This window comes from Quercus robur, chromosome 2, assembly GCF_932294415.1.
Source record: "Quercus robur chromosome 2, dhQueRobu3.1, whole genome shotgun sequence".
Lineage (NCBI taxonomy): Eukaryota > Viridiplantae > Streptophyta > Magnoliopsida > Fagales > Fagaceae > Quercus > Quercus robur.
The window spans coordinates 4,924,363-4,996,451 of record NC_065535.1 but is presented as its reverse complement, the minus strand read 5'-3'; the positions used below and the strand labels follow the sequence as shown (position 1 = coordinate 4,996,451).

General features: G+C 33.7%; 3 protein-coding genes and 1 pseudogene across 4 annotated transcripts; 1 reads left to right on the top strand and 3 right to left on the bottom strand.

Annotated features, from left to right (window-relative positions):
* Positions 1 to 22,913: 22,913 nt before the first annotated feature.
* LOC126693700 (cold-regulated protein 27) lies at positions 22,914 to 28,285 on the bottom strand. The gene is made up of 7 exons (XM_050389839.1): positions 28,230 to 28,285; positions 25,596 to 25,656; positions 25,406 to 25,480; positions 24,708 to 24,848; positions 24,176 to 24,485; positions 23,615 to 23,730; positions 22,914 to 23,417 (listed from the first exon to the last, which is right to left on the bottom strand). The coding sequence occupies exons 1-7, from the start codon at positions 28,283 to 28,285 to the stop codon at positions 23,349 to 23,351; spliced, it is 828 nt and encodes a 275-aa protein (XP_050245796.1). The 3' UTR covers positions 22,914 to 23,348.
* A 206-nt stretch (positions 28,286 to 28,491) lies between these two features.
* LOC126710622 (uncharacterized) lies at positions 28,492 to 39,390 on the bottom strand. 2 transcript variants are annotated; one of them, XR_007649701.1, is made up of 13 exons: positions 38,629 to 39,390; positions 38,013 to 38,187; positions 37,677 to 37,760; positions 36,897 to 37,138; positions 35,522 to 35,753; positions 35,151 to 35,315; positions 34,936 to 35,067; positions 34,559 to 34,672; positions 33,809 to 33,856; positions 33,016 to 33,094; positions 32,874 to 32,910; positions 31,728 to 31,784; positions 28,492 to 28,987 (listed from the first exon to the last, which is right to left on the bottom strand). XR_007649701.1 is itself a non-coding variant. In XM_050411188.1 (12 exons), the coding sequence occupies exons 1-12, from the start codon at positions 38,814 to 38,816 to the stop codon at positions 28,929 to 28,931; spliced, it is 1,575 nt and encodes a 524-aa protein (XP_050267145.1). In that variant the 5' UTR covers positions 38,817 to 39,389; the 3' UTR covers positions 28,492 to 28,928. The 2 variants fall into 2 exon arrangements, 1 of the variants encoding a protein (XP_050267145.1); XM_050411188.1 differs by lacking the exon at positions 32,874 to 32,910 and having other exon boundaries at positions 38,629 to 39,389.
* Positions 39,391 to 45,167: 5,777 nt separating this feature from the next.
* On the bottom strand, positions 45,168 to 49,535 carry LOC126693696 (glutamate receptor 2.7-like; annotated as a pseudogene).
* A 14,839-nt stretch (positions 49,536 to 64,374) lies between these two features.
* On the top strand, positions 64,375 to 66,678 carry LOC126693687 (protein FAR1-RELATED SEQUENCE 5-like). The gene is made up of 4 exons (XM_050389816.1): positions 64,375 to 66,000; positions 66,232 to 66,300; positions 66,401 to 66,493; positions 66,589 to 66,678. The coding sequence occupies exons 1-4, from the start codon at positions 64,375 to 64,377 to the stop codon at positions 66,676 to 66,678; spliced, it is 1,878 nt and encodes a 625-aa protein (XP_050245773.1).
* The last annotated feature ends 5,411 nt before the right edge of the window (positions 66,679 to 72,089 follow it).

The following is a 72,089-nucleotide window of genomic DNA, read 5'->3' as shown; positions in this document are numbered from 1 at the left end:
ATATATTAAGTTCATAAACCTTATAAAATATATATATATATATATATATAAATATATATATATATATAATAATTCAAAATAACCATACTCCCCATTAAAAATACACAAAATGCCAAATTTCCCAAATAGGCACATCCAAATTCTTACCCAAAAAAAAAAAAAAAAACTTACATAAAATAGTTGTGGAAGAAGTTCTGTTATGTTATTATTTTAATTGAAAATTTTATCAAAGTTTCAAATTCTCTTATCTCTGATACAATTATTGTTTTTTTGTAAATTTGAAGCTTTCATTCATGGCATTAAGATATTCATGGCATGATAGCAATCTTTCCGGTTAGGATATGTATCGCTACATGAAGTTCCAAGTCAAGATTAAGCAGATAGCTTTCATACTCACCAAAGAAAAGGCAGAATAAAAGCATGTGTTAATCATGACATATAATAAATAGACAGTAAATAGAAGTCTGACGATATATCAAGTGCTGGCATCACCAATAGATAAAATGAAAGGAAATTAAAGATCGTTCTACCTTACACTTTTCGTCAAGTTAATAGAAACAAACCCAAACGAAGATTGAAAGATAAAATTAGACAGAAAATAAAAAATGAAAGGAAAGGATCGTTCTACCCTACACTTTTCGTCAATATGATAGAAACAAACCCAAATGAAGATTAAAAGATAAAATTAGAGAGAAAATAAAAAAATGTCGGTTGTGGAATTAATAATCTTTTTCTTCAATTCATTCTCAATAGGAGACGTTAGAAATTGCCACATTATCAAATTTTGTTAAAGTTAGCAGAAATTAATGTAAAGCATAAGTGGTTGAATTTGTCCAAAAAGAAAAATGATATATATATATATATATATATATATTTTAGAGAGTTTCAATCTATGGCGTCCGCTCCTAATGATAACTCTTTATCATCAGACCATGATACCAGTTACCAGTTAAACTAACTAAAACCCACGATATATAGTTATTAATTATTAAGTGTAAGTTGAACTCAATTCATATTGTATAACTATATATTTATATATAATTATATGCTTATTCTATTATTTTTCTTTAATTAGTAATTTAATATTATTTATAAATATATACATACTATATTTAGTGTGAAAATACTATTTCATAAACTATATTATATATAGACAGTAACTAGAAGTTTGGATAGAATCTTGAAGGTGGACCCGCAAGTTACACATTGTAGAGGCAGAAAGATCTTTAATGGAGAGGAAGATAATTTTTGGGATTTCTATTAGTAATGAAGTGAGGCAGAGCTAAGTTGGATTTTTAATTGTGGTGGCAAAGCTCTCGTTAGACTAACAAAATCATATTGTAGGGATCACAATATGATATATGATCCTGAAAAGATGAAATTTGTTTTAGTGGTCATGGATTGGGTTGTCGTCATGTTGAGTCATTGGTAGTTTTTTTAAGATCTGTTGTTTTTGTGTGTTGTTAGTGGTTGTCGGCATAGGCATGGGCTGTTGGGGGTGGATTCGGTTTTGGGTATTACATTTTGGTGGCAAAGGCGGTAGCATATTTGGCCATGAGGTGGTGCTATTTTGGGTTCAGTTGCTGTTGTTGACGTGGGTAGAAAATAAATTATTTTAATATGATGTAATGTAAAATAAAATAACAACAAAGAATGTAGGGTGAATAGTCAAAAGTAGTCAGGTAAAATAAATAAAGTAGTTTTTTTTTTTACATATATACTAATTTTTTTTTACTATATTGTTAGATTAAACGTACTCTTATATAAGCTTTGATAGGTGGCGAATTAATTGTTAAATAAATCAGGTTTGGGTAGAAGAATTACCCGAGAAGGTGTGAGTTTCAACATGTTAGGCGGGAGGGGAATAGATTAGCTCATAGCTTAGCTAAAAAAGCAGTTTTATCTGCAGATTTAGAGGTTTGGGTAGAAGAATTACCCGAGGACGTGGATGGTGTTTTCCAGTCGGATCTTCCTTGAGTTTGGTTTTTGTTTTTTTGCTTTGTAGTTCATTTTTTCTTTAATAATATTTCGCTTACCTTTTTCTCAAAAAAAATAAATCAGGATTGCATGTGATATAATAGAGTTTTTTGAGCATTAAAATGTGTTTATTATGTCACTCCAAATGGGTTATCATGTAAGTATTTTTGTATTAAAAAAAAGAAGAAAAAAAAAAAGAAAAAAGAAAGAGCTTTCGCCTAAGTAAAGGCTTCATCCAAATGGGTCATCTTATAAGTAGTTTTATAGTTCTTGTAATGGTCACCTTGTTCATATAGTGAAGGAGAATTCAAAGATAGGTATCAAAATAGGACTTTTACTCAAGTAAGAGCTTCGGTCCAAAGAAGTCATTTATAAGTTGTTTTTTTAATATGATATTGCCTTATTTAATAGAAGAATTATTCTATTTTAATCTAAACATATATATGTGTGAAGTTTTTTTTTTTTTGAAGACTTAAACATTGATCCTTGTCCCCCCATTTTGCAAAAATTTATACTTGTAAAATGATTATCATGTCAAAGGTGCATAAAGAATTAGAAGAACTATTATTTATGATTAATTCACGAGTATGATACATTTAAATATAAAAATGCACAACTAATAGGGAATGTCAAATTGTCAATTGATATTGCCCGTGAATAACGTAGGTCTGAAAGTTGGCTAAATCACAATGCCTTAGGTATAGGGAAGAATCTTTCTGGAAAAAAATAAGAAGTGTAAGAAGAATTTATATATGATTACCAAAGGACAAGGAGACCATGTTCGTAGCCCACTAGATAGATGTTCGTAACCCACTAGATAGCAATAAAACCTATAGCTATCTCCTCAAACCATGGCAAGCATCAAGGGCGTAGTCGGAAATTTTTGGTTGGAGAGGCCGAGGTAATATTATCATATTGATTTGCAATTCAAGAAAAATACAAAGTAGGACATATATACATATATACATGTCTTTCTGCATTAGTTTTTTTTTTTTTTTTTTTACAAAAACATTAAATTTAACCAAAATTATACTACATTTACAAGAAATAATATTTATAGAAATTAAATATAACAAAGTCACTATAAGCAACTACAAAATAAATAGCAATTAAATTCAACCAAATTAAAATACTATGGTCTAAAATAAATTCAAAATCAATTTCATTCATCTCAACCAAATTCAAAATCAATTTCATTCCTACTAAAAATCTAATACGGTACCCTCACAGCCTCTTTACTCTCTAATGATGATTCCCACACCAGTACAACATAGGTCTTCAAATAGCTATGGGATATGGCGTCACTCAAGAAAAAAAAAAGTGGGATATGTGGCTGACATGTCTTAGAGAACGAAAGGAAAAGTGAAAAAGATGAAAAGTTTAAAAAATGGTGAGGGGGGCGTGCCTCCGCCCCTGGCAAGCGCAGACTGGTTGTCTTCAAAGAAGAATTACAGTAATGACGTATCCGCCGCACCCATTTTCTCTATTTCTCCAGAAGATCGGGTACTACGTTGGAGCAATGGGTTCCAGATTCAGCGTTTGGGCTAAAACTTTGGTAAACCTGGGCGAGAGTACAGTACTTTATTGTTTCTGAAACACTAGGCAGGAATTACGCATACTGCATGTAATGTCTATGAGCAAAAGTTGAGGCTATAGATTTGCTTTACAGAACAGAAGTACCGATCGAAGATGAGGATGTCCATTAATAGTGGACAAGTTGGTCCTGATCTCCTTTCCTGGGCCTGTGAGATATTTACACGTGAAGAGAGCTAGAGAAAAAGAGCTAGCTGGTGGGTAGCATTGCAAGCCCTAGCACCATGCACACAATGTACAATTAAACGAATAGGAGTAGGAATCGTAGTTTTTGATAAAGCTGACCACCCTAGTTAAAGTCGTAGAAGTTTGATATCAGCTCAGAGAGTAGGTAAATCCATCGAGATAAACAACGAGAAACATCTAAGCAATACCTGAAAATGCTGGATATCAGCAGGGGATCGATCGATCTCGATCGTATTATATATCGGTTTTGATTTGGACTATGTATCGTAATATATTGCTTTCTATATCGAATCATTTCGTTGAGGGAGTAAGACTAGCTCTATCATCTTCCTCGTATTCTCTTTTAGGAGATGAACAAGATTCCATGTGGCATGAAAAATCTTTTTTTTTTTTTTTTTTTTTTTTTTTTGGGGGTGTGGGGGGGTGTCTAAACACAAACTTGTCCAAATAACCAAAAAAATCAAAACCCAACTTTATTTCTTACTAAATTTAAAACTACAAAATTTACAAACTGTATTTTAATGTTAAAAAAAATAAGATTAATTAAACATTGCTAACATAATCAAATAAGTAAAACACTAGGGGTATACGTTCAACCCATCAAGGAAATGGACAACCTAACGCACAATCTCAGTTGGTTTTTCATCATAGATTGATAAGTTGGGTTAGGTCCTATTTCATTTTTTCATTTTTTAATGTTTGGGTTGGCTTGGCTTTGGGCCACCAAAACCTTTCAATTTGAGTAACTCGACACATCCCATGTTATTAATAATCTAAAAATAAGTAGATCTTTTTTTAATTTTAAATCAAAATTTTGAAAATTTATTTATTTTGATATTTTAAGACTTAGTTTTGATGAAGTTGCAATTATTTATTGAATACTGAATTTAAATAATTTAATAAGGAACTATTTTTTTTATTAGATCTAACAAAATGGTTCAAGGCAGTATCGTGTTGGTTTTTTAAACTGCTATGGTTTGAAAATTTCTAAATTCAAGAAAATTGGATTGAGTTAAAAAGTGCTCAAAATCGATTCAATACGACCTATGCACACCCAAAATATTTTAGATGTTATATTAAAAATTCATGTCTAAAGGGTAGAGAACAAAATGGTAATTTACCTTATTATAAATTTATACATCTATACTATTGACAAGAATCTATAAAGAACAGGGACATATAATTTTTTAAATTTTACTCGAATTAGTGAAAAAAAAAATATATATATATATATATACATATATATATATATGATAAATAGATTGCATGTATAATTTTCACTAAGCTATCCGGAGTACAAAATTAAGATGCTCAGCCTATTAAATGGTCAATATTATAAAAGAATATTTCATTATTATACACAATGATAGTGTAGCCCCATCTCTCTCTCTCTCTCTCTCTCTCTCTCTCTCTCTCTCTCTCTCTCTCTCTCTCTCTCTCTCTCATAAAAGGCAATAGAATCAGTTGCAAATTACATGACTTTTTTTTTTTTTTTTTTGAGAAAGTCAAATTACATGACTTAGAGATGAGTTAGTGTATGTATAGTCCACTATAAATACCCTTCAATAAATTAATTTTAAGATAGGTTGGGTTCAAATTACACTTGGTGTAACTCTAAATAATGTTACACCACTCAATATCTTTTAATTGGATGCGAATATTAACAAATCCACCGTTAGATTACATTATCTTCATATATTTTTCATGCTTGCAAAATTTCGAGGTGATCAAAGATTAATAGTCATGTCATCAATCAATTGTTATAATTCAAATTTTTGTAATTTAAAATAATGCATAAAAGATGAGTTTATAGATCAAATGGTAAATAGCATTCGATTGATATGAAAATTGACATGCATGTTAAGAACATATAAAACACGTAATTCAACAGTTGGATTTTCAAAATATTAATTCAATAATAAGTTAGTAGATGGTGTAATATTACTTAGAGTTATACTAGGTGTAACTTGAACCCAACCCTTGTAAGATATAGAGTTTAGAGCATTCACATCCCAAAATTCTATCTCATCCTATTTTATCATCTCAAAAAGGTACTTTATCAATTATACCATACTATTTTACAATACTCTCAGCATCTCAACTTTTATTTTACAATACAATACATTAAAATAATATATCCCAAAACCCAAATAAAAACAAAAACTCAAAAGCCAAAAACCCGAAGAGAGAGAGAGGAATTGATAAAGTAAGTGAATAAAATATTAGTATTTTTTTTAGAATTGAGCTATAGTGCAATTCTAAATAAAATTGCACTGTAACACTATTGCAAATTTTTTTGCAATAATTGGTTTTTACAATTCTAGATGTGTGGGGGGGGTTTTGGACTTTTATACTAAATTTTCCCTACATATGACATATGTCATTCTCAATGTGAATGCTCTTAATATAAATATATAACCATCAATAAAGTTTTCCACTATATATATATACATATATATATATATATATATATATATATGGATGTAAGTCTCCAATGCTGAATCATGTCAATTCCCTACATTTTCTTCCTTCTTCTTTCTTTCCCCCTTTTCCTTCTTTATGTTTTTCTTTTTCATATTTTCACAAATATTTTAGTGATCCACTAGGCTATGGGGTGTTATTTACAAAATTTGTTTCAAGTGGACGGTGGTTGCAAGTTTTGATCATTTGGGGTGTAAGGTACAAATACCCCAAAGTTTATTGTGGTTTTCTACGATTAACCATATATTTCATCATAAAATCATAACTATATTCTGCCTTTTCTAATATAGTATGAAAGTTACAACAAGAGGCTTGGTTCATGTATACCGTACCACGGTGAGTTCTAGAATCTAAGGGTCCATTTAGTAATGTTGTTCTAGTAACGTTGTTTGTATTTTTTGAAAATACGTATGGGTGAAAAAGTGTGTGGAAATACGTGTAATGTTGTTTAAAAACTGAAAATTGTTGTTTAAGTGCATGAACCAAACACCTACCAAGTTTTCGAAACAATTGTATATAATATATGAGGTCCAAAGACTACAAACTAGTCAAGAAAAAGAAGACAAGCATAATTAGATATATTCGGAGTTTGCCTTTTGACGTATGCCAATGCATGAATTTTTCCATATTCCAATAATATGCTTATCAGCATCACTCAGTCAACTCAGGTCGGTAGCCATATATCTCCAAATCTATATATATAATAATAGGTGAAGCTGAGAAAAATTAAAATTAGAATTTTAAATTAGAGTTCCAATTTTGCGCCATGTATCCTAAATTATTTATTCTTAAAGAGTTTTATTTTTTAATTTTAGAATCAAATGTGGGACCACATCATAAATATTCATCCAAGTGAGTTATTAAGTACAAAAACCAAAGAGTCTAAAATAAATGAATCATAAAAAAAAAAAAAAAAATGCTTCACAATAATAATAAAAATGACAATTTACATTTTATATCTAATAATATCCTTATAAATTTTTTGAAAGAGTTAACAAAATATAAAAATGACTATCAATAGTATTTAAATTATATATATATATATGAATTATATTATGTATCTTATTGTATATTTTTAAATTTATCTATGTATATGCATGGGGTTACAAGCTAGTTTTCTATAATACATGCAGCATTAAGTGGAAAAGCAACAAGCTTCCACAGCTTCATGTATAGCATTTGCAAAACTTGTTTACTTTCTATCAATAGCATTTTATAAAAGTACACATTGGCGGCTTTTCTTATCATCAATCGTTAGAAAGGTTCACGGCTCTTTATAACGACACAAATAAGTGATCTTGTGACTGCATTTTTTTTTAGTTTTAGGCTATGGCAAAAAATGAAAGCAATGATGTTGCTAGCTAAGCAATTTTGTTTTAACTTTCGGTCTAGCACAAAACACATGTTTGAATGTGATAAAAAAAATAATAATAATAATAAAAAACTATTTGTCCTACGTATATAGTAGAACCTGTATTGATGCAATAATGACAAACTTCCATCCATCTCAAAAGCTTGAAACTACTAATTAAGAAATGATGAGCATTTAGTCATTATTCTAAGAATTAAACAATTTCATCAATCCCATCAAGTTAAAAGTTTTTTCAGCCTTGAATATACCAAAGAATGATGATATATAGACCGTGAAAAGGGATTGAAGATTAAAAAAAACAGGGATAAGAAAGAATGGTGACTAATTGGATACTTTAAATTTTGTCATATACGGCATGATAGACTGATAGTGAGTCCCTCCAAACACATTTTCGATTCCACCAATCGGTGAAAAGATAAAGATATTCTATATAGCTGTTTCACATTAGCAATCACAGCAAAAATTTGTGGTTGTGAGCTTAGAGAAACAAATATCCGTATCATAAATCTTAATCGAAGCCATTCAGCTTCCTATGGTGATTTTCAAAGGGACCCAATGTAAAATTTAATCCTGCGATATCACACAATTTCCAGCTGGAGGATCTCCGAAAGTGTATGCATTATTGGTCATATACTCATATTAAGAATATTAGTGTATAAAAAGACAAAGCCAAGAGTGTGACAGCTCTTATTACTATCATATGGAATCCCTTTATAATATTCTCCGACCAATGGGTGCATAGATTATTTACTAAGGGTCTATTTAGATACTGCTTATTTATTAAAAACTGAAAACTTATTGTTGAAAACACTGTAACAAAATAATTTTTAAATGTGTGAATAGTGCTTTGAGACCCAAAAATGCATGGATATACGCATTTTGCTGAGTTTGGTGGTCTTATGAACAATGCCATGGGACCCCAAAAAAAGCCAAACGTGCTGTAACGCGCATTCAGCGCTATCCAAACTCACACTAAGTGGTCAAAAATCATAATTCTCTTTTCTTCTTTGTTTGGTGTTTTTTCTTCCTCATTCTCTTTCAATTTTTGTATGTTTTCCTACGCGGGACAATGACCCTAATTTGTCGGAGTACCTAGCTATTGAAATTATGGCTTGTAAATATGCGACTCAAAACATTACTTATTTTGATTGTTTATTATGAGTGCTTTTCTCAAGTCCAAAAAAACCCAAAAAATTTTAAGCATATTTTGATGGGCCTCACACTCAAACACAATAATAAGTGTTTTTATTTTTGTCATTGCTTTTGAGATAAATGGTGCATCTATATAAGCTATTGAAAAACGGTGTTTTGAGTTTAAAATTAGTTTTTGTAATTTTCTGAAAAACAGTTACAAAAAGTGTAGTTGCAAAATAAAGTTTTAAATTTTAAAAACGGTCTTTTAAGTTTTCAATACGCCTAACTAAACAAATCCAAAGAATGAACTTGTCATTGCTTTTGTTTTCTTACTCCTTACTCCAATTTAGATTGGTGACTTGCCTAACGAAGTGCTTTTATTTTATGTTAATTACCTTCAGGTCAAATGATATATATATTTTCTATATAGCCCATTTCAAATTTTCCTCTTCTTTTGTTGCCTTATTATTACTAGTCTTTTTCATGCTTTCGGCCTTGAACGCATTATCTCAATTATCTATTCAGCACCTCTGCAATTCCTTGTACACCATTAAAATAAGGTCAACATCAATACCTGGCTGTCAAGTAAAACAGACCCTAAAATATCCTAATGTAATTGATCAAAGTTGTTGGCTAGCGACTCACCACGTTTCAGCAACCCCACCTCCCCAAGGAGGAAAGGAAACTTCTCACACATAGAGCTCATAGACATTGAAGGAAAAGATGACATGTCTAATTCCAATCATTTTATTACTTTTTTTTTCTTTTTGTTTAGGGTTCAAGTCAAAGACCAATGATACAGGATTACAACTTTTGTTCTCAACTTATTAAAGTAATAAACTGTGATTGATTGTGATTGAAGTAACATTATTTTCACAATGACTCACCAATTATAATTGATAAAAAGATATTGAATCAAATAAAACCTATTATAACTTGAGCACAATGGGATTTTAATGCTTTAAGCACTTTTTTTTTTCTTTGAGAAAAATTTAGCACATATTTGAACCACCGACAAAATGAATTCAGAGACCACCTCTATCAAAAAAGAATATATCTTATGAGACAGTCTCATAAAACATTTTTTTCATAATATGTGAGATTCATATATGTAGTGAAACGGATGTCTTTTTTTTTTTTTTAATGAAAAAAAAAAAGAAAAAAAAAAGAAAAAGAAAAAGACAACAGATGTCTTATAAGTTATAAGACCATCTTATAAAATAAATTTCCCTATCGGATGGGCCAAAGAATTAGTATCACAGAAGATATTTGGTATTTTCCTTTTTGAGAAAATAAGGTGACATTGATCCAAAGAAGCAACAAGCTCTCTACACCTAGGAATAAGTTTGGCACATTTAAACAACTTTTGGGCCCATGCATGAAAGCCCGTTTACAACCCAATATGCCTCAAGGACGCAATCTAAAATATAAGGCGCTAGGATACCAGATTAAGGCCCTTTAATTGAATTGCATAGAATGGAAAAGGCGGTGTTATGGGCCTTATGAGTTATGACTCTTTTTTTCTTTTCTTTTTTTGAGTAAAGGGCCTTATGACTTTTAACTCTATTGATCTGCTTCTCAAAATAATAATAATTGATATGAAAAAAAGTGTATGACAAAATGTAGTGGAGCTTCGTACTTTGTTAAAAAAAATGGATTATTAGTGGTGGATAACGTAAAATTTTTATTATCATTTGAAAGTGGCAAATTTAATTGCAACAATAATAAATGCATATACGAAGGATATATGTAGCCTGAGAGAAAACCTGATTGGGTTGCAAAAATCTCCATGCTTTGTTTCACGAGGAAACAGAGAAAAAATACCTGCAATACAAAATCAAATTCTCATCTATGCTCTGTATGTTTCCCTTTTGGCCTAGTTCAATAACAACAAAATAAAATTCTCATTCCTGGGATGTTTCTGCAACAATAAATTGATCTTTCAACTCTAAACCTCGATGAACGATTGTGGTAAGACCGTGACCATTTTATTCATTCGGACAACATTTCTATATGTCTATAGGAGCTAGGAGAGAATAAGAACTAGCTGAAGATGACATATAGATGATCTTTTTATTGTAAAATAGCGGAAGTTCAAATTATCAAGATTGATTGTGAAAATATTTTAGGCTTGTGAAAGATCTTCGAACTAATAATAGGAACGAAGAAAATTAATCCAAAAGAAAATAGACACAAAACACCAAGATTTACGTGGTGAGGTAATATCCTACATCTACGAGCAACCCAAATCTCAAATACACCCAAATAACTCTCTCTCACAAATACAAAACCAAATAACCAAATACGAATCAAAAGTTCACAAATACCAAATACGAATTACGCACAAACCAAAGAGAGAGCCACAAATCAAATCCAAAAGTTACAATGCTCCAAGGGAGAGCAAATTACCAAACCACAAAACCAAGCGGTAACAAACCTCTCTCACTATTCCAAATTGTAATCCATAAATATTAAAGAACCAAATAAAGAGAGAGCCTTTTTCTCACACACACACACACACTCTCTTCTCTCTTTCTCTCTAATTTTTCGTAGCAGCACTATGCTTGGATAAGAGACTTGAGTCAGCTAATATATCCAAAACCAAGAAGGACTAAACTTCTTTTCCACACACAAAAGGATAATCACTTCTATTCCAATTAGAACTCAAAATCAAGTGATAGACAAGACTTCTAATAAAACTTGATAACTTCAAACAACAGTAACCCAAAAGAAATAAAATTTCTTCCTTATCCAAATCCAACAAGGAGTCGAACTCTTAATTTAAGCCACATTCTACACTTTTGTCTTGTCTTTTATTCTTATAGGAGAACATATTTTATCCCAATTACTATTGAGAAAAGAAATGATATCTAATTTGAGATCACAAAAATAAAACTATGAGAAGGGCTTGTTTCAATTTCAAATTCTACCAACTGTACAGTCAAGAATCTCCTTCATTGTATGATTTATTCTTTATATAGATATATAAAAAAGTTCATGAATGATTATTTAGAAGTTCGCCAAGAGTTCAGTAGCATTACTTGTTCTCCTTTATAAGAAAATTTTAGGTTTAAACATCTCGCTCTTATTACTATAATTATCCGATTATATATATTAAAAAAAAATACAATCAATTTTAAGGCTAGAATTGAATTATAAAAAGAGAAAAATAGTGGTGTTTGCCTTTTACTCAGGATTGGTTGACATTGGAAAAAAGCGTATTCTTGAAATGGAGCTTTCAACTTGGTTAAAGAAATTTGGTTTTAGTGAACAATTGAACAATGTATTTCTACAAAATGCAACGTAACAACATGCTCTGCCATTATTAATGGTCAACCTATAAGTCACTTCAAGCCTACAAAGAGGATTACGTGAAGTAATCATTTGTCTCCCTTTTTGTTCAAAATAGATGAGGAGGTCTATCAACCCTGATTGGTGGCTTGGGTTTTGGAAGATCATATTGCATTTATCAAGTTGTGTTTTCTAAACTAGGGTGGGCTATTCAAAGGGGAAGACAAAACTTGGTGCATGTTGTAAAGGCAAACAAATTAGAAAGTGGGATCTATTTTATGGGCCCTTGTATAGTGCATATTGGTTGTGGAGGGCTATCTTAAAGGTTAAGGATGTTTTGTAAGTGGGTTTGTTGACTTGCTGCTATTTGGTGATGGTGATTGGTGATTGGTGATTGGTGATTGGTGAGTGATGGCTGGGCTCTGGAGATTTGGAAAAGATCCACGGCTACCTTATAGAATCCTCACAATGACAGCCACAAAAATATTGTGAACTGGATTATGGGCCTTATAGACAATCAGTGGGTTGAATCGGGGGGTGGGGGTTGGTTTGGTGGGGGGGTGTTTAATCATATATGAGATAACAAAATTATTGAAACATTGAAGCACATTTTCCATGCAGGCAAATAATGAAGCTCTTGTAGTGTATGCTATTTTTTTTTTTTTTTTTTTTGACAAAGTAGTGTATGCTATTTTAAATACCAATAAAATAGCCTAATATTTTATTGGTTACATATTTGTGATAATATCTTAAATATATTCTAACACTATTGTTAAATTCATGTTAGCTCTCGAGATCTCAAGCTTTAAACCATCTCAACATAATGGTGTGAATTAAAATCATCTTCAATTCAGCCCAATTGCTTGGAATTAATGCTCAAGAGGAAGAAATTTTATTTTATTTGCAACAATCATAATGGATTTAATCTGGATGCAAAAATAAAATAAAATGAAAGCAGATCAAGTCCATGTGAATTGTTCATCACTTGGTTGGCCAAGTTAATAAAATACTGAAACCATATATGTAAATGCTTGGATATTTGTTGCTAAGGCACAGATTGGCAAAGCAAGAAGCAACAATAATATCTCCAAGAAGTCCAGTTTTCCAATACACTGCATGTGACAATTGACTGGACACGGTGCAATTGAACACCAAACTTTCACTCTAGCGGCAATAATATCTGTTGTGCCTGCTTTATGGAGTGTAACTCTCACATGCATCAAGAGTTCTCTTTGGTTGGGCAAAGAATGGCATGGAGATGAAATAGTACTAGTGGGCCTTTGAACGTTGCATTTTAAAATAGATAAATAAAATTTTAGAAACTTCGTGGAAACTGATAAAACTACTATCACTTTTATTATATAAAGGAAAAAAAAATTTTCAAACTGGTTTGACAAATGAATGTGATTAATGCCACTTTAACAACATAATAAATAAATATTTAAATTATTTTTTTAATTAATAACACATCAATTTGTAATATTTATGAATTAAAATTTGTGCTAATTATCCGGTGCTTCCTTTCTCTTCTCACATGGCATGGTGGATTTCATTAAGGGCTAGTTTCCTTTCTCCTCCAGTAACAAATATGAGAAAATGGTCTGTTTCAATTCTCTCCTAATTTTAGTCGGATATGCAATATGTGGCATTTATTTGATTTTTAAATGTCACACTACTTTTTTTGAAAGAGTTTCAACATGTGACATTTGCTTTTATGATTTTTGCTCTTTCATCAGACCAAGACATCAATCAGCTTTTAGTGTAGGCGAGAATTGGACTTCCAATCTCTTATTCAACCATCAGAAACTTTACCAGTTAAGCTGACTAAAACCCACAAAATGCCACCCTAGTTGATTACCCACGAAATGCAATGAAAAATTTAACATTTTAATGTGATTTTTTTTCTCATATATATATATATATATATATATATATTTGTTTAAACATGAAATTTGATAATTATTAGCTGTTGCCTACAGTATGGTCATCAGGTCATGGGCTTTATATGCTGGCTGGACCATGAGGAAACGTGTCGCTCAGCCTGAAAGCATACAAATTTCAAATTTTGCTCTTCTATCCGCTTGTACAATCAACTTGATTAAGATTGATGTCTATCCCAGCCTATTAATACTATGTTTTTCATTAGATAAGTTAAGACTTCAACAACAAAAATCTATTACACTTGGAAAATATCCCTCTTGCCTATAATCTGTATGCCTAATAAGTTAATAGAACATTTGGTTGGGTTGAATTCCCGGGCAAAAATAGGCAGGAGGAATTAATGTTTTCAAACGGTTTGGTATAACGAGAAAAAAAAAATGTTTAATGAAAAGCACAGTTATTATGACTTAATTGCGCATCCTTGGCGTAAGACATGATAGTCATTCTACAAGTATAAATACTTGTGGAGTATAGGAGCAATGATCAGAGTTCAAATCTTAAAAGAGTTTCACATACATATACACTTAGATTAGGTTAGAATAGAATTTTTATTTTGTATTAAAAATAAAAAATAAAAAAAATAAAAACAACATTGAATCTTTGAGACCTAAAGAGAGTGATTTGATGGTTCACTTCTCTGTCTAAACTGTTGGGTCAACTATAGGATTAATAAATTATTATTTTTTATAATAATAAATTAAATAATTATTAAAAAAAAAAAAACAAAGATAAACATAAGCTATAAAATATGAGATGATATTCAGTTTAAATGTAAATATTAAAGTATAGCAAATATTGAAATTAATAGAATATTTTTATTCAGGAAATTTATATATTTGAATTATTCTTTTGGTTATTTACTTTAAGTTTTAAAGCAAAAATCTTATAAAGCTCGTAAGAGCATTCCTAGCAAACATCCTAAAAAATTTAGCATTTACCATCTCAAAACACTATTTTTACAATTTTAACACCTCATTTTACAATATACCAAATATCAAACATTCTATTTTTTTTACAACTTCATTTAAATATTCTTTCTTTTAATATTTTTATTCATTTATTATTATTATTATTATTATTATTTCTCACTCTCCCTCTGTCTCTCTCTCCCATTGTATCTCCATCTTTCTCAACCTGGTCTAGAAGCTTCTCCCACCTCCATGGCCTGAGCTTTTCACCTCTAACCACGGCACTCAACAACATAAAAATAAATAAATAAAAAGAAACCACCCACCACACGGCCTCAACCCACGGCACAACCCACAACAAACAACCACCAAATCAATCAACACACACCCATAAGCCAAAGCCACCCCAATCAACTCATACCCACAACTCAAGGCTTGCAGTGGCTTCGGCGAGGCGATCTTGAAGAACCGGTGAGGCAATCTTGCAGGGTGGGCCAAGGCGATCTTGAAGAGTGAGAGGCTTGCAGTGGCTCCAGCGAGGTAGACTGTCACTGTGAGAAAGAGGGAGACGAAGAGCATAGAGAAAGAGGGAGACAGAGAAGATAGAGAGGCAAAGAGAAAAAGAGACCTGGAGAGAGAGAAAGAAAGAGACATGAGAATAAAAAACCTTTTTTTTTTTACAATACAGCTATAGTGAGCTTGTATTGATACAAGTTCACTATAGCAGTATGTCAAAATTTTTGCCATTTGAAATCTTTGATGGAGTGGCTTTTTTGGTGTTTTGATGGTAAAATTTAGCATATACCCCTTTTAGCATCTTTAATGGGAATGCTCTAACTAAGAGTTCACAGTTTTATTAGTTTTTTTTTTTTTTTTTTGCAAAATCGATATTTCTTTCATATTGAACCAAAATTTTGTATAATTCACTTATTTGATCTAACTCTGGTAAGTGATAACTATGATATAAAGGGGGAAAAAAGTAATGTGGGGTGTTTTCCAGCTAGGCAAACATTAGAAGACTGATAGAATAACAAGGAAGTAAGTGTGAATTATGCGTAAGCAAGAGTCACTATTTTGGTGCTCCTATATCCCGTTTCTAATATACCTCATATTTTGTTAAATATGAAATTAGTAAACATTTCTACCCTATTACAATTTGTTTTATGAATATGTCTCTCTTGATATTACTATAGGCAGTAGAACTTCAATTATGAATTTTATAATAAACTGCTTTAATTAGAAGGAATTTTAATGTTTAGAGGGGAACTACAGTTAGTTGTTAGAAATGACCAAACAAAAAAAAAAAAAAGTAGAAAAGAAGAAAGATACCAAATAAAAGTGGTGCAGTGATAAGAAGCTCTTGAGAAGACCCATCACTTCGAACCAAATTACTTGATTTATCAGTTTAATGTTGCTATGGGAAATAAAGCTTTAAATGAAGAGTTTTAGTGGTAGAGCTCTAACTAAAAATCCCTTTTGAGTTTTTGGCAAAACACAAAATGGATTTATAAAGTTCAAACAAGACCATTTCATGAAATCTCAAGATTTAGACATTTGCTTTAGAGCAATTTTCAAGTTTTAAGACTCCCCTTAAAGCTCTTTTAGCAGAAATTGCCAAATATTTGGTAGCTTTTTTGGTAACATTTTGATAGAATTCCAAATTCTTGTAGGGAAAGGTAGTTCTTTCGAGGGAACTAGGCCTCCTTAGAGAATAGGAGAGAGGAAGAGAGAGATAGATTGAATTAAGAAATAGAGTGTATTAGCATTCATCATTTTTCTTATCATCTTACAATAGAGTGCTGCCTTCTTTATAGTGAGTACAAATTCTGTAACAAGTACTAACTAACTACCCTCTCACCCCTTCTGTTACAAGAAACTAACTGCCACAACCAAACTAACTACCACAACTATCACAACTCCTATTAATTCCTCCCCTCTTATAAAACCTTGTCCTCAAGGTTACTATACCCCCCCCCCCCCAACTCTTAAAGCACATTGCCCACAAGGTGAGAGAATTGATACTACAACTTGTAAAGGAACTCCCAGGTGGCATTTTCCACAGATTGGCCTTGCCATTACACTAGTACTTCAGTAATGCACCTCTTTCTAAGCTGCTTGGACCTGTGCTACAGAATTGTAACTAGTTCTAGATGAAGGAGACCAGCAGAATCAACAGGGGGAAGTGTAGGTAAAGGCACAACATTCTCGACTAGCTTCTGCCTCAAAGAAGAAATATGAAACACAGGATGGAGTTGACAATCAGTAGGAAGGTCCAACTTATATGCCACAGTTCCAATTTTTTGTAGAATCTGAAATGGACCATAGAATTGAGGAGAGAGCTTAGTAAAGCCTTTAACTTGTAAAGAGTGCTGCCTATAAGGTTGGAGTTTGAGATAAACCCAATCACCAACTCCAAAAGACTTATCAGATCTATGTTGATCAGCCTGCACTTTCATTCTGGCCTGAGCTAAGACCAAATTTTTCTTCAACAATGTAATGAGATTCTGTCTAGCATGTAATAATTGGTCCACTGCAACCACCTGAGTGGTGCCTGGAATTTAGTCCAAAAGTTTGGGAGGATGATATCCATACAAAGCCACAAAAGGAGTCATCTTAGTTGAGGTATGGTAATTAGTGTTAAACCAAAATTCAGATAAATGCAGCTAAGCAACCCAGGTATGAGGCCTATCATGAACAAAGGCCCTTAAATATTGTTCCAAACTTCAGTTGACCATCTCAATCTGACCATCAGTTTGAGGATGATAGGCTGAGGACATGACCAGGTTAGTACCTTGAAGTTTAAAAAGCTCCTGCCAAAAATTAGCAGTGAATATAGCACCCCTGTCACTAACAATGGATTTAGGCATTCCATGTAGTTTAAACACACCTTGCATGAAGGCAGCAGCCACCTTAGCAACAATAAAAGGATGAGATAAAGGAAAAAAATGAACATATTTGATAAGCCTATCAACAACGACCAAAATGACCTCAAACCCTTGAGACTTAGGCCAACCCATAATAAAATCCATACTAATGTCCAACCAAGGCTTCTCAGGAATATACAAAGCTGCAACAACCCAGCAAGCTTGCTTGTATCCACCTTAATCCTCTGGCAAACTTCATAGAACTTGATATGCTTTTTAACATCAGACTTCATACCCTTCCAAAAGAAATCTTGCTTAACTCGATGGAGAGCCTTCAAATACCCAAAATGACCTCTAATGGGGTTGTCATGAACATATTATAAGACTAATGGCTTCAAAGAAGAAGAAGCACTAAGGGAAATCTTGTCCTTATACAAAAGGATCCCATTCTGCACAAAAAAAACCAATAGGAGATGTACTAGAATTTGCGAATCTAGACAAAAGAGTCTGATACTCACTCCCAGCCTCCTTATAACTATCCTTAAGAATATCTAACCATGAAGGACAAGGAAAAGGGAAGCACCTTGATCAAGGCTGTCTGAACCACAATCCCTTCGAGAAAGAGCATCAGCAGCTTGGTTTTTCTTGCCTTTTTTGTACTCCACAACAAACACATATCCCAACAATTTGGTGAGCCATTTCTGTTGAGCAAGTGTACCCACTCTTTGCTCAAGAAGAAACTTGAGACTTTGCTGATCTATACGAATCAAGAAAGGTCTCCCTACTAAGTATGGCCTCCATGTTTTCACTGCCCTAACCAATGCTAGTAGTTCCTTTTCATAAGTAGACAAGTGTAAACACCTTCCCTTAAGAGCTTCACTATGAAAAGCTAATGGCCTATTCTCTTGCATCATAACAACACCTATGCCAAACCCAAAGGCATCACATTCCACCACAAATGGTTTGGAAAAATCAAGCAAAGCAAGGACTGGAGAACTAGACACAACCTGTTTAAGAGCATGAAAAGCCTCCTTAGCCTGTTGAGACCAGTGAAAGGAATCCTTCTTAAGAAGGGCAATCAATGGAGTTGCAATCAGTCCATAGTCCTTAATAAACTTTCTATAATTAATAGCCAGTTAACCCTAAGAAGCCCTCAAAGCCTTTATTGAAGTAGGAATAGGGCATTGCTGCATTGCTTCAGTTTTCTTAGGATTTGTCCTAACACCCTAGCCAGAAATCAAATGGCCCAAATACTCCACTTCTTGGCACCCAAAAACACACTTGCTTTGCTTAGCAAACAACTTATTCTCAAGCAACATATTCAATACAGTCCTTAGATGAGAAACATGGGCTTCTAAAGTATGACTAAACACCAAAATATCATCAAAGAATACCAAAACAAACTTCCTTAGAAAGGGTTTAAAAATATGGTTTATCAAGGACTGAAATGTGGAAGGAGCATTAGTTAAACCAAATGGCATAATTAAGAACTCATAATGCCCTTCATGAGTCCTAAATGTAGTCTTTGGAATATCAGAATCCTTCATTCTAATCTGATGGTACCCGAATCTAGGTCCAACTTGGAAAAGATGGTGGCACCAGACAACTCATCCAAGAGCTCATCCACCACTGGAATGGGGTATTTGTCCTTAATGGTAGCCTTATTTAAAGACCTATAGTCAATACACATCCTCCAGCTACCATCTACCTTTCTAACTAGCAACACAAGTGAAGAGAAAGAACTTTGACTAGGCCTAATTGATCCAACTTCTAATAATTCATGAACTATCTTTTATATTTCAAATTTTTGGTAGTAAGGATACCTATATGGCCTTTCACAGATTAGAAGAGTGCCCTCCTTCAAAAAAATTTGGTGTTCACGATCTCAGAGAGGGGGTAAACTAGTGGGAACTTCAAAAACCTTGTTGTACTCCAAGAGTAGTTGATCCAAAACAGAATGCTGCTGCACTGGTAGTGGGGTAGAGCTACTACAAGTAATTTGTAATAGCAAGCCTTTATTCACAACAAGCTTAAAGAACTCTGAAGCCTCTTGAAAAATAGTTTGAGAAGGTTGAAGACCTCTTAACAATACAGCTTGTCCTTCAAACCAGAATTGCATAATAAGTAACTTGAAATCCCATTGGATTAACCCTAAAGAGTATAATCATTGGGTTCCCAACACTACAGCACAATCACCAAGTGGTAATACATTCAAGTTTACCTAAAAAAGGTACCCCTGAGTCTTAATGGAAACTCCATAACTGACACCTCTAGTCTTAAGCATTGCTCCATTAGCAACCTTAACTTCAAAGGTATCCCCTGTAGATAAGGGCAGATCCAAAGTTGACCAAGTAGACACATCTAGAAAATTGTGTACTACCACTATTAATCAAGATTACCACCTCCCTGTGTTTAATTCGACCCAATACTCTCATAGTACCAGGGGAGGGGTTGCCTAACAAAGCATAGAGTGTGATTTCAGCAAAATTGTTATTTACAACTGCTATACCTTCCACAGTGTCTGCATGCACCTTCCTTATAGCTGTTGTACCTTCCATATAGTCTGCATACACCTCCAATTGGTCTTCACCCTCTATTGACATCTCAGTCACCTGAAACTCTGGATCATACCTAACTAATCCTTCCATAAGAAAGATCCTTAGGGACTTGCATCGATGCCCAGCATGATACTTTTCTTCACAATGGAAGCAGAGGCCTTTCTTCCTTCTTTCCTCAATCTGAGAAGTAGGAAGCTTTTGGATTGGAAACTTAGTAATCTTTGGATCAATCTTGTCATTCTTGAATGCAGGCAGGGGGCCAACAATAGAGGGTTTTGCAGTATCAATCCATGGTTTAGTAATTTTCTTACTAGTGAAAAGATATTCTTCTTGAATCTTGGCAAGGACAAAGGCAAAACTAAAATTCTGTGGATTAAACATTCTAACAAGTAAACGGATTTCATCCTTCAATTCACTCAGAAAACAACTAAGTTTATGCCTTTCAGATAACTCTTTAATCCTATTTGACAAAACTTCAAATTGAGTTTTATAAGTGGATATAGAACCAACTTGCCTTAATTTTGTCAAAGATTCCATGGGATCATCATATGCCGAAGCTCCAAACCTGATATGCAAAGCTCGTACAAAGGCATCCCAGCTTGTAAATTGACTAGCTTCCTCAGTATCTTGAAACCAAACCAGGGCCTCATCCTCCATGTGATATGAAGCCAAAAGAATTTTTTGACTGGTAGGAGTATTGTACAAGTGGAAAAATTGATTGGCTTTATAGACCCACCCTGAGGGATTGTCACCTCTAAACCTTGGAAATTCTAGCTTTACAGCTTTTGGCATGCATCCGTCAAACCTTGCACTGTCTCTATTAATGTCTGTAGCACCGAAGTCATAGCATCCAACTTTTGGTGGATTTCTCGTATTTCCTGTTCGTGTTGATCAGTTGTTGAAGAAAGAATGTTTATCTTGTCATTGAGAGAAGAAAAAAGGATCAAGTTTTTGTCATGGTGACAGAGTTAGGCTCTAATACCAATTTGATAGAATTCAAAATTCTTGTAAGGAAAGATAATTCTTTCGAGGGAACTAGGCTTGCTTAGAGAAAGGGAGAGAGGGAAAGAGAGAGACAAATAGAGTGAATTAAGAAATAGTGTATCAACATTCATCATTTTTCTTATCATCTTACAATAGAGTACTAGGGCTGTAAACGAGCCGAGCCAAGCTTTATCGAGTAGTACATGTTCAAACTTGGCTTGTCAAGAAAAATAAAAAACTTGAGCTTGTGATAAGCCTAAAAATAGTGTTTGAGCTTGAGCTCGTGGAAAAGCCAAAAAGCTTGAGCTTGTCTTGGCTTGGCTTGATTAATTAGTCAAGCCAAACTCAAGTTTAATATCAAGCTCAAACTCTAAGTTTAATATCAAGCTCAAACTCGAGCTTAAGTCAAGTTTTTGAGCTTGAGATCTAAAAGAATTACATTATTAAATGCTTAAATCTCTAAAATTAAGAAAAAAGAAAAAGAATATAGTATACTTATTTTATCATGCATCTAGTCCTACTTATGATTAGTCATTATTCAAATTAATAATTTACATAATTAAATTCATTCATTCATCATTCCTTGTCTACAATTTCAGCAGTTGTTCAAAATATAATTTTTACACTCACGTTAGATGGTAAAGGACTAGAAAAATACCTATTTGTAACTATTATGAATGAAAAAATACTAACATATTTCATAACTTTACTTCATATGATTAATAGGGAAGGATCATATGTGGCCTACTTAATTATTTATTTATTTTTAAACGTAACTATAGTCTAAAGTAGTTCTCGATCAGTTTAAAGGAAGAAAAAAATTAAGGTAATATAGGTAGTGGTCTCATGTTGGCAATGTCATTATTAAGATATGTGTAATAAGTATATTTAGCTAACACATATAAACTTATAAATGAGTCTATGCTTGAATTGTTGTGTATCAAGCCTAATAGCTCACAAGCTTGTTTGTGAACAATTTTTTTTGCTTGAGATCGGCTTGTTTATTAAACGAGCATAAAACTAAGGCTCAAATTTGACTTATTTATAAACAAACAAACATGAACAAGCTTTTTAACGAGTCAAGCTTGAGTTATTCATGATCAGCTTGGTTCATTTATAGTCCTAAGTACTGCCTTCTTTATAGTTAATACAAATTATGTTACAAGTATTAACTAACTACCCTCTTACCCCTTCTGTTACAAGAAACTAACTGCCACAGCTGTCACAACTCCTATCACATTTGGTAGCTTTTTTGGTAGTATGTGACGCATGCTTAATTTTCTTTAACAAAATTGACAAACATGAGACGACTTTTACTAAAAATGCCTAGGGACCTTAAATTCTTAAGAGCATACAATAAATTAATACAAATTCGAATATCTTTTCTCGTTTTCTTCTTAACAAAATAAAGAATATTTATATTTATATTCACTTTTCTATTACTTCTACCAAACACATAATGGAAAATGGATAGCGTTATCTTCTCCATCCTCCTCCTATCTTTTCATTATTTTTATTTTTCTCATCTTCCCATTTTTTTTATTGTACCGAACTAACCCAAAAAATCATTTACATGGCCAAAGTAGTAGTAAAGAACCAGAACAGCAGTACTAATGATGAGAGGTTAGCATGGAAATATAATTATATACACAAAAATAGTAGGCCACAGTTACAGTGTAACACTAATAACACAGCTTTTCTAGACATAACCAATAGAAAAAATTAATTCCTGAAATCCCCAAAACCTTTCTTTCTTCCTAACTCTCTCACACACATACATAGCATTTGAAACTTTAGTTACAATCAGTCACCATTGTTCACAAGCATAATTTGGTTAACAACCTCCTTGTTAGGAAAAATTATCTTATGCGTCTGTCCTATGGACTGCACCTCTCACAGGCATGTGGGCCCCACGCCCATGGGACCCACCACGCCCATGGGACCCACATGCTTGAGAGAGGTGCGCTCCTAGGACGGGCTCACAAGATACCATCTCCCTGGTTAGGTGCTAATCACTCGAGTCAATAATGTTGTGTCTGCCAGTCACTGGTCAAGTCCATTATCTAGCCCCAGAAATGCAATTCTCAGCAACATCTTCTGTTGCAGGAGACTTATTATGAGGAACAACCTAAAAATGCAAGTCAGAGACGGACAATATTAGAATTCCTTGAGCATAACACAAGAATGGGGTCATCAACTATGAATCATCAGCATAATAATTAGGATTGGCCATAAGTATTCTTTTTTGCAATTTTATACTATCCAAAATCATATTTTCTATTGGCAAGAAAACTATTAATAAAATAAATCAATTAATCACATTACCTGATCATGGCTAGAAGTACTAGCTGTACTAGATTTTATCCTTTTTGCATTGTGCTTAGAGCTTTCCTTTTCTTCTTCAACAACTTCATCATCAACAAAATTCTGATCTGATACCTCTGCAAAAGCCAAAATAGTTTGAATCATTTTGGCACATAATAAGCATGAAACCTTCCTTCCTTTTATCTTTTCCCCCAAATTGTTAGCAGTTCAAGTTGAGGCATTCATTGGATGTGAAAAATGCAGCCATTTGCCACCTTCAATTCAACTTAATTGGCTCTATAAATCTGTTTTTCAACTGGGGTTGGCCACATGTATTGTTTTTCAAAATCCTTTTACTGTCATGCAACATTAAAAAAAACACACACACTCACACACATATAAGAGCTGGAAATTCTATTCATTTGAAAAAACTGCATATGGTAGTACTCATTGTTTAGCCAATGTGATATGGTTAGGCAAGCAACTAGAGCAAGATACAGAATATATATAATCAAAGATGCATGAAACAAAGGGTGTGAATTTAAAAACCATTCATGCCAACCAAAATATAAATGAGAATACCTGTGTTGTCGTCAACCAAATCTTGATGGCACGAATGGAATTGATACGCATGAATCTGGTTTGAATTACAAGTAGCTCTTCCACAGGAGGAGTAGGAGTTATTCCCAGCTAATCCTAAAGCTTGACTAGTGGATGCACCATTTTTTTGGACATCTGCAGATGCTACAACTTGGGTTGCACATGATGATCTAAAATGCTGAATCCAAGGATTTGCCAAAAGACTACGTGACCCATCTGCTGCTTTCTTCAGCTGAAAATCAGCTCTTTTAAAATTAACCTTTTGCCAACACCCACCTCGGAGAACCTTAAACTGTAAAAATAAAAAACATAACACACACTAATTAGTAAATAAACATATACACAAAAGGCCGTACCTAGTTCACAAAACCCACTTTGATACAGTCTTATCGCAAATTCTGGATAGACTAATTTTCACACTCTTGAAACCCCGGGCACATTTGCACTAAGTTTTGATCTTTCACGCACACAATATAGAAGAATTCACATAAAAGAAAAGGAGATAATTTGGAACCTGGCCAGAAGGGTTACGAGTGTTCAAATGCTTTTGCCTATTATCATATAACTCGTTTACAAATGATGCTTCCATAGACTTGAGATACAAACTGTGCTTCTCATCTGTCCAGTCTGAAGACCTGTCCGTCACAAGATTACCCTGACATATAATTGAGTATATAACACTATGATCAGAGACTAATTATAAGTGCTTCTTTCTTTTTAATTCTTTTAATTAAGAAAACATAATAAATAAATAAAACATAGTGCTTTGAAGTTTGAAATAATGACCAGCAAAACAATAAACAAAACCCCAATACAGTATCCCATATCATTTCATATCCACACTTTATTTTACAAATATATTATATTATATTCTCTTGCTAACAACCATTGGCTCTAACATAAAAAGGTTTGTTTCATAAGTAGCAAAGTCATATGCAACTACCTATAGTTACAAAGAAACACATCTATTTCTTTTCATTTTTTAAGATGAAAGTGTAACTACCTTAATCAAACCAATATTAAAAATTTTCCAATCTAACTTAGAAATAAAATATTACCCAACAACCCAATTCATCAAAAAACATATAAACATACATACAAAGCCCTAATCTTTCTACAAAACATGAATCAAAATCAAACCCCAAAAAAAAAAAAAAAAAAAAAAAAAAAAAACACCCAGATAAAGATTATTATATATAAATAGAAAATTACCAAGCTTGATGAAGCCCCGGCTGTTAAAGCATAGGAAGGTGGTGGACTTGACCCAGAAGCTCTTGATTTGAAATCCTTCATAATTACAGTAAAACCTTTGAGATATTTTCAGAGAAAAAAAAAAATTCAAAGAGAGAGAGAGAGAGAGAGAGAGAGAGAGAAAGTGAGAGAGATTTGGAGATATAAGAACCTGAAGGGCGGTGAGTAAGGAGGGGAGGGGGGGACAAAAGAACGTTACAGTTGTCACTTTGCTTTAACTACGTGTCATAGTGGGCCATGAGGTTGCCACGTAACAGCTGATATTAGAAGAAAAGAAAGCAAAGAAAGGCCAAGAAGATATTTTGTTGGATGGAGCATCCAAAATATCTCTTTGTCGTCTTTAAGTGTGTTTGGGACGTTACAAATAGAGAGAGAGAGGGGTTAGTTTTAGTGAGACTTTTTGAGTAACAAGGATTACGTGTCTATTGCCCATTTGCTTTTTTTTTTTTTATTGGAACAGTTTCATTTGCTTTTCAAACTGTCCCCACTTCATTTCAAAATATCCTCTTACATTATTATTTCATATCGGACTCAGCTTCTGTCTAGTGGTCAATGGTCACTCGACGCGTTGGATATGCGACACATATTCAAGACTGGACATGTGTCGCGTATCCAACGTGTCCAATAACACTGGCCACAATAATCATAACTGATATAAGAATATCTGCCAAGGTTAGGTAAAATAGGGTAATTATTGAGTATTTTCGAAATATCATAAATGCGTATTTTTTCTTCTAACATAATTATGTCTCACTAATTAAATTTATAATAGGACTCATAATTCATGTGAGAAGAGAAAATACATATTTATGATACTTTCAGAATATTCAATAATTTTACGTACAAATCAAATTTTTTTTTTTTTTTAGAATCATCGTACAAATGAATGTGAAAGTATAAAAACCCTTTACATTTTAGACTTACAATTTTAATTATGATGATTGGTATAATACTGTTTTTATATGAGTTTATTATTACTATTTATTTTATATATAATATATATTAGTCAAGCATGTTACTTTAATAATAACGTAATAATAAGATATAATTTCTTTTTCTTTCTTTTTTTATTAGATTTATTGTTTATTTTTTTGGACACCCATCACATTAGCTAGATTTTTACAGAATCACAATGCTAATACTATTCTTTTAACCCCAATGCAATTCTCGATGACCTAAGACTTTTTGACACTTTTCTCCCAAATAATGAGATTGTAAGTTCAAACCCCCTTGGATGTGTGTGCAAAATATTAATAAATAAAATATAGTATAAATAAATACTGTTTAACACTATTCAATTTTGTTTCTAATTTAGAATTGAATTGATTTTTGATTATAGGTCATTTATGATTTATTTTCCACCTCAATATAGCATTATCTCCCCCTTACTTAACAGTTTCACATTTATTAGGACCATCCGCTCTACTAGTCAGAAAAATACATTATGTTTTATGGGTCATACTAACGAGTGCCTTAACCCTTAGGGCACTCATTAATAATCCATTTTAGGAAAATTTTGATATCACTTTTATAGGAAATGAAAAAAACTGTCAAAATATTAATTACTTTTTTTTCATTTTCCATAAAAATTTTCTTTAAATGGATTATTAACCAGTGCCCTAAGGGCACTCGTTAGCATTTCCCATGTTTTATATATATGAGTTCTCCCCCTCACCTACGAGTGGACCTCACAAGTATGGAGTTTGCACTCATGTGAGGGGAAGAACTCATGCATCCGAAACATGATATACATCTTCACTTGTGGGGTCTACCTTCATGTGAAGGAGAAGACTCAAGTATCCAAAACATGATATACCTCCTCCTACAAGTTTCCGGAGCATAAGAAGTTTTTATTTTTTTATATTTAATCATTATTCCCAATAAAGGTACTCGTTAGCATTTCCCAAGTTTTATATATATGAGTCCTCTCCCTCACCTACAGGTGGACCTCACAAGTATGGAGTTTACACTCATGTGAGGGGAAGAACTCATGTATCTGAAACATGATATACATCTTCACTTGTGGGGTCTACCTTCATGCGAAGGAGAAGACTCAAGTATCCAAAACATGATATACCTCCTCCTACAAGTTTCCGAAGCATAAGAAGTTTTTATTTTTTTATATTTAATCATTATTCCCAGTAAGCTTGAGGAATGGATTCGTACTAACAAAACTGCCTAGGAATTCTACTTCATGAACCAGAGGTTGTAGTTTGACTCCTTTCTCTACTCAAGAAAAAAGTATATAATACTTTAAGAGTAATATTCTTTTCCATCATATAAATGGAAAAATTCGCCTCAAACTTCACCATAGATTTCATTGTTATATGAGAACATGAAGTATTGTATTATACTTCCAAAGTTCCAGAGTAGTATATATTTATGTGCACCCACGAGAATTTAGTAGTGAAAGAGAAAAAGGGTAAACTAAATACAAATATTCAAGAATGGTTGAGAATTGATTCTTTTCCTTAAGCCAAATTATCATTTTAACCTTTTTAAATGTATGACAATGAAAGAGCATAAGGAAGACTTGGTATATCCGCAGAGTGGGGCTTAAACCATCTTTGACGATAAAGAGTGAACATTGAACATAAATATCTACACAGAATAAAGGTACTTCAATGTTAAGATGGTCACTTATTAATGAGTGAACTGCAACTAGATCATGGAAATTCATAAAGGTATAATTCAGAATTCAAACAACCATAAACCATTGTACCCTGCCGTGATCAGTGAACATCCAGAGGAATATCTATGCAATGTTTCAACTTTCAACTAGCACCTTGTGGAATCACAACTGCACCACTTGACCAACATGCTATCAGTCCCCAGAGCCATATGTTGGGGGAAAACAAATAGCTCAATGCTGTTCTATTAGATTTTACTTTTTAACGAAATCTCAGCAACTGATTAATAGAAACCATCAACCCACAGATGAATTTACTGGGGTCCCTATGACATGAGTCGCTAATGACGATACGATTGTAATTGTGTAAGTTTCAAAATCAACAAATAACAATGCAAGCTCATCATAAGAGAGCTCATAGTACCAATGTCCAAAGCATTTATAGAAAAATGGAAGCTCATAATAAGATTGCTCTTGATACTGATGTCCAAAGCATTCATATGAAAAAATTGAATAAATTACAAAAATATATCCACTTCCAACCGACAAAATTGAATTGAATGAGGTGATACTATGTTAACATCGGATATACAGATAGAATCAAAACTATAATTTAGCCTTTTGCTTCGCAAGCAGGACGTTTTGAACTGAATTATTATTGGCTTTGCTGTGGCACTTATGCGATACAACATACTGAGGGGAGGGGAGAAACAAAGAATTGTGCTTCAAGATCATGACCTTATTCATGTTTTCACAGAGTGAAAATTTCACCAAATCATTCTCTCACTCTTGTGTGTGTTTGAAGAAAATATTAATACCCAATCCAATTGAAGCAGAACAGGAAGATATTTAAACTCAAGTTTCCTGCTTCTGCTCCCCCTCTGGTATCACAGTCTCTTGCAAGTCAATCCGACCTGTGTCAACAGCGGGGAAAGGAAAACAAGAAGTGACAATTATGGCAAATAATTAGCTTTCTGCTAGCTCAGAATCAACAAAACCAGAATAGAAAATTGTTAAGTTAATCACTTATGCAGGGTAAAAGAGACACTTGTAATGCTCCAACACCACCACCCCCACCACCAAACAGAACTGAAAAAGGGGTGATGGAAAGCCAATTAAATCAAGTGACAAAAAAAATTCACAATTATTGAAGTAACATGCTATGATTGGTGTTCATTAAAAGTGCTATCACAGTTTCTTGCAAGTCAATCCAACCCGTGTCAACAGCTAGGAAAGAAAAATAAGAAATGATCATTAAGGCAAATAATCAGCTTTCTGCTAACTCAGAATCAACAAAACCACTATATTGAAGAGTATGCAGAGTAGATGAAACACTTGTAATGCTCCCAAATAGAACAAAAAAGGAGGTGGAGGAATAAGTCTAGTGACACAGAAAACTTTACAATTTTATTTCACAACTATTAAGGCAGTATGTTATGATTGGTGTACATTAAAAGTGGTATCACTAGTGAGCCTAAGTGAAAGTAATGTTGTACCAATCACAACTCATCACCTCAGAAAGTTTTGCCAAAAGTGAAATTTTCTGTCTCTAGAATTGCTCGAGGGAAATACACTATTTGGGCTATTAGTAGTAATCCACAATAAAAATGATATTTTGGGATGTCTTATCTAGGATGTGAGTCATTATTCTGCTTGATCATGAGAAAAAGCGGAAGAGAAGATAAGAATCTGATGCCATGCTGATTGTTTGCAATTACCACTTGTGGGTGAGAAAAAGAGAGTAAAATATACTTTTTGGTCCCTGAAATTTGAGGTAACTCAAAATTTAAAAAGTTCAATTTTGGTCCCTTACATTTATAAAAGACGACAATTTAGTCCCTTAGTCTAACTTTTGTCTATTTTTGGCACGTGGCTAAAGGCCATCTGACATGGCATGGTTTTTAAGCTCACAAGGCATGCATTTTGACACATAAGCAAGCCACATGTACCTCCTTTCTCTCACTTCTCCCTCGCCTTTGGCCAACACCGCAAATCCTAGGGGTTGCTGTCCTCATTGTTAAAGCAAGAATTGCAAGCAAAGTTATCAGCCGGAGTGAAGAAGCTACCAGTTGAAACTACCAAAGGACTCCCATTTTGTCAAATACCACCAAAGCATTTTAACATTTTAAATCTATTGACAAGAAACAGATCCAATATTAACATTTTACATCTCATATTAGCTTCAAAAACTAGTGAAATTAACATGCCACAACATCAGATATTTTTTGTTTCGCAAAAATATAAATTTAGTTTCTAAAATTTGAGTTGGGTTCTATTCTAGTATCCAAAATTTGAAATTTTCCTCTTGGAGTCCTCAAAAAATTGTAAACACACTAAATTAGTCCTTTCGTACCCTTGACATTATAATGGCAAGGTTATGGAGTGACTGATTCAGTACATTACAATGTTTCGATACCACCATAACTTCAGATATGAATTGTGTTTTTTGGCCATAAATGGGTCGCATATGCCACATCTTTAGAGCACCTACATTTCTTTCCATCTGTTATCTTGCACCTACCTGGCTCTGGATCTGTACTGCTCTGACAACCTCTGGTAATTATTTTTTTTCTAGAAAAAACCACTACTACCCACTGCCCAACAAAACATTAAAGCACAAACCAAAGATTGTAACTTTCAAAGAATTGGTAGAGACAAAGTTAAACCCAGCCACATCAACCAGCAGAAAACTAAAAGCAACCAATCATGAAAAGATTGTAGGTATTGAATAACAAAAGGCACAAACTTCAACACACATATACAATCACATTGAGGAAACCCAAGACTAAAATACCAAACTGTCATTGAAATTTTAAAGACAAAAATCAGCATAGCCAAAGTGATTCATCAATACCTCCTACTTAGACCATCATTCAAATCTTCTAATAAGGGGAAAGTAAATGGTTTTCATAGACAAAGAACCATCAATAAACTCATGGTATGGAGCTTTAAAGAAATCCAATTTAATTTAACAAGAAGAAAAAATTCCCAAAAATTATAAAGGGTATGAAACCCTGGGAGTGACTCCTCTAGTTCTATAGGCAAGACCTATCAAACCTCAACCACCAAATCACCATTTCAAGCTTCAAAATAACAGCCATACCCAAGACCCATGATATCCATGCTTTATAATCATATCCACAAACAAGATCCATGATATTTCCTCTATGATCTGAACCAAAAATCCCCAACGTCCAAGATCTCACTAATGCAAAGCCCCTGGTCATACCAGCACCAAATTGTCATCACAAAGTGGCACTGCCCAAAGGGAGGATCAGCAGAGCTCAACCAAGGGAGTAGAGATATGAGAGAGAAAAGGGAACGGGTGAGAGGAAAAGAGAAAGAAGAGAGAAGAAAAGAATTGGTTGCATCAGATTAGACCTTGCCACCTCAAACAGCCATTACCAATGTAAGCTGAAAGTAAACAAAAGTTGGAATGTGGATTAAATATTTACTTTTCAAAAATTTGAGAGACCAAACCAAACTTACTCCAAATTTCAAGGACCAAAAGTATAATTTAGTCCTTTGTTATGGAAAACTACAGGATTTGTTACCGGTAAGGTATCAATATTTTCTTGCCACCTCCACAAACAGAATAGAGCAACTTTATCTTAATACCAAACAGAGCTTATCAAAACTGAAACTTAATCATACCTAACAAGGAAATTAGTGATGGGGCCTTCGAAGATCCATTTGATCTAAAATCTGTATCTGCAAACCATACCCAAGTTAATAAGTCTAGCTCCACTATTTATAAGTATCATGGAACAGTAGAAAAACTTAATGCTTATGCAAATTATCTGGAAGATTACAATAAGATTAACAGGATTTATGGCAAACAAAGACTTAGCTCTATTTCTGAATAAATTGATATAACTTTCAATTTTATGAACAAAAGAAAATGATCCACATCTATAACTTGTTTTATCAATCAAAAGACAGAAGTAGACAAAGAAAACTGGTATACAGCAAAGCCAAAAGGGCTGTTAACAAATATAGTGCATGCCCAATGCCACAAATTAAATATAATATTCACTAAATCTGCACATTGCTCAAGAAGCCATTATGTGATATATGAACACTAAGTCGGTATACTATGATGAAAAATTACCATTAGGAGACAGATATTCCCTAAATCAATTGTTAACAACTAATGTATCATCACATTCATGATGAGATCCTCTGATGCAACAGCATTTCAGATATATATGATGTGAAGGTGTGATTTTACATCATCAGAGTCCACATATGCAAAGGGCTATCACTAGTAATTCAGCATCACCAATTTTGGCTAGAAGATCCTTTTAAAACCCTAGGTTTATAACTAGAGCTGTACTTTTCTCAATATAAAATGAATGGTGCAAAAATAAAAATAAAAAATCACTTACAATACTAAGATGAGTGGTGACCAACAACCAATAGTACTTATCCTGATAGGCTAATATAACATTTCCCATCAAGGTTATAAAATCAACGCACTTAAATAATATTTCCATTGAATAGTCATATATACATATATATATATATATATATATTTCTTATGATTTTCATGCATAATCATAAAGTAGAGCTTTTCTAGAAATTCAGTTAATAACAAAAATTACAAGTGCATTTCTGTAGGTTTTAGGCCTTAAAGGAGGTTGGATTCCCTTAGCGAAAGATAAGATTTTGATGCAAGTTGACATTCCATGTCTTCATATACAAAACTTCTAGGTGTTCCCCACCCATTTCAATGTCCTTGCAAAACCAATTTTAATAGACACTGAAATTCAGTTCCTTTTGAATGAAAAGTCAATATACCTCCTTAAGTATGTTCACATTAAGCTGAATCAGCATCCTTCATTCATGGGGTCAAAAGTTAAGATATACCAAAATGACAAGAAATTTTAAAGGAAAGAAAAAAGAAATACAAAAAGGAGTAGGGTCCTTTATAATAGCACACCTGAACTTTCAAGTGCTTTACGGGCATCTGACTTCTTGAAAGTAAATCCTATGAAATTGTTATCTTTAGATGCCAACATCTGTAACATCAAATGAGAAAACCATGATTTCAAATTATAGTGGTCAAATTTGACATTAAGCAATAGTGCAAAAAGCTGATATTCTGCAAGAGATGTGGTTGATTATTGTACATAATTTAAGGATTAGGAAGAAAAAAGACAAATTTATTGCAACTATAAAGGAAGATAAGGAGTAAATTAATGGGGCCAGATGAAAGTCGAGCATCGCCTATAACATCGTAAAAAAGAATTAGTATCCCATTACAATTTCACAAATACTGTACTTATAATTGTTCAAATATTATGATTAATCCTAAATTTCAGCACAATATCCCCCTATCCACCTCCCAAAGAAAATGAATATAGATCTAAATTATTATTCTTAAATTTCTTTCAAGTTCACCATTTTCTCAAGGCTACCGTATAGACATAAAAACAAAATAAATAGAAAATTTCTGTAGCACTTCAGTTGGTATATGAAAGTAGTTAAAAAGTTCACTGAACTGGAAACTCGGATGACAATTAGCTGTTACATGAGAAAAATCTCAATAATATGCGCATTGCATGACATGTTCAACTTCAGCGTTTAGCAGTTCATCTAGAAACAAACCATTAAATTAATTGAAAGGATAATAGAAAGGGCTAGCAGAGATGGAAATTAATTAGTCTAGTTTTTATAGCAAGTTTTCTTTTAGATACATTTGCAACAAATTGGAGAAAGTATGAAGTCATTACCTTCCGCCAGGGTCCCATAGTTGGTATTGTGGATGGTGGACCTTCTACCTATTAAAAAACAGAAAAAGGAAAGGCTTATGAGAAACCTGTTTTCTTTCTTCTTCTGAGAAAGTGTGAAACCTAAGAGAGATGAAAAGGAAATAATATTTAATTCTCAATTGAACAATTTGAACCCTCTATACTATGGTTTAACATCTTGAATCTCATCTCCCCCCGGGGGGGGGGGGGGGGGGGAAGGGGGGGTGTGGGGGACTGAAAAGTTGAAGTGAGAAAAGAAGGGAACTTCCACCTCTACAGAATTTTAACCATTGGTAGAGAGAATAACTAATTTTCAGAGAATTTCAATATTCAATCATATTTTTTAAGAAACTGAAAATTTGAAAGGCTGTCTCAAGCAGATTTCTTATATGTACAAATAAATGTGTTAGTAATGTTTAGAAAGTTGTAAATGAGATTGGTTTGAGAAGAAGACCTAAAAAGACAACTTCAGCAAAACCAATACCACACCAATCAAAATGGAAAGGCTACAAGAGGAAGACCAAAAAGGACACAGGTTAGGAGTGAAAAATATGGTGGCCAGTTTAACAAAATTTTGGTTTTGAATAGCAATTGCACTTTGTGCAAAGACTCCATGTTCGGGACCCAAAAGTTGGAACTAAGGCTCTTCTTGAGTTTCAGACTAGAAGAATATCATATATTTACAAATATTATTGTAATAAAATACCAGAGCATCTATTCTAGTGTACTCACTTCAGCAAACTTTTCAAAATTCTGAGTGTCTAAGTCTCCATTTACAGTAGGTCTATATGCAGCTTCCATTTCATATAGCATGTCCCACTGAGTGCATCTGAACCATGGATGTGCCTGAGAAGACATTAATTTTTATGAGAACACTAATCCACTTATAAAAGTATAAATATGCTCATAGAAGTTTGGAATAGTCTACTACTATGTGGTGCAAATTATTTTAAGAGGCTATGAATGACAGTATTGTGTGCATATTTGACAACAGGACCATATAAAGAATCAACATTTGCTTTTAAATTTACATACGGTACAAACTATTTTGGAAACTCGACTTGATACTTTTAAGAAAATTAGTTTTTCTGAGATAGGTCATTCATTACCTTTATTTCTTCCACTCCTTGGGTGCCCAACCTTGTTTCAACATCACATAACAAATGACATATCAGATCCCTAGCCTCCTCTGATATTTTTGGTTCCTCAGGGAATTTCAAGCACGTTTTCCAATTGATTATCTGGTAAAAGACAAAATTGTTGCCTATTTGGAAAATACAAAGGATACGTAAGAAAAAGATAAGAACCACAAATTTAAATTTACCTTCCGGCATGTAATCCTTGGATCTTCAGAACAGAAGGGAGGATAGCCAATAAGCATCTCATACATGATTGCCCCCAGTGACCACCAATCGCACTCCATTCCATACCCCTTCTTAAGCAAAACTTCAGGTGCCATATAATCAAGAGTACCAACAGTTGAATAAGCCTGAAGAACATAGTTGTAATTGATAACATGAAACATGTTGAAATATTTCTCAAGAAAGAGGACATACAGAAAATTGGAAACCGCCAACAATCTTTTTTTTAACAGAATGTCACTGCTATGTTTGACATTGCACATGAGATATAAGACTGGAATTCACCATTAAATTACACACACATTCATTTATAAAAGAGAGTTCAGATAAATACCAACGCACGACGATTACGTTTCCATTGTTGTAATTGTTCCTTTGGCATCAACCAAGGGACTCTATCACAGCCAGGATGTCCTTCACTTTCAGATGTGGATTCCTGAGTGAATAAATCCTCATTTTCTAATAATATTGTTGAATATTTATCATCCAGTGGCTTGCACAAGCCAAAATCTGAAAGCTTCAAATGTCCACTTTTATCCAGTATCAGGTTATCTGGTTTTATGTCCCTACAAGCAAGGTACTGCCAAAGTAAGCATAAGCTTCTAGTACTTGAAAATAACTAGATACTGGATAAATGTATGTCTGTCTACAAAAGAATAGCGAAAACTTCATCTTGATCTCTGACTCAAATCCACAAAAGTTCAGTCCAACTCAAGTTTTGGCCTGTTTGGCCATGGGAAAAGCAAGACACCACCTGATGACAGGTATTAAAAAAATATATACAATATAAAAAATAAAAAAAAAGATATTGTTTCTTTTTTTTCTTTTTCTTTTTCTTTTTTTGATACAAGATAGAAATTCTACTCTAACCTAATCTAAGTGTATATGTGTGTGAAACTCCCTCCTGGAGAACCCGGCCCTTGACCCCACACTCCACAATCACTTATACTTGTGGAGTGACCATCGCACCAAGGGTGCACAATGGTAGATGTTGTTTCTTATTGTTGAGTGATTTGACAATGACATAATGGAAAGATCACATTAAATACTGTCCTAATGGGCATTGGAAGTATATTACTTGATGAATTTTATGAATATCTTGACCTGATCTGTCAGTTAAGAATATGGAAAAATCAGGGGTTCCAATTTACGAAGGACAAAAGACAACAGCAAGTATGGCACACTCAAAGGTTAAGTCATAAAGAGGAAGATGTTGGGCAATGTATATGAGATTCTAAATGAACTTGAACCATATTTATAACAATAAATGTCATTAAATATTTCATAACAGTTAAAATATCATCTATAAAATTTTCTGAGTTTTATTTTTTGATAGATAATTAATACAAATTACAATGTCTTATTTTATGCAATTGTCTAGCAAATTGCTCAGCTGGGCTCAAGCCAGAATTAGGCTCAGCCTAGCAATGCTTATGACAAACTTGCAGCCTGCTGAGATTATCCAAGACCAATATTCAGGCTCCGAAGTGAAATAGCCAGGGTCTGTTTAATATGTAATATATCTTGTTTATGCCCTTTACAAGCCAGTAGACTGATACCTATCCAGCTTTTTGAGACTGGACAGGTTAGGAGTGTCAGAGAAGTTGGACCTACAATTTTCACATATCCAATCATATGCACAAATCTAGTAACACTGGTGTATGAGTACTAGCAACTATAGGATGAGCACAAATTGATAAATATCATACCTATGAATATATTTATGCAGATGAATTGAGTGAATAGCTAGAATGCTCTCTGCTATGTAAAATCGTGCAACATCTTCAGAAAGAATATCCTCTCTCATCAGTAATGTCATAATGTCCCCACCCGGTAAATACTCCATGATAAGGTACAAGAAATCAGAATCTTGAAAAGAATAAAAGAGTTTTACAATGCACCGACTATCAACCTCTGCAAGCAAGTTCCTCTCTGATCGAACATGCTCAACCTAAATTGTGGAAAGAAGTAGAACAATTAATGCATAACCTGCTGTGCAAAGAGTACACAACTAATCAATTCTAGACATTTATTGCACTAAAGCATCAGATCGTAAACTTCAATTTTATTTATTTATTTTTTTTCCATGTATATCTGAGGTTTAATATGAATTTAGTTTTTGAAACCTCAGCTAACATTTCATTTTTACTTTCATTCATATTTTCTTTTGAATTTTATTGCAAACAGGGGTACTCAAGGTAACTTCTTACTAATATGCATGCAGAATGTTATATCATTTTGTTATATCAACAAAAAGATATAACATTTAATGTTAAGAACAGAACAAGAAATATTTTTTTAAATGCGGCTCTAAGTACATATCAATCATCAAACTACAAAATACACCAACTGAAACCAATATTGAAGACATCACAGTAGAAACTTTAGTGGGTTAGGAGATAATGAAGGTTGCTGCAATAAAAGGATCAATGTACAATTGTACATTACAATTTAGTTATGCTATTAGCAAAAGATTTGAGACTAGTCACCTGTCCACGGCTAAGCATCTCTGATTTCTTCAATTTCTTCATTGCATAAATCTCTCCCGTACCTTTAGCTCGACAAATTCTAACCTGCATTTTATTGGACACATGATGGATAAGAACAATGCTCCCTGAAAACTACATGCATCTTATTTTCCTATCTATATATTCCAAAGGAACTTACGCAATCAAAAACATGCCAAATAAGGTCAAGAGTCAATTAAAATAATGACCAAAAACTAGGTACATTTTATATAACTCTCAAAAGCATACTACATCTTATTAGAAAAGGAAAATCCGAGAAAATGAATATTGCCATATTATGAAGTTTTCGCTTTCTACCTCGCCAAATGCACCTTTACCAATTACAGTTAATTGCTCAAAGTCATCAATTCCGACTTTACGTCTCTGCAGCCTCATGTATTCTGTTTCTTTCCGCTCCAAATTTCTCAGCATCTCCTCTTGTTCCTCACTTGATACCTGAGCTTCTTCCGCCTTAATTTGAAGCGCCCGCCGCCTGAAACATAGTAATATGAAACTAAATTACTAAATTTATAATAAAATAAAATAAAAAAAGGAACACCCTAATAAGGAAAGTAAAAAAGGTTAAACTGAATAATTCCCAGTTTCTGAAATCCCAAACAAAGCTTTAATAAAAGACTAAACAAAGACAAATACATTACCAATCATGACCCAAATCTTTTTGTACTAAAAGTACAACTTCCAACAACACAAATATGCCAAAGCTAGTCACTCACAAAAAAAAAAAAAAAAGGAAAAGATACTTGTTGTGATGCACATATATAAACAAAAGCAAAGCATATACAAGGTACACCTACAAGGGCCACATTTTCTACTATACACTAAAATCTGTATTTACACTAATCAAATCAATCAAAATTAACAACAACAACAACAACAAAAAATTGATAAAAAATAAAATAAAAATAATCTGGACCTTTCTTTGCGATCCTGAAGTCCTTGGAGATAGTTCTTGTAGTGATTCTCAATGAACTGTTTAGCCGCCGCGGCTTTCTGCCGGGTAACGGGTGACGAAACGGACACATCCGGACCCGAATCCAATCCGACCCGATCCGGCTTCATGTTCAGAGCACCTAACCTCACCGTTCCATCACCACCGTCCATTTTTTGAATCTCGTTTCTGAGCTTCAAGGAGGATCAACTCAGAAATGATGCATTTCAAAGAAAAAAAAGAGAGAGAAAGAGTGTGAGGAAGGTTCTACAAAAAAGTCATAATTATCGAGGAGAGATCTAGGGCGAGTTAAGTGTTTGTGAAAATGACACAAAGAAAGAGAAAGAGATATAGAGGTTTTCGGAGTAGGAGTAGTAGATTGGGAAGACAGCTATGAACTCGCATATATATACGCCTCGCTAGCCTATCTGTTTTTTCCTTTTTTTTCTTTTTTTTTTAGTTTAATATTAAATTCTCTGTTTTACTTACTTGGAATGAACTGGAATCTTGATAGCATTTTGATTGGGTTTTTGAAGCTTTCAAGTTGTGTCGGCGGACATGTGTAAGTTGAAAGAGTAAAAAAAAAAATTGGGGGGGCGTGGAATCTACGCTTCCACGTAACAAGGTTTTGTGAATGGGTGGTGTAAGGTACGCGGTAATTTGGGAGGTGGGGATGAAGTGAAATGAGAGTTGAAAGCATGGAAACCAAAAATGCTTCTGTACAGTTGGATTGGAAATTGGGATAGGAATAGAAAGTGTGAAGTGGCGTTGGGTGGGCTGGGTCTGGGTCTCTGAATTCTATAAAGGGTGCGAAAGCAAACTGGAATTACTGCGTTGGAATTTTCTTTCTTTGTTGGCTTTTGATTACCTGGACCGCTAGACCGTAGACTTGGATCACTTTTTCGTGGTCCTGGGGGTTTAAAGTATTCACGGCCGCGTAGAATATACAAACCAAAAAAATAAAAGTAATTATGAATTTTAATTATATCATCCCAATAAGTGTAATTCTTAAGTACTCTTTGACTACGAATAATAGTATTTTATTTTATCATACTAATAGTGGGGTTTATCTATTAAATTTATAGTAAAAATCGTCATAAATATGAGAGAAAAGAATATCATTTCTTTGTACTTTAAGAGTATCTAAGAATTTTCTCAATAATAATCCTGTCTAATTTTTTGTGTTATTCTACTAAACTAAATACTTTGGAAATCAATCCAGTTGATCTAATGGAAGATGACTTTTAATTTTTAATTTTTATTTACACCTTTTTAAAATTTCACTTTTTTCTCTTTTTCTAAATTTTTCAAATTTTTTCAATGTACAAGAATATTTAGCACACTCTCATCAAAAAATTTTCACCAAAAAACTAGATAAACTATTCTCAAATGGACACACACACACATATATACATATATAAACTAGATTAGAGGAAATTATTGTTTCTAAAAAAAAAAAAAAAAAAAAAAAAAAAGATTAGAGGAAATTCTTACAAACAAGGTAGGTGGCAACACTATAAAGTGACACATGGCTTAGACATGCGAGATGCATATGATCACATTTTTTTTTTCATCTAATAGACATTAACAATGTTATTGACCCCTCCCCAACCACCCCTTTTCTCTTAGTCAACCACCCCCTCTCCCTTTGGTAGCCAAACCCTCTCTCTCTCTCTCTCTCTCTCTCTCTCTCTCCACTAACCACCATATGTCACAAAAATCTTTTTTTCTTTACTCCCCTTCTTCCCCAATTTCAACCCAAAGACCCTAATAAACCCAAAGAACTGTTCTTCACCTAGACCAAATCTAAAAATTATATTCATAAATTCAAAATTTCACAAATAAGAGTTTACAAACCCAAATCAAAGTTGAGACTTAATGGAAATACATTAAGGAGTTTAAATATGGTTAGATTTTTTTTTTTTTTTTTTTACACATTCATACTACGCATTTGGATTATGATTATTAATTATTTAATAATTTCGCCATTATAACTCAACTTTCTAGCCAAATCCTCAATAAAACCATAAAACCTTGAACTCTCATCTTTCTAGTTGTATTAGTCGTTTGGTTTTTAAAACCATGGTAATAATAATAATAATAATAAAATGACAATAACATTGATAATTACTCACACAAAGTTATCTCATATGACATATTTTTGACTATCAATCACTTATTCTCTTTTAGTTGTTTTATTTACAAATAAGGATTTGGAGTACAAAGAAACCTCCATAAAAAATCACAATGTTATCAATTATGGCAATTATTGGTGGATTTTAACTTTTAGTTTTATTTAAGGTAAGTAAGAGGTGTTATAAACACCACACCGGAAAATTATTAGGTACTCCCGGAATACCATAAATGTATATTCCCTCCTCTCACATGAATAGTGGGTCACACCATGAATTTAATTAGTAGGACCCACCATTCATGTGAGATGAGGGAGTACGCATTTATGGTACTCTAGGAGTACACAATAATTTCCCACACCATAAGAGGTGTTATAAACACAATGTATCACTCAAGCCTCCAAATGTTATCTTTTGGTTAGTTTATTTAGCTAGTTCTTTAAATATTTATCCTAATACTAGTTTGGGATGCACGTGCAAGGCATGTGCCGCCGTTTTAGTGAGAAAATTAAAATGTAATTTTTTTTTTAAAGAAGTACGAAGTCATGTACTTAAATTTAGACTAACTATTTAACATATGAATATCTATTTTACTATGACAATTTTTTAGAACTTATTTACTAAATGCAATATCTACTTACTAAAAAATTCTACTAAAAATGATAATGAATGTCATTATCTTCAAACAATAAACAACTAAGATTTGATAAAACATTGTCACAATATATAAAATTTTGCAATGAATGTTAATATATGCTACAATTGAAACTCTTAATCAAATGAAATACCCGCAATCATCTACAATGAAAATTTTGTTATCCATACTTCTTTATTTATTATCTTATTGTATGAACATAACTATGATGTTTAACTTACTTAATTTTTAATATGAAAAAATCCTTTTAAGCAAGAAAATAAATTAAAAAAGAACAAGATAGCAAAAGACATATGCAATCAAAGTTTCCATTAGATAAAATTATAAGTATAGAAGAATTAAACTTAATAAATTAGTGTTTTTTAGGTAACAAATAGAACACCATATATCACCATTTTCACTTTCCAGGCATGACTATCACATAAAATTCAAAGTACATGAAGAAAATTTTTGGTACATTAAAATTTAATGGAGTGTATTTTAGACATTGCACAATAGAATATTCTAGAAATCATAAGATTTCGTTAGGATTTATCTAAGAGTGTAACAGTAGGGGTATATGCTCCTTTACAAGATATAAAGGAGGAAAATTTTCAACTTTAGTTTAGGAAAGGAATGAAACTACCGCAAACATAAAGGTGAGAGTGTTTTTTTGCTTCTCTTTTTTGTGCATGTAAAACTATGTGTGTGTTTTTTTAACATTAAACAATGTGTTAAAGAAAATGCAGCCCAAGAAAATTGTGCATAAAACAATGAATTTTGACTCAACAAATTGACTAATAAAATCCCAAAAAAAAAAAAAAAATAGCAACACAACAAAATTTCACGATATTTTTACAATACTTTTATTTTTAGCTATGGCGAGTCCTAGCCTGATATTTTATTATTTTATTTTAGAGTAATGCTAAGTCTACGACATTTTCACAACAAATCTTAGATAATAAATTGTTATTAGTTTTAAACTATGCATTTAAAAAACAAACAAACAAAAAGCCAATTGAAGAAAATTGTGTCTGAAATTATGAATTTTGGCTCACCAAATTTTACTAAACCAAAAAAGAAGCCTAGAAACACAATAAAATATCACAACATTTTCACAATATCTTTTATTTCTAGCTGTGGTAGGTCTCAATCTGATATTTTATTTTTTACGTTCACAATATTTTCACAACAAATTTTAAGTGGCAAATTGCTACTGGTTTTAAACTAGAACCACCACTTTAAATTGTGTATTAAAAACAAAAAATAAAAAGCTAACATAAGAAAATTGTGCATGAAATAATGAATTTTGACTCACCCAATTGGACTAAAATAAAAATGAATTCTAGGAACACAATAAAATGTTATAATATTTTCACAATACCTTTATTTTCAGCTATGATAGGTCCCGATATTTTATTATTTTTATTTTAGAAAAATATTACCTTCACAAAATTTTCACAACAAATTTTTTATGACAAATTGTTATTGGTTTTAAATTGGGCCCATTATTGATACCATTTTTTTATCCATCAATAATATCTTGCCACTTAGAATTTATTTTGAAAATATTGAGAACTTAATATTTTTCTTTTTATTTTATTTTATTTTATTTTATTTTGATCTATAAGGAACTGAGTTCTCAACAATTGTGACAAATATTGTATAAATATTTTGAGTCAGTATAGCAATATTGTGTTGGCACATATAAATATTTAAAAGAAAAAAAAAAGAGCAAAAACCAAAAAGTGTAGATGGATGGAGCCATTGGCTCTTTTTATATAGATAGTAGGTAAGAAGTGGATGTATCTTTAGCTTTCTAGTTCTATTAAAAGATATATATTATAAATATGTTAATCTTTTCAGCCAAATTAGGAAACAAATTCAAGCAATAATCTTAACTTTTTTTTCTTTTCTTTTCTTTTTTTCTAGTCAAATTGAATGATTTTTTTTTTATTATACAAAATAGAAATTCTACTATAACCTAATATAAGTGTGTATGTGTGCGAAACTCCTTATCCCCCACAAACATTTATACTTGTAGAACCATCGCCGCACACGGTGCGCGGCAGTAATTGAATGATTATTTAAAATCTATTGTTTTCATTACATTACAAAAATAGTTTATAGATAGTAAAATGACTATCTATAAACTCCAGAACAAGGATGCTTCAAAGTGAATTTCGATGATGCGGTGTTCAAAGCCACCAACACGGCAGGAATTGGGATTGTTGTCCGCAACTGGCATGGTGCTGCATGCCTTGGCAGCCTTGTCGATGCCAGCACCGCTATCCATGTCTGTTGCTAACTTGGAAGCTCTAGCTTGTTGTCAAGCCGTAATTTTTGCTGCAGATTTGGGTCTTCACACAATTATCTTCGAAGGGGATGTAGCTTCAGTAATCAACGCCATCTCTAAGGGGAAGGACGTGTTGACATCTTATGGGAATTTAGTGGATGATATTCACTCTCTAGTCTTTGTTTTTCAGTCCGCTCAGTTTGTTTATGTTGTCGCTGATGCTCTAGTTAAGAAGTCAAAAAACTTATTGGGGCTTCAGGTTTGGCTAGACAATATGCCTGAGGATATTTCCCAGTTAATTAGTTTTGATGTTCCTTAATTTTGTTTATCAATAATTCTCAGACCGCAAAAGTCTGGTTTCTCAAAAAAAAAAGAAAAATTTTTGGACGACATTTTACTATAAAGTAAAATATTAAAACATCTTGAAAAATAATGAGATATTGAAGTAAGCTAAAAAACTTTAAAATAGGTATCATTTTTTTTACGAATACAAACATGACCTCTTTTTTCTTTATTGGGTGCCCTAACCGATTTATTTTTTAACCAAAAAATAGATACATCCATCAAGAAATTTGCAAAACTAAAATGAGTAAAAATATCCTTGTGGCCCATCATTTTTCAATAATTATTTGCAATACATAGTACTTCTAAATTCCATAAAAGCATATCACAGAATCCAACATTGTGACATGATGATGTCGTTTTAGTTCATGTCTTCTTTTCACTAGTAAGTAAAAACTCTAGACCTTATTTATTTATCAATAAACCTTTGTAAAGAACTAAATTATAAGATCTTTTGAGTAAAACAAGCTCGTCTGATTGAGTGTAGTGTCCTTTTTATTGGAAATGAGCCCTCTATTTATGATTGAGGCTTGACAATTGTAAATGATTGTCCTCCCCTCATGTTTCGTTTTCTTTGGGCTTGAATAATACTTGTTGAGCACTCACATCAAGTGTGTGAAAAATGCTAAACATTTGGTATTTGGCACATTAAACACATTTGGTATTTGGTACATTAAACACCAAAAAAGATCCCTCATCAGATGTGGAACGGTACTGTTCACAAATGCTAAAAGTTTTATTATTAATTTATTATACTCTCTCCTCTTATGACCTACTATTCACAAATTATACCATTTTTATTGTTTTGTATTGGAATGAGTTTTAAGTAAATATCATTTTAATGTGTTGTATATATTATTTTAATATATAGATTTGAATAATAAAATATGTGATGTAGATGTATAAGCTTTTTGATGCATTAAAATTGCATTCTTTTGCTTATGCTTTGCTTTAAGTTTAACGCCACATGCCTTCACTTAATGCATTAGTAACTGTCACAGCTCACAGGAACTATGGACCCATATTGTTTTGGTACCTTTATAAATGTAATTTTATATTGATACTAACACAAACATCAACAATGTACGAAGTAACTGTATACACAAAATTTGTGAAAACATCATCGCACAGCAACAACAACACAAGTTGGCTTTATCTCATTGAGCTCTTCCACAGGATCTGGGATGATAGAGCTCCTTCTTCTGTTTGTAAATTGAAATTTTAAATGAGTTCGAATAAGAAACATAATTGCCCATATCCAAATTCTACTACCTATAAATGTTGTTGATGTGAGATGCAAGTTCAGCTGACGGTTTCGCACTAGACGCACTGTGATTATTAAGAATGCAAATACAGAAATGCTACCTGAAACAAAAAATAGGCCATAGAAAGGCTCAGGACCTAATTCTGGGTTATTGTTTAAGTCAATCAAAGAGGAGCAATTATCAGAGGAGAGCAAGTTATTCTCTAATTGTTGCAGTTCTCTACTCTGTGTCACTTCAAGAATTGCCTTTGAAATGTCAATAGCTAGAGGCGAATCCTTCAGGAAAACCTGAGACGTAGAACAAAAAATGAGATATAATAATTGGTTGAGTAATTTAAATATGTTCCAGAATATTAAAAAAAATTCACACCACATTCCACGGAACACATTTACCAATATTTATGAAGGATACTATTTAATTTTATAGTTTAGAAAGACATTACAAGTTTACAACTGCACTATAGATAGGGAAAAAAAGAGTGTCATTTGCCCAAAAGAAAAGATAGAGGAGAGGAAATTACAAAGCCAAAACCGCCTAGCTTAAAAGTTGGTCCTGTTGTGGTGTAGCCCTTGCAGAATTTTGCGAGGAAGACTTTGGCATGTGGGACAACAAAGAAAGCAGCTGCAATGTCCCCTCTATTAAATGCTTCTTCATAGCCGACCATGGACTTGACTTTCACAATATTCTCTGGCTTAAAATTTAACATATTGGTTAAATATCTTACAATAAAAGAATTTCCATTGCAGCCAACCTTTGCATTTGTTCTCTGAAGTGTCTCAATGTCCAGCACAGAAGGTTCAAACTGAGACACAGTCATTCTGGAAGTGAGGCTTGCTGTGAAACTGGCTGACACAAGTAGAATCACTAAAAACCAAGGTGCCAACACTAAACGAGACCAATTGCTCTTAATTGGTTCTCCTGTTTAGATACAATGGAGCCAAATTAAAGCTTTGCATGAAAGAATGTGATAGTGAAATTAGTAGAATCAGAATCTCTAGTAACCTTGTATCAAATAAAAATAAACCTTAAGGTCATAGAAGTTTGGCTTATAGGAGCTAGCTTTTGAGTTAGCATTTTAGCTAGAGAGTATTTTTTGTGAAGCTTTGATACAAAATGCTAGATATCACCTTATCCTATTAAGCAAAAAACATTATCTTAACCACTCACTTTTCTAAATATTACTAATAGTAGAAGTTTTCTACTTAATTAGTTACATACATTACTCAAACATGAATACTTAAACATTTTTCAAAGAAAAAATTTTGTATTTGAATTGTAAACACACAAGCCAACGGGGGCTTGGTTGAGTGGGTAAGGTTCGTTCGCTTCGTGCACCACACCTAGGTTCGAATCCCGCTGCCCGCAGGAGTTCGTTGGTGGGCATCCTTAGTGAGGTAACTCCCCACACAGTGGTACAGGCGGGCCCCCGAGATCGGGCTACCCCGTCCGAGGCCATCTAGCGCCCTGCCCGGGAGTGTAATATAGCCCATAAAGGCCCCCATTTTCGATTCTCAAAAAAAAAAAAAAAAAAAAAAGAATTGTAAACACACAAAAAATTTACAATCTTTACCATTTTTTGCAAATATATGCAACATTTGCCATTTTGTGTGTGTTTACCATATAAGTTTACATGGCAAGTAAACCAAGTGAACCGTAAACATATAAATGTCATTTTTCAAATTAGTATTTCATTGTATATAACTATAATTAAGTCTAATGGAGGCTTACTTTGCATGAAGAAGAGGACAGTGATGGAAAACCAAAGCATAGCCGCAAACCCCTCAAACTCAGGGTTACCTTCGCGTTCAATTAACCAAACTACAAACCCTGTGAACAGGTGCAGTGTCACCATCAATAGCCACATTTTTTTCGTGAAAGCCTTCGTGAACAACCAAATCTCTTTCAAATTATCTGGTTTGATTGTGACCACCATCACAAGTCCAGATTCAACGTAAGGTTGTGTGAATTCACAATATTGAAATCGATCTGACATTATTTCTATATCACCAACTGATGCATCCAAGCCCTATTAAAAAAAATTAAATACAGAATTTCAGAACTGGATGTTTAACCATCAAACATTATATAAAATAGTAGTATAATTTCATAAGTTTGTGTTCGTCAATGTAGCAAGGGCACTTGTAGATTAGAGAAACAGTGGTTCTTATTTTTAGAGTTTGGACACAAATACAATGGTACATTTTGGGCATTTTAGTCTTCTTCATTTATTAAAGGGTTAGACATTATAAAGGATTTTGCGGTATTAATTTTTTTTTTTTTAAAGAAACGTGGTATCAATCATTATCAAACACTTGCCATTGGCCTCAGTAGCCTATTGGCACCCAGGCACCCTTGTGTCCTTATGCTCGGGAGTTCTAGCCCCCGCAAAATCACCTAGCAAAAAAAAAAAAAAAAAATCATTATCAAACACTCCAATATATTATAAAATTGACCCTTTAAATTCATTAATGCCAATTTATCTCAACAAAAAAAATTCATGTGCCAATTAAAATTACACGATGGACCCATTTGTCAACCAAATTAAGTGCACACAAATAACACAATAACTGAATCATGCCTAACATTTATTTCCATGTGGTCATTTTCTATCCAGTAAAAGAAGTGGAAGTCTAATATAATGGTTAATTGCATTATTAATAGGATTTGTTTGCACTTAAACCATTATGAAATTAGTCTGGATGAAACAATTAATATTTCATACACCCATTTTATGGAGTCATCTTCTCATAACAAGAGTGTGTCAGTCCTACACTTTATTGTGTGAGATGTAGAGATCTTATAAGATCATGTGATATTTAGTGTAATAAGAATATATAATATCTATCTCACACGAGAATATGTTTCACAGCTGTGAGGTCCATTATTATATATACTTGTTACGCAAAATAAAAATTAGTACGCAAATGGAGGGAAGGGGTGTAGGAACCTACCTTGTAATAGACCTGTTGCACCATTTCATCATATGATCCATAGAATGGAACAAAAGTATAAGGCAATTCATAAGGGAGACGCTTCACAGTTGCTTTGAACACATCAATTGAAAACCCAGAGACAAATGTTCTATTCAATTCCTGATCATAACTCACTCTCACAAACTGATTAAAGGCACCCTTGGCAGGAACACCTAATTGCAATGGTTTATCCTCATCATTGCTAGCCCATCCCTTTGGAACTGTTAGTGATCCACCTGGCCAAAACATTGGGCCCAAAATTCCACTAGATTTAACAATATTTACTTCCATGCTATCATGTTCGATGAAGTTCTCTGAGAAACTCAATTTTGGTGACCAAAATCCTATCTCTCTGTAGCTTTTGCCAACCACATTTATGATCCGAAATATTGGTAATTGTGACAATGTACCGTTCTTGAAACTTATCTTCCCACTTAGAGCATCAAAATTACTTTCTAGTAATTTTTCTGAAGTAACACTTCCTAATTTGTTAATGGTATGAGCAATAGCCCAAGTTGCATCATAGGTAGGCTCTAAGTGCAAAAACACTTGGGTTAGCATTCTCTTCTTCAGGGTACTCTGATCCGTACTTATTTCGAAATTTGGTTTTAAACTGTTTGAAAGCTTCAGTAGAAGACAAAATTGGTTTTGAAGCCAAGAACACTCTTGCATGTTATAGTTGATAGAAGATTCAAGGGAATCAAGAAGGCTTGCAATCTCATCAGTAAGAATCCAAACGTAACCTTTCTTCATCATACCCATTTGGTTTGCCTTCTGAAAAAACAAAATAGCTAACTCTATAGAAGATTGTACAACTATGAAGACCCTGTTGTTTTTGCTTCTTAGCTCATTGAGCTCTTCCTCGATAGTTGCTTTCGGGTCTGACATTGAAGATAAGGAAGGTATAGTTGAGTGGTGTTCGATTCTTGAGCCAACAGCTTGAAGTGAATCGAAAAGCAGAGTCAATGTTGCCGATTCAGAGGAAACCCCATTGTTGTTTTCATAAATAGTTGTCACCTTTTGCCACTTAAAGTGACCTACAATGGCGGCAATACACTGCATGTGGAGGGTGACATCGTTTGCCATTTGAATGAAAAATGGTGGTTGAAATGGTACTAGTGGTGGTACTATTGCTGGTGAAGTTAAGGATATGATAGGGATATTCTTGGTGGTTTTGCTCATGTCAGAGCAGCTTCTTGAATTGTTAGTGCTCCGATGATGGCTTGGACTTGTTTGCTGTCAATGAGATCAGTTGCTGCAATGAAAATCGTAAAACTTTTACTACCGCTCCTTTTGTTTCGATGGAAAACATCGTGTAAAGATAATTTTTTGTGTTTTTCAGTGTTTGGTAGCATTAGAAAAAATGAGTAAAATGAAAACTATTTTTAGTCAACATAAAAAGTATGGCTGATTTTTAGAAATTGTTTTCCACTAATATTTTTTGTAAAACAACTCTATCTCACAGTAAACTAAATAAGAGAAGTTAAAAGATTATTTTTAAACTCATTTAAAGTTATTACCAAACGGAGAAAAATTAAATAGTTTTATAGAATACATTTTTTGGAAAATAACTCATTTTCTAAAAAATATTATTGCTGAAACAAACAAAGTGTACATAGTCTTGTTGGGGTGCAACAAAATATAGATGGATTTAGGGCTTAGCTAGAGTTCAAAACGTTAATGCTTACCAATTATTATTCACATTCCAGTTTGCATAAAAATATTTATTTTACTATCTAAAATGTTACTTATTATACCATTTCACTTTACAACGGACCCAAAATCTTAATCTTTATTTTTTCACCACTTCATTTAAATATTCTTTTCTTTTTTTTTTTACTTTTTTTAATACAAGATAGAAATTCTATTATATTTTAATCTATGTGTATGTGTGTATGAAGCTTCCTCTTAGAGACTTGAACCCCGACCCTTACCTCATACACCCCACACTTATATTTATGGAGTGATCATTGCATCAAGGATGCACAATATTCTTTATTTACTATGTACTTAAGAGGGAGAGAGAGTGTGAAGAGAGAGAAAAAAGTAATAAAAATGGTTAATAATTTTTTACTAGAAGAGAGACAATAAAATAAAGTATTTTAGTTTTACCATCTAGCTTCAATAATTTATATATATAAACACTTACTATTCATAGTTGCTAAAAAAATTTAACAATACACACCCAGGTAAAACTCAATTTGAACAGGTATGTTGCTAAAATAGCAATTTGGAGGATTTTACATCCCAATGCTAATGCTTTTATCCTAGAACTCATTAGCAACATTAATGACCTCGTCAAGAAGTTAGGTCAAGAGTTTTTTTTTTTTTTTTTTTTTTAGTTTTGCTAAATACGTCAAGAAACATTCATTCATGAAAATACTTTTTAGGGTATGATATATATTATGGTCTCTCTAAGTTTGGATGCTTGGTCAAATTGGTCTCTCAAGTTTTAATTAGGTCAATTTAGTCCTACAATTTCTATATGTTGTCAATATATTCCTTCCATCCAAAACCCTTAGGGGCTATTTGGTTTTTTTTTTTTTTTTGGTCATCACTCATTACTTCTCACTCAATTTTCGTCACTCATCACTCATCACTTAAAATATCCCAATTTCCTATACCCACCTGTTTAGCACATGTTTTTAGCTTCCCATCACTCAATTTTTTTTACTTTTTGTGGGACCTATACCTAAGCACCATGTCAGGCATTCCTGTTAGCCTACCTGCCTCACACCACATTTCATCATTTCATATCACTCAATGTTCATTTCCTTTTCCCTTCAGCACCCAATACTCTCCTAAAACTAGAGACTTCAACCCAACGGCTAATATTAGAAGTTCGGACCTACAACAATCTCCACCGTCACCAGCGACGGCACCATTAATGACTTGGTGTAGCTCGGACCTGGGACAATCTCCCAAAACCAAGCATTCCTTTTTTTTTTCTTTCTTCTTTTTTCCTTCAACCCCCAATACCCACAACAACTACTTCGGTTCTAAGCTTGAAGCACAAACCCAGAAAATTCATTACCATCCTTGAAGTACCTAGAAAATTCACAAACCCACAACAACCAATTCGTTGCCTAAATCGTTGATTTTTTTTTATGGGTCTAAGATGAGAAAGGTGAAAAAAAAAAAAAAAAAAAAGAATGAACTGAAGATGAGAAAGGCGAAAAGGAAGAAAAAAGAAAAAAAGAAAAAGGAAAGAACGAACTGAGCTGAAGAACAGAGAAAGTAGAGAGACAAAAAGAAAGAAAAGTGGGAAAAAAATGAAGGAAAAGTGGAGAGTGAAGTCAAAAGTTGCAGCTTGTGGGTCACTCAATGTGTGTTTAATTACCAAAATGCCATTGAAAACTGAGTTTTGGAAACTGAAAACACATAAAATGTGTTTTCAGTTTCCATAACTCATCACTCAAAAATCAGAATATTGAGTGATGGAAACAAATCCAAACAGAGTTTTTTTGCATGGGACTCACATATTTTGAGTTATGAGTGATAGAAACAGAGTTATGACTTATGGAAATAGCAAATCCAACAAACCGCCCCTTAACCTCCCATTGGTTTAATTTCTCAACACATGCAATAGGAATTGTAGGGTCACGTTTTTCAGCCCAGGCCCAAGATGCATAGGACCTTAGACCAGTGAGCCCGGTACAATGAATTTGTAGAGAGTGGGTCAAAGAGCTAGGCTTTAATGTATGGACAACGGTTAACACGATGTTCTTCACGATCAAGCTGAGATGAACTGAGTTTATCAGAAAGGATTGGTCCTCGGCACGGTCCGAGGAGCTTTTTCTGGTGCCCCTGGCATGTTAAGGGTTTCAGCCCCCCCCCCCCCCCCTCCCACATTCTATCTCCCTCCACTCCCTTTTTATAGTAGTTTCCTTCCTCCTGAATGGGGTTCTTAGGGTAGGTACTTGTCCCATCAGCTCTTCCCTCCAATTGTTGGGAGTGGTTGTAAAGGAAGAAAAACATGGCTATGTCAGGCACAAGGCACTGAATGCAATAATGGCAGCCTTTCCCTCAGACATTTCCATTTTCTCCATTGTCCTTTTCTGCTTTAGTACTTTTCCTGTTCCGTGGAATGATCTGGAGTCTCACTACCAGTAGCAAGTTGCCCCCTTTGTCCTTGACTACATCCATGCCGAGAAGGGTTCTTCCCATGGCCGAGGAAGGAGTTTTTCCTTGGACTGGGCCCTTTGCCCAATGTAGACATTGACATGGACCTCCTGGTCTTTTACCCCCCATAATAGCCTCTCAAAATCCTGCTGTCCGGCTCCTCGGACGGAGAGGAGGGTTTTGGTGACATCGGGCCTCTGTCATGGCTTGCCAAATCTTGTCCTCCATCAATGCCAGAGTCTCTTCGCTTCCTGAGGCACGTTCCTGGCTGTAAGACATTCTTTTAATTTATCCAAACCGCGTTCCTGTCGTTTCGGTACACGAGGGGCACTTTCATTAAGGTCTCTTCACGAGGTGACGCAAATCCAACGGCTGAAAACTGCTTTGGAAATTGAGCGAGATTTATCTCGCTTGTAATTCCTTCTTGGAGATTTGGGCAAATTGATTGCCACCAAGTTTGCCCCCTATATAAGACACATGGGGGGAGATCATTCTCCTTTATTTGCAGACCCTTGAGTTTTTCAGGTTTTTAACTCTCTGAATGTTCCCAAAGTCCCCACTATGATAGTGATTGAGATTTAGGGAGTGAAATGGTCAAGGATAAGGGTGAGGGTGAGAGAACCAAACCCTCTTCAGAAGCCACGGGTGTCTCCGAGATTCAAAGTGACCCAGTCAGGGTAAGGGAGACAGAGGCCAAAGATATTTCTCCCCCTCGACTGGACAAGAAAGAAGTCTCTCTTCCTTCAACCAAAATTCAAAGCAGGTAGGTCACATCTGATTTTTGGTGCGACAAAATTTGGATTTTCATCTAGCGCCGTATGTCACGCGTGTGCAAGTTTGGATTTCTCATCGCCGATACCATCCATACTTGCTCGATTACTGCTAGAGCAAGTATGTGGATTTGGCGTTCCTGCTTCTTCTTCTCTTCCACCGCCGGTACCATCCATACTTGCTTGATTGTTTCTGGAGCAAGATTGAGGATTTATTGTTCCTGTGTACTGCTTTTTGTAGTTAGCTTCTGATATAAGCTTGTCTAAGCCCTTTTATGTACATTGTACTTCTTCTTTATCTAATAAAAAGACGATTTTATTTCATTCTGCGTACCTTTTCTTTTCTGCAATAATTATTTTATGAATGGGTGTGCTAATGTCTTTTCTTTTGAATAGTACTTAGAACTGAGGCCGCTGATGGTAAAGAGTTGTCACCTTAAACTTATCAAAACTGACGGGCACAACAATGCCAACTTTAAGGAATTTAACTATATAAGACTAATCAAGAAAACAACCATATGTTTTGCATTGCGAACAGGGTGACCGCCCAAGGATGTGTAACCTTAAGTAAACTGTCCGAGGGGATCGCCGGGTACTAGGGTTCTTTTCCACGTTTCCGATGATATTTATAGCTTTAACTTGCTTTAGGCGTCTGGTCCGAGGACCGAGGCATGATTGAACTTAGCGTAAACGCTTAGAAAGGTACCATCACGTGTTAGTTTCCACAAAACCGGAGGTCCGAGGACTACGCAAGACCTTTGTTCCGTCTAGGACTTAGGTTTTTCTTGAAGTAGCTAGTTTCCCAATAGGTTTGAGTCCAAGGATCATACAAGACCTTCGTTCTGTCTAGCACTTAGATTCTTCTTTGAAGTATCTAGTTTCCCCATAGGTTTGAGTCCGAGGACCATGCAAGACCTTAGTTCTATCTAGTACTTGGGCCTTCTTGAAGTAGCTAGTTTCCCCATAGGTTTGAGTCCGAGGACCATGCAAGACCTTGGTTCTGTCTAGTACTTGGGCTTTCTTGAAGTAGCTAGTTTCCCCATAGGTTTGAGTCCGAGGACCATGCAAGACCTTGGTTCTGTCTGGCACTTAGATTCCTCTTTAAAGTAACTAGTTTCCCCATAAGTTTGAGTCCGAGGACCAAGACCTTGGTTCTGTCTAGCACTTAGGTTCTTCTTTGAAGTAACTAGTTTCCCCATAGGTTTGAGTCCGAGAACTATGCAAGACCTTGGTTCTGTCTAGCACTTAGATTTTCTTGGAGTAGCTAGTTTCCCCATAGGTTTGAGTCCGAAGACCATGCAAGACCTTGGTTCTGTCTAGCACTTAGGTTCTTCTTTGAAGTAACCAGTTTCCCCATAGGTTTGAGTCCAAGGACTATGCAAGACCTTGGTTCTATCTAGCACTTAGGTTCTTCTTTGAAGTAACTAGTTTCCCTATAGGTTTGAATCCGAGGACCATGCAAGACCTTGGTTCTGTCTAGCACTTAGATTTTGTTGGAGTAGCTAGTTTCCCCATAGATTTGAGTCCGAAGACCATGCAAGACCTTGGTTCTGTCTAGCACTTAGATTCTTCTTTGAAGTAACTAGTTTCCCCCTAGGTTTGAGTCCGAGGACCATGCAAGACCTTGGTTCTGTCTAATACTTGGGCTTTCTTGAAGTAACTAGTTTCCCCATAGGTTTGAGTCCGAGGACCATGCAAGACCTTGGTTCTGTCTAGTACTTAGTCATTTAGAAAGTTGTAAGTGCGCGTTAATTTCCCCAAAGCCGAAGGTCCGAGGACCTGACATAGTTAAGGTTCTGTTTAACTGCTTCAAAAGATTCTAGTTTGGCCCTCGACTTCTTTCTCCGAAGGGGATTCAATGAACCGGACTACTAGGCCTGCAAGAATTAGCTCCTTGACAAGTGCATGGGGCACATATCTGACGTCAGAAGCCCCTAAAACTGCGCTCTGTTTAGTAATCATTCCCGCGTAATCAACGCTTCGAAGTGTAGACCTAAGTGGAAGCTGAGTTACGACAATGACGGTGTGTTCTTGGAAATAATGGGGAGGCTTTCGTGTAGCTTGTACCACCACCAAAATAGTTTTCTTGAGGGACTCCTGCTAATAGGAGCTTGATCACACCGTGATTAACCGTTGCATTCGCTAATGCACAAGCTCTTCCCACAGACGGCGCCAATTGTAGGGTCACGTTTTTCAGTCCAGGCCCAAGATGCATAGGACCTTAGACCGGTGAGCCCGGTATAATGAATTTGTAGAGAATGGGTCAAAGAGCTAGGCTTTAGTGTATGGACAACGGTTAACACGGTGTTCTTCACAATCAAGCTGAGATTAACTGAGTTTATTAGAAAGGATTGGTCCTTGACACGGTCCGAGGAGCTTTATCTGGTGCCCCTGGCGTGTTAGGGGTTTCAGCCCCCCCCCCCCCCCACCACATTCTGTCTCCCTCTACTCCCTTTTTATAATAGTTTCCTTCCTCCTGAATGGGGTTCCTAGGGTAGGTACTTGTCCCATTAGTTTTTCCTTCCAGTTGTTGGGAGTGGTTGTAAAGGCAGAAAAGCATGGCTATGTCAGGCACAAGGCACTGAATGCAATAATAGCAGCCTTTCCCTCAGACATTTCCATTTTCTCCGTTGTCCTTTTCTGCTTTAGTACTTTTCATGTTTCGTGGAATGATCTAGAGTGTCACTAACAGTAACAGGTTGCCCCCTTTGTCCTCGGCTGCATCCATGCCGAAGAGGGTTCTTCCCATGGCTGAGGAGGGATTTTTCCTTGGACTGGGCTAATGTAGACATTGACATGGACCTCCTAGTCTTTTACCCCCCACAGGATTGTATGGATGGAGTTATGGAGGAATACACTCCATTATTAGAGTTTGGTGAATTTTTAATTTACAACAGTTGTAGTGTTTTGATATAGTGTGCATTTGGCATTAGAGTTTTACCTAGCTTATTTTATAATTCAGTTTTTTTTTTTTTTTTTTGCTACTATTCATGGGTCTCACTGCCCTTTTTAATACTATTCATGGGTCTCACTATACTATTTCAGTTAACTTTTACTTTTATCTATGGTACTTTTAGAAAAAAGTTTTGAATTTCAGTTAAATAAGATATTCCCAAATGGACCCTTAATAATGAAATTACAATTTTCCTCAAATAAATAATTAAATAAATAATTAAATAAACCCTACGGTTCAATACCACACAAAACTCAAAACAATGTAATTTTAGTATAATACTCTTTAAGGAAAACAAATAAATATTTGGTACTAATAAATCAAAATTGGCAACCCCAAAAAAATATTAGTTTTAGGTTGATTTATTAGGAAAAAAAAAACAATATAGAATAAATAATTAAAAAATTATTCTCTTAATCAATCTAATTATTTTTTTCTGTGAAAAGTTTTTACACTAAAATAATGTGATTTTTAACTTATGTTCCATTTAACTGACACATTGTTAAAAAAATTAAAGGAAATAGTTATATTATTTTGAGATATGTAGATAGTGAGGGAGATGATATTCAATCTACAAACTTTTTTTTTTTTTTTGAGAAAGTGTTTCAACCTATGGCATCCGCTCCTGATGATACTCAATCTTTATCATCAGACCAAGACACCAATTGGTTTTTGGTGTAAGCGAAGATTGAACCTTAGATCTCTTATTCAACTATCAAAGATTTTATCAATTAAGCTAACAGGAACCCACAAAACTACAAACTTGAGACACCACAAATGATGTTATTTCTATTAAGATATCACTTCAACCCACAAAATGGTTAAATTAGCAACAAATCCAAATTTAGAGGGACCAAAATTTAATATATTTTACTTTTTATACATATTGATAATTGAATTACCGATTACTTAATATGTTGTTGAGATAAAATGGGATTATGGCTTAAAATTTTATCCTTTAATTTTGAAATAAGTGGATTAAATTTTACCATATTATCATCAATAACTCATACACAATATTTGTTGTTGACCAAACTATAATTCATACTATGTCAATTTCTATATTCTTGTTAATGGGAAAAAATCATCTATTATGTGAACTTTGAAGTAGTGAAGGTCCGTAAATTGGTTTTAATATAACTATTGGATTATATTAAAAAAAGAAAAAAGAGTACGCATTATGTGCAGCAGATCTACAGTTAGACTAGTAACGGAGAGGTATGCATAAAACTTCAACCACGTGTGCATTATCATCTATATACTATTTGTCCTAGCTTTATGTACCATCTGAGAAGATAGAGAGTTTACCAGCAGAAGTTGCTCGAGCTGAATTTCCTTGGAAATCTTTGAGTTGCAAAACCAGCTTCGTGGAACAATTCAGGCTATGCAAATCTTGGATGGCAATATCCATGGATACTTTTTGTTCCTTGCCCAAACGAGAGTTATAATAAAAAACTGCACCTATACTTGCAAATGTTTGCCTCATTGGAAAGTTGTTGTTGTCCCCTCCTTCAAGGGCCATAATAGCTTTTGATTCCAACGTAAATAGCAACACCATGTAGAAAGAGAGAGCACGAGACATTTTGCTTTCTATGAACTTTCTTTTTTTCAAGTATGAAGATGGGTGCAGCTGAAATTGATTGCGCCAGTGAAAGACTTTTTGATTCAAACGACAGTGAATGACATGACTTTGAGGAAGAGAGGAGACTTATAAACTTGCAGAAATTAAGGAGCATAACGTGTAGATTAATTAACATGTTTTTGTTAGCTGACTACGTAAACGATTCTTCGACGAGGAAATTTTTATTTCAAATTCTTCTATTTGTATTTTTATGTAGGGTCATTCTACCGCGTACCCCCTCAAAAAAAGAGGGGGTACAGTACCCACCTAAATCTGAACCGTTAATTTAGTATTGTTTTAATCTTGACTGTAGATGTAATTTTAATGGGATTTGGTTACCGGTTAAACAGGTTTTACATATAAACAAAAAATTATAACATTCCTCAAACTTTTCTCCTCCCACGTTTGCTTCTCTCTCTTTCTCTCTCTCTCTGCTTGCTCTGTCTCATGTTTGCCTCTCTAATCAAAACCCTCAAATCAGACAGCTAAAACCATTCAAGAACCAGACAACCGCACACCAACAACCTCAAATCGGCAGCGCTTCTTCTCATCCAATCCAAATCGTCAGCGCCGCTCTCTAGCTTCGTCTCTTACAATCCATCCTCAAATCTGCGGCGCACTCATATCCAATCCAACTCGGCGGCACTTCTTCTCTTCCGTTCTAAATCGGCGGCACCACCCACAATCTTCAAGTTCTCTCTTTACATATGATTAACGCTAATATGTGTTTATATTATTTCTATAAACTTTGTGGGTTTATGTTATTATTGTTTTGTTTGAGTTTCAGTTCTTATATATTTGACAAATTAATCTTTACACCGAAGGGCTTGACAGCCCACCATTGATTGTCTGGATCACTACTACCATGTGAAACGAAATTGTAATAGGTTGCCGATGCTTTGGCAAAGAAATCTCAGGTTTGGCTAGAACTTTAGGTTTGGGTTGAAGACTTACCTGGGGACATTATATTCCTTGTTCTATTTGATGTTTATAGTTTTCTAAACATCCCCAAAATCTAAGGACCTATAACAATCACAAGCCCCAACAATTATTCCAAAGCTTGGTAGCCCTGAGCCTCCATAAGTGATTAAGCTTTAAAATAATCATAGTTAGAAGGAAGTTTCAGAATTTAGTTGTGTTTAATAGATAAAAATCTTGATTTAGTTTTGTGAATTTGATCCCATTTCGTGGAGATTTTTTTTTTTGTTATTTTGTAATTTCTTTGGGCTTACATTGATACAAAATAAAAAATTCCCAATGGGTTATTTTTTTAGTTATTTCTACTAGGTTCTAAGGGATTCATTGATGCTGGGTTGGTATACCAAGGAATGGTAGATTTGTGGTTGAGTTAATGGTGAGGTGGGAGTGGAAGGTAGTTGGAGGGTCAAGGGTTTGAGATTGTTGGGAGTGAGTGATCCAATTTGAATTGGTGAGAGGAGTGTGGGGTGAACGTTGTAAAGTGTAGTCTGTTATTGAATTTGTGTTGTATTACTGTGGTAGAACCACCAAGCAACTTAAACTAGGTGTCATACTTGGGCTTAAGAAATCTTATATTTGTAACTTTCGTTTTATCAATAAAATTACCAATTGAATTGGTTAGTATTTTTCTTCAACTCTCGTGCCTTTAGTTGTTAGTGAATTAGCCTAACCTTATGCATTTTATGTTGCAACCCCATACTCATATTTTTTGCTGTATAATCTCTATTTCATAAGATGTGGCATGCTAATACTAACCTGAGTTTGGTTGGAAATGTCTTCTTGCAATTCTAATTTTCTTAATCATCCTCCTTTTTTATTCCCATTTTTTTTCTCCTTTTCCCCATTTCTTTTAAGTGGCATTCAACTTTTATCCAAGCACTATTAGAAAGTGATCATAGATAGGACAATAAATTTGTTTATCAAAGGAGGATCAAGGATTCATAAATTTGCTTTGTGAGTCTAGAATGGAGGTCTTTCATTTTTGCAAGTAGAAACATTTTTTATTCCTAGGGCTGCAAATTTCATTGCTTTTACTGCTTTTTGTAATAGTTTACAACAAACACTTGGATACACAATCATTTCAAGCTATACCGAATAGCAACATCATTAAGATAATGCAAGATATCCATTTTGCTAATATGTGTAAGCTTGAATGTAGAAGGATTGAAACTTGAATGTCTCAATTGGAAACAATACCTAAACATACTAATTAAACTATAAGACTTTTGGCCGGATGAAGTATTTTTAAAAACTGTGATTATGGATTTATAGAACTTACACATTAAACCATTCAAATTCAATGTTCAAGTCCTCAAATATTAGGGAATTCATCTTACAACTTCTATCAATCTAGGGGAAGAAGTAAAAGAAAAAAAAAATGAAGTTGTTGAGCATTTTTCCACATTCAATTAATATATGGATTCAGATCTTCTAGAGTTCCTAGGGAACTCTACCAGGTAAATTTCTTTAAATCCTCACCTCGCATTTAAAATTAATGGTTTAAGATGCTGCCACATCAACATTCCACTAACTTACTCTTTTAAAAACACAAAAAAGGGAATAAGTTTAAGAAGCAACCGTGATCTTTTAGGCTCCGTTTGGGAGGAGGGAATGGAATGGAATAAAATGAATATTTTTAGAATATTCTTCCCTTCTCTTGTTTGGGAGTTTTAACGGAGGGAATGGAATGTCCATTCCCTCGTTTGGGAGTTTAAGTGGGAGGGAATGGAATGGTTAGGAGGGAATGCTCATTCCTTCCTTTTCCCTCAAAATCTCAAATTTTTGTTCCCCTCAAAATTGGGAGGAATGGGAGGGAATGAATTTAGGTTTAATGAAATTTTTGTTAAAATCCCTAAAATACCCCTTTAATATCAACCTTTTTTTTTTCTCATTCAGCCGTAAGAAAAATAAAGCTATAATTCTTGCACAATATTGTCCGTCCTCTACAAAGTGAAGTTGCTGCCGCTGGTCTTTTTTTTTTTTTTTTTTTTTTTGTTGCAATTTTCAGATATTGCTCAAACCAAGTATGTCTATCTTTTTCTTTTCCTTTTCGGTTGTTTTTTTTTTTTTTTATGAACTATTTGCTAGTGATTCATGAGAGTGATATATAGTGTTTTTGTACACCTAAAAACCAAAACAAACTACATTCTGTACAACTAAAAACCTTGAAAGTGAAAAGAAACGAAAAAACCTTAAAAGTGAAAAGAAACGAAAACTGCTGTTACCTGTACAGCTAAAAAAAAAAATGTATTTAGAAATTTGAAAGTGAGAATTACTGGAAAACTGCTGTAGAACTGCTGTGAATTTGAAATTGAGAACCGCTAGAGAACTCAAATTTGCTTTTTACTCTGTTTCCTCTTTGATTCTTCTGTCATTTATGAAGCAAGTGGTGTGTTACGTACACTTGCAGCTTTAAGTCAACCATCCAATTAGTTAATAGCTCCAAGGCTTCACCACGTGTATGGTTAAGAGGAAATGTCTACAAAAGCTAGTGTACAGGTTTAGACAAAAGACAGGTGTGTGGTTAAGAAAAAAGCAAGAGTAAAAAAAAAAATTAAATGAGAAGAAACTAGAAAGTAATGCACTGTTGTAGAAAATCATACACTGAGTTAGCATAGAAATTTATTTTTTTACTATTAATGCTGAACATGAAAATGATTCAGCCTAGGACCGAGTAACATGACTCTGCCCAAATTCAAATCAAGGCATTTCATTGAATATATTCTTAGCCAAAAATAATTCAAACAAATTTATTGCCCACTACTTATTCATGAAATCACAACAGAATTTTGCAATGCAAATAACAAAACCAATATCAGACCAAGATAGTTCCCTTTTCTATCCATCAATCTATGTTATAATTTATCAACGTCAATTCCCTTTCTGTCTAAACAAAATATATACATAATATATTTTATGCATTTGTTTACAACTTATTAAGATGTTAAAGCTAGTGTACAAGGACAGATGTGTGGTTAAGAAAAAAACAAGAGTAAAAAAAATTTTAAATGAGAAGAAAATAAAATGAAAAGTATTTTAATTAAAATAATAGTAGTTTAGAACTTTAATAAGTTGGAGTAGATTATTTTTAATATAAATTTTTTTATGCCTGAGGCCTACATATTTTTGATGGAAAATCCAACATATAAAGAGATGTTCTTTGGTTGCCCAGATCATGAGCGCAAATGTGTCTTATTGACACTGATGTCTAGGCCTAAAAATTAAAAAAGTGTGGGATTTTTTGGCCAACCTTAGTTTTGGAATGGATTATGTTATTTTGTTTTGTTTTGGCATGACTCATTACCGAAGTTTTTTTTTTTTTAAGATATTTGTTTGCATTGTTAGACAATATTTATTTTGTTGAGAATAAATATATGATGCGTGAATTGCTTTACAACATAGAAATATACATAACTTGTTTTTTAGCTACAATAATTTTTTTTTCCTTAACGAAATTGGGAGATGGAGATGTATTAAATTATCAAATCCATTGTAAAGCATACCAGCCAAAAAAGATCCAATCCAAAACTAGCAGCCCCTAAAAAAAATTTGCAAATTGAAATAAAGAAATTGTACTATTGTTAATTTTTCATGCCATTATCTTCATCTGTTAAATTATTGATTAGCGTGATACAATCTATTCACCTTGACAAAACAATATTGTAATTCAATAATCTAACACAGACCCAATTGTGGCTAACTAGTTTCACATCATCCACTAAATACTAAGCATTTCAAAGCAATTATAAGTTCTCATTGATTATTTTTTATGTTCTTTAAAATGAGGGGTATAATAGTAATATTATTATAAAATGATTCCATTCTATTCCTTCCAATGTCACTCCCAAACGGTGTTACTTACTTTCCATTCCATTCCATTCCTTTATTTTATAACATTCAAACAAGATTTTTAAATCACATTCCATTTCATTCCTTTCCCTACTAAATCCATTCCATTCCATTCCATTCCTTTAATGATCATTCCATTCCATTCCATTCCATTCCTTTATAAACTCCCAAACGGACCCTTAACGTTAGCAAACGGTTCCAACATTTTTTTTTTTTTTTCTCTTTGGATGGAAACGGATCCAGCTTTTTTTTTTTTTTTTCTTTTTGGATGGAACAAATCTCAAACTCGGGAAATTCATCATCCCAAAAATTACTTCCGCCATTTTCCCATCTGAATCCAAAAGACACTCCTAGGCAAGAAGAAACCAGACTTTCTTTTACATCTGAAGCCGTGATCTCCTACAGCCTTGAAATTTTCAGTTCTTTCAATCACAAATGATGGATCCACCCAGCTCAATCCCTTCAAACCGTCCATGGATGACCATTGAAAGCCCAATGGAGGCCAAGTATATTAGCTATCTTACTCTCTCTCTATCCTCTGTTCTCTGTCTATTGTCTACTGAGGATTAGTTTCTTCCTTTCTCTTTCTTTTCCTTTTTTTTTTTTTTCGTTTTTTTCGTTTCTTTATTTCATACCTATGGTTGATATTAGATTTTTATTGTTTTGCAATTTCACTACTGCAAAACTGTTTAATGATTGCTCATGAAGGGCTATGTTTTTTTGGGGCTATATCCTCTACCTGCAAGGTGTTTGATAAATGTTCAAGATAAGTTTTGATAATTGGGACCCCTTTACATGTTGTTTACGTATTGTTGAGTTTTGTGCTCCATGGTGTGGGCCATGCCGTGTGAAAGATTTAGAGGGAACTATTCTGCAATATTTGTCAATGTGGTGACTTGAAAATTGCATTTCAACCTTAGACTCGGGTTCAGTCTTCTCAATGTAGTTTTAGTCTCTACTTTTTGGTTTTAGTACCTGACTGAAGGTTTATTATATGTCCTTTTATCTTTGCAGCCCTTTTTTTGCACTCTTCTTCTGCTTGTAAGCAATGTTGCGCATGCACCACAGAAAAATTGAACTCCATTCATTTTTATTTTACTTTTTTTTGTTTTTATTGTCTTTTAGAAGCCAATATATATCTACTGGTGTAACCAATTTGCTTTGTGTTTTTGCTAGTTTTTCTAATGATTTGCAAGCTATTGGATTTGGAAATCTGCTTTGGTGCTTTTCTTTTCATGTTATTGGGTTTAGCTATTGCCATGATTGTTTCAAACTTGTCTATTTATTTTGAGTATATTAGTAATGGGACCTTGGTATATTAGTAATATTTGAATTATTCAGTTTCAGTTAATTGGAATTGAGTTTTATTTTTTATTTTTTTTGGTTGTATTTTTATAGGATGATGGACATTTCTTGTCAAAACAAGGATACCATGAATGATTGTACCCCAAAGGTTGGTATGGAGTTTGATACGTTAGAGGCAGCTTGGATGTTTTGGAAAAATTATGGAAAACAAATGGGGTTTAGTGTTCGAAAGCATTATACAAATAAAAGTAAGATAGATGGAGAAATAACATCGAGAAGATTTTGTGTTCTAAAGAGGGTACTCGTAAGCCTGATAAACGAGATCATCTGACCAGTCAACCTCGACAAGAAACAAGGACTAATTGTCCAGTACGATTGGGTGTTTCATTAGTTCGTGAGACCGGAAAGTACAAGGTGTACGATTTTATATCAAAGCACAACCATGTTCTTCATCTTGCAGCAACTACTTTCATGATGCGATCAGAACGAAAGATGTCTGATGTCCAAGCTTTTGCTATTGATTTAGCTTATGCTTCTGGAATTAAGCCTAAGGAGATACATGAGTTAATGAGTAGGGAGGCTGGTGGAAGGGCTAATCTTGGTTACACTGGAATTGATCAAAAAAACTATCTTCGAACTAGACGACAACGAAGCTTGATATATGGAGAAGCCGGTAGTTTATTAAGGTATTTTCAACAACAATTGATTCATAATCCATCGTTCCATTATGCTGTACAGTTGGATATCGAGAAGCAAATAACTAATATATTTTGGGCTAATGCTAAAATGATAATTGATTATGCCCATTTTGGTGATGTTTTTAGTTTTGACACTACATTTGGCACAAACAAAGAATTTAGACCTTTAGCTGTGTTTATTGGTTTCAATCACCATAGAGAGATGGTGATTTTTGGGGCTGCACTTTTATACGATGAGACAGCTGAATCATTCAAATGGCTTTTTGAGAGTTTTTTAAAAGCACATGGTGGTAGAAAGCCTAAATCTATCTTTACTGATCAAGATTTTGCTATTGCAAAGGCATTAGCTGAGGTGATGCCGGAGACATGGCATGGATTATGTACTTGGCACATAATGCAAAATGGAATCAAGAAATTGGGAAATTTGACGAAGGATGGCTCATTGTTCCTCCGAGACTTTAAGGACTGCATGTATAAGTATGAGAATGAGAGTGAATTTGAAGAAGCTTGGAATAAAATGATTCAGACCTATACAATTAAGGATCTTAGTTGGTTAAATGGTATATACAAATTGAAGGAAAAATGGGCTAACTGTTACATGAAGAGGGCAGTTACTTTGGGAATGCGAAGTACTCAGCTTAGTGAAAGTTTGAATGGGGATTTGAAAGATTACTTGAAATCAAATTTGAATATGGATGATTTTTTTGAGCATTTTGAGATGGTAGTAGGGCAGAAGCAGGATAAAGAGTTAGAGGCTGAGTATAATGCTAGGGAAAAATTGCCTCCTTTGTGCTTGAAGAATTCACCTTTATTGAAGCAAGCATCACAAGTGTATACCCCTACAATATTTAAAGTGTTCCAAAATGAGTATGACTATGCATCAACTGCAATAATAAAAGATCGGAATTGTAGCCAGCCAGTGCATGAATATACTGTTGTGCTTCTTGAGAAAGTTGGAGAATATAAAGTATTGTGTAGTCCTATTAGTAGGACAATCTCATGTAGTTGTAGGAAGTTTGAAACATTTGGGATTTTGTGTTGTCATGCTTTGAAGGTTTTCAACATACTTGATATAAAGATAATTCCTGATGCTTACATTTTGAAGAGATGGACAAGAGAAGCAAAAAATGGGTATGTCATAGATAGTATTGGGAAGGATGTCAATGGGGATGTTAACTTAAAAGTTACACAACGGTATAGAAGATTATGTCCCAGGTTAGTTAGATTAGCCACACGAGCTGCTGAAATCGAAGAAGCATATGCTTTGGTAGAGAGTGTTATAGAGGAATTAGAAAAGCAAGTTGAAGATATTGCCATGAAATTTTCAAGTGTGAGTCTTGATAATTCTAAAGATCAAATGTCATTGGGTGGTAGTGAAATTGTGGATCATGGAGAACCTATAAAGAATTTAGTTGAAAAGGTTAAAGGCCTCAAAAAGAAAGAAGGTTGTAAGGGTCGAAAAAGATGTAAAAGTTGGGTTGAACAACAATCAAGGAGAAAGAAAAAAAATTCAACAAAAGATACTGTTAGACAACAATTATCCAAGGAATGCTCTTGATGCAAAAAATATTGACAAATTTAAATGCATTGTGTACAAATAGTTTATTTTTTTATTCTTGGTTAAACTAATTCCTTATATCTTACCATACAGAAAAACAATAACTCTTCTCTCATAAATTACAATAACTTTATCTCACCTGTGCAATGCTATTCACATAAGGTGAGCAATCTTGTGAGTTTGTAGGTAAGCAATTTTAAAGAATTTTTATTGCTAAAAATCTGAAAGTTTTAACGAGAACTATTTGTGATTTGTGATATAGGAAACTAATCAGGCACCTAATTCAATGGCATGGATGACATATGAAGGTCTCCAAGGAAATAGGTGCCAAAACAATTTCATTGAATCATTAACGGTGAACTTGTTCATTCAGCTTTTTTAAGTTATTAACAAGTGGCATGTTCTTTTATGCAATGACAGATGACACAAAATCATTATAATTTCTTGCAGGGAATGGATGTTGGGTTTGAACAAGCACAAGTTCCTTTGGGTGACACAACAAATAATTATGATGCTCACATGAATTTTCTTGGTAAATGATTAACAAATGATGGAAAGCTTTTTTTTTTTCTTTTTTGCCTTTACTAAGTTATCAAAAGATAACCTTGGGTTTTTGAAATATGTATAGGTATGTGATTTTGATGTTGCCAATGCTATGGACGTTGAAGAGGAGATGGGCCTTTGTTAATGCTGCCAATGTTACATTTTTCTTTTGTTAAGATTGTCCTTGTTGTAAAAGAGAAGAGGGGATAGGCCATTGTTAATGCTGCCAATGTTACATTTTTCTTTTGTTAAGATTGTCTCCGTTGCAAAAGAGAGGAGGGGATAGACCATTGTTAATGCTGCCAATGTTACATTTTCTTTTGTTAAGATTGTCCCTTTGTAGAATAGGGGATAGGCCTTTGATATGTAGCATTTTCCCTTCTTTAGAACAATTGTACCTTGTGCAAAGTTCAAACTTCTAGATTTTAAATCAATACTATTGGCAATTTGAATGTCTAGCAATAAATTACATTATATTACAAGCATCTATGAAATAACAAAGTAAGATAAAACTGATAAAATTGATATTATTGCCAATAACTATTCATTACATATCGCTTTCAAAAAAAAAAAAAAACTATTCATTACATATCTATAACTATTGAAACATTGGTAATACATGAAGCATTTTAGCCACTATTGGTACATATTCTTCTTAAATTTTTTTTTTTTTTTTTTTTTTGATAAATACATATTCTTCTTAAATATTGTGATCTTTACTACTGTCTTTTTTCCAAAGAACTAAATCCTAAAAGCCACTGTGGATGCTACTCAGTGATAGCCACCCGCATAATTAGTGTGCAATCATAGATCATCAACATCCAAGCTTTCAAGTGAACCTGAAATTAGAAGCTGGAAAAAAAGAACTAAAAAGTGTCAAAGTTGGACCGTAAAGATCAATAAGTGTCAAAGTGTCAAAGAAGACTCAAAATTATCATTTGAGTGAAAATAAAGGGTAATAAGCACTTATCAAAAAATTTCATCATACAAATTTCATTGAATCCATGTGAAGAACCAGTCAATTCAAAAGTTCTAGATTTAGGCCATTTCCAAAAAATTAAAGTTCTAGTTTTCAAGAACCAGGCTTTTTCCACGTGAAGAACCAATATTCCTTCTTCCAAAATTAATACTCTTAAGTAATGAGAACTTTCTCCAGAAGCAACAGATTATAACCAACAGAACTCCAATTCTAGCAAACAAAATGGTTGTAATCAAAGAATAAAAATGTTATATGGTGACATGAGACTAACTTAAACTATCTATTGATAATGTCTTGAGCCTCAATAAAATTGCATTTTCTTGTGGTGACATGAGACTAACAATAGAGAAGAACATGCTAAGGATGACCTGGCATCCTGTACCTTAAAGCATTTCAAGGGAGTGAGGTTTTGATTCACAGGAGATAGGGAGCCATGGATTCAGATGTAAAAGAAAGTCTGGTTTCTTCTTGCCTAGGAGTGTCTTTTGGATTCAGATGGGAAAAATGGCAAGAGTAATTTGTGGGATGATGAAATTCCTGGGTTTGAGATTTGTTCCATCCAAAAAGAAAAAAAAAATGTTGGATCCGTTTGCTAACGTTAAAAGAAAAAAAAAACGTTGGATCCGTTTGCTAACGTTAAAAGAAAAAAAAAACGTTGGATCCGTTTGCTAACGTTAAAAATCATGGCTGCTTCCTAAAGTTATTCATTTTTTTATGTTTTTAAAAGAGTAAGTTAGTGGAATGATGATGTGGCAGCATCTTAAACCATTAATTTTAAATGAGGGGTGAGGATTTAAAGAAATTTACTTGGTAAAGTACCCTAGGAACTCTAAAAGATCTGAATCCTTAATATATATATATATATATATATTATTTATTTATTTATTAGGTTAGAACTCATTGTTTTATTAAAATAAACCAAAACATTGATTCAATTACATTCTACTTTTTCTAAACAAAATTTAATTTAATTATGTTACTCTTTTCTACAATTTCTCTAATATTAATTTATATATATCATGTATAAATATTTTTTAATGAAATTTCTTGTGCATTGCACAAGTTAGCGACTAGTTCACTCAATGAAGGACATCAAGATTCATGAATTCAGCAATGAGTCCTAAAACAGAACATTATGTGTCAAGCCCTGTGTAAGCCTTAACACATCATCACTGTCTTTTACTTTTTATATCTTATTTGACCCAACTGTTTGTATCAAAGTGGTCCACATTAATTTAGACCTACATAACAAGACCATATCTTCTAGGTAAGACAACGACCTACATATCCAATTCAACCTAAAAATCAACACACAACATTATATGGTAAATAATTCATTGATTGGAATATATGAATTTATGAATGCATCTGTTGTTAATTATAATTTATGGCATTGGAGTATGTAGATCTCACATTTCATATATAAAATCTAACAAACATGGGGAAATAGGTATAGCATTCTTGATTCTTTGTTGACAATTATGTGCTGGAGTAGAGTAGGATTAATGTTTATAGTAATCTCAATTTGCAAATGTTGATTTAAGATTTCGAATTTGTCGATTCTAATGCCATTGGCCCCCAGGTCCCTCATGTTTAATGAACTTACAGAACTGCACATATATTTTTCTGTCAGATATGCACAACTTGTCAAGCTTTGGAACATGTTTAATCTCCCAAAACTTGCCAAAACTCCATTGAGGAGGCACTTTTCATTTCCCTTTCTCGCATCCATGTCTTTGTGTCTTCCTTTTCTGTTTAATATTCAATGCCATCAAATTATTTCTTACTTCCCTGCACAAGTATTTAATCTTCATATTGGTGGATTCAACCTAATGTATCTTATTGGTCTCGCTTATAGACACATGGATTATTGTCTACAAGGTCTGCACCTTGCTTTTGGCAAATCTGAGCAATCAACCTATACAATTTATAATTTTTTAAAAAAAAATCCTCTACCAAACTTTAATCATCATCTTACTTCTTGTCATTTTTTCTATAATAATCTTTTAATTTGTTAGTGTTGTTAATATTTTGCTGTTAAACTGTGATAGGTATATTGGATTCAGAAGTACATTTTTGTTGGGGTTTGGCATTCTACTCTATGTCATCTTTGCAGAGATACTATTCTGGGGTATCATATCAGGAATTTTACATCTACTGGGAATATACGGGAAGCTTTAAATTCCATCGGTATCGTGGTAGCTAATCTTCACTATGCTGAACTTAGGCTGCTTGTTCTTGCCTTGATTTCCTTGTAATTTTTTGTGCTAGTTTGTTGCAGGCTAGGTAATCAGCCACTTCATATTGTATTGACCTGTATATATTCTTCATGAATTGCAAGCAAACTAGCTCATTGGTCATTATATTGTGTTTGATGTTATTATCTTTTTAATTTTTTGTCCAAACTTTTGGAGATCATTATGAATAAATTGAAAAAAAAAATGGAATTGTTATATTTGTCTCTAACATTCAGTTGCTAGAAGATTCTTCTCTGGTTTTGATTATTCAAATAATAAGTTAATAACCAACGCTCCTCACTCACAATGTTTATATTATGGATCCAATATATGTATTATCCCTCTCACTGCTCTTATGGGAGATTTGATTACTCCCAGCTTGTATATTTGATTACAACCACCTTATCAAGTCTGCATCAATGTAGCGTGCAGCAACCTCTATGCTGGAGGCTTAAAATCTCTATCATTTATTATGGTTTGATTACATGGTTTTCTCTTTGTTTATGGGTGTGTTTCTTCTGATACCTAATTTTCTTGGTGGAGAATTGGCAAAACTTGGTTCTCTCTTTTCTTTTTAGCTCATCATCAGTGTTGGGCATATTGTTGTGTTTTGCTTGAACATGGGATGCAAATCCAACTTTTGTAAAACGACTTGCAGGACATAATTTTGCAGAAACTTCATGAGCTTTATTTACCTTTTGTTTTGGCTTGTTACAAAGATATGGAGTGAGAAAAAAGTTCATTTCTACTGTCTATTCTTTCTACCTATCCCCTTTACTCTACCTTCAAAAAATTTGCCAGTCTTTCTTTTTTTTCAATTTAAATTTGTTTGGAATTTTTGAAAAATTTCCCCTAAAGTTACTAAAATGAAAGGAAACTTTCAAATGATAAAAACGTCACTATGCAGATTTTGTCTGTGCTTATAAGAAAATGTATTCCATGATAAACTTTGGAAATTAGTTTTTTGCATAACTTGCTAACTCTATAGTCACCCTATTTCCAACCTTAGACACCACAATAAACACACAACCGTGATCAAGTTGCAGATGTTGCATAAGAACAATTAGAGAGCACATAAGGTTATACATCTTCAGTTTTATAGTATATATTGATGATGCATAGAAAATCAATAGGCTAAATGTTTTGGGTTTCAATGGGCTTGAGATTACTTGGAAGGGTTGGAAAGAAAGAAGTACAAGATCAAAGGTGACTAGGATGAACTGGCCAAGAACCTTCCGATGCTTAAGTTAGTTTTCTCTATTGAAATTAGGAATTTCAACTCTATAAGTGGTGAAAAACTTACTTTGATTTCATATGGCTGAGTCCTTTTATAGTGAGTTTTGGAGTGGTTACTTGTTTAATAACTTCCTCGACGTGGATGGAAGTTAGAAGGTTCAAAGTTAATTTCTACAACTGCCATCAGAAGTTAAGAACTTAGTGGAAAGTTAGCGCGATGAATAAGAATTTCGCTCCTACTTCAGAATAGTAGAACGTGGTCTAAATCATAAGCTTTTGGATATAAATTTACTCCAAAAATTTCTAAGTGTTTGGCGGTCGTCCAGGTGACTCCATGCTGGATGACCTTCTTGCACTTGGATGACCTTTCTGTTCTTGAACAACACTATGGACGAATTGGAGATAGTCTAATTTTTGGTTCACCATCATATATAAATAATAAAAATATAAACATCAAGAAAATGACCTCAACTATGTTATTTTATAGGGAGGTATGCCCCTGAATGTGATGGAAGCTACCAAGGGAGATACGTAGGAAGTTAATTGGTATATTCAAATATTTGCGGAAGAAACCAAGATAATTTCAGCTGATTTTTTTTTCTGAACAAAAGTAATTATTGTGGTTGGGCTAATTTCATGGGATGCTTTTTTTTTTTTTTTTGGTTTTCGATTTTAGATCTAAATTTTTTAATAACTTAAAAAAAATTACCATTGTCATGAGCGGTTATTAGTAAGTAAAAAAGTTACCTTAGTGATAAGTCTAAATGTAAAATTATGGTCAGATGTGATATTAGTAGTGCTTATTGTGACGATTGAACTGTCAATTGTAAGGAAAAAAATAGGGTATCACCGAATGTGACAAAAGCACGGTCAGAAGTAATGTGGGTATTGCCCAATGTAATAATGGAACGGTCAAATTTGAGAATAAAAAAATAGGGTACCACTGAATGTGTCAA

Excerpts from the sequence above, each read along its gene's own strand:
- LOC126693700 (XM_050389839.1), bottom strand. The coding sequence starts at position 28,285 with ATGGCTCTGGGGACTGATAGCATGTTGGTCAAGTGGTGCAGTTGTGAT. Across the intron at positions 23,731-24,175 it reads TTTGGTTGACGACAACACAG|AGGTATCAGATCAGAATTTT; the intron begins GTATTCTCATTT and ends TGGCTTTTGCAG. Across the intron at positions 23,418-23,614 it reads GTACTTCTAGCCATGATCAG|GTTGTTCCTCATAATAAGTC; the intron begins GTAATGTGATTA and ends TTGCATTTTTAG.
- LOC126693687 (XM_050389816.1), top strand. The coding sequence starts at position 64,375 with ATGTCTGATGTCCAAGCTTTTGCTATTGATTTAGCTTATGCTTCTGGA. Across the intron at positions 66,001-66,231 it reads TAAAGAATTTAGTTGAAAAG|AAAAACAATAACTCTTCTCT; the intron begins GTTAAAGGCCTC and ends CTTACCATACAG. Across the intron at positions 66,301-66,400 it reads TGCAATGCTATTCACATAAG|GAAACTAATCAGGCACCTAA; the intron begins GTGAGCAATCTT and ends TTTGTGATATAG.
- LOC126710622 (XM_050411188.1), bottom strand. The coding sequence starts at position 38,816 with ATGGACGGTGGTGATGGAACGGTGAGGTTAGGTGCTCTGAACATGAAG. Across the intron at positions 37,139-37,676 it reads AGATGCTTAGCCGTGGACAG|GTTGAGCATGTTCGATCAGA; the intron begins GTGACTAGTCTC and ends TCCACAATTTAG. Across the intron at positions 35,754-36,896 it reads CTGCATAAATATATTCATAG|GGACATAAAACCAGATAACC; the intron begins GTATGATATTTA and ends CCTTGCTTGTAG.